At 40.1% G+C, this 72089-nt stretch overlaps 1 protein-coding gene and 1 non-coding gene across 2 annotated transcripts in view; one reads left to right on the top strand and one right to left on the bottom strand.

Annotated features, from left to right (window-relative positions):
* Positions 1 to 46794: 46794 nt before the first annotated feature.
* On the bottom strand, positions 46795 to 46972 carry Trnai-uau (transfer RNA isoleucine (anticodon UAU)). The gene is made up of 2 exons: positions 46935 to 46972; positions 46795 to 46830 (listed from the first exon to the last, which is right to left on the bottom strand). It is a non-coding gene; the product is annotated as a tRNA-Ile (tRNA).
* A 24350-nt stretch (positions 46973 to 71322) lies between these two features.
* The window catches only part of LOC115263292 (uncharacterized), a 1208-nt gene continuing 441 nt past the window's right edge, over positions 71323 to 72089 (top strand). Inside the window, exon 1 of the mRNA XM_029866486.2 lies at positions 71323 to 72089. This exon is cut by the window's right edge and continues 120 nt beyond it. The gene's annotated coding sequence lies outside the window, so the exon portion shown is untranslated.

Below are 72089 nucleotides of genomic sequence, written 5' to 3'. Positions count from 1 at the left end.
GGTCGAAACATTTGGCACTCGCGCACCACAAAACGGAGGTGGTGGTGGTAAACAACCGCAAGTCTGAACAGCAGGCAGTGGTCACCACAGGTGGATGCACGATCAACTCTAAGCGCTCGCTGAAGCAATTGGGGGTCATGATCGACGATAAGCTGAAATTCGGAAGCCACGTAGAATATGCCTGCAAAAGGGCAAGCATGGCGATAATGGCATTGTCAAAGATAATGTCAAACAGCTCGGCAATAGTCTCGAGTAAGCGTAAGCTGCTCGCGGCAGTAGCGGTCGCCATACTACGGTATGGCGCCGCTGCATGGTCGAAGGCGCTAGTGGTTAACCGAAACGTGAAGCGACTTGAGAGTACCCACAGAATGATGTGCCTTAGGGTGGTGAGCGCATACCGCACGGTCTCAAAGGACGCGGTATGTGTGCTAGCGGGCATGATGCCCATAGCTTTAGTGGTGGCAGAGGATGAGGAATGCTTCGAGCGACAGGCTCATACCGAGCGTGTCCAAGTGGACGAGCAGGCCCCATGGCGAGGTGAATTTTCACTTGACTCAATTTCTGTCAGGCCATGGGTGCTTTAGGTGGTATCTGCACAGATTCGGACACGCAGGCTCCCCCGCATGTCCGGAGTGTGCAGACTGCGACGAGACCGCGGAGCATGTGCTCTTTGAATGTCCACGTTTCGTGGAGCAAAGGTCGAGTATGCAGGAGGTATGCGGTAGAGATATCACGCCTGACAACATTGTTGAAAGGATGTGTATGGGGGCGGACAAGTGGGACTCCGTTACTTCCACGGTTTCTCGAATCGTACTTGAACTACAGAGTAAATGGCGAGCCGAACAACAGCTAGTTGAGTTGGCCCCCCTTCCCCATCCAGGAGCTTGAGTTCAACGGGTAGTCTAAGTACTAGCCAGGACCCGAGCCTCCAGGGGAGAGTGAACAACTTAAGGCGGTAGCTGGTGGAACGCTTACTATTAGAGTGTTCTCATGTACGGTCCCCCCCTTCTCGAAGTCATCCCTAACGGGCGTACCGCGAAGGTAAGGAAGAGAGAGAATGAGTTTTTAGTGGGTCGATCCCCACATCACCCGAGGAACCACCTCTTGGGTATCTGTTGCAGATTTTCTCATTCTAAAAAAAAAAAAAAAAAAAAAAAAAAAAAAAAAAAAAAAAAAAAAAAAAAAACCGCAGTACCTAACTTCTACACAAGCTAAACTTGTTCTTCCTTTTGTGACATGTTGCTGCTTTGTTCTTTAAGAACCTAGTCTAGTAACTTTAGTTTTATGTGTCTAATTTCTAGCTTTTAATGGTTTCAGGGGTTCTCAGTGACGCTTAAGCGGATCTAAGAGGATCAGAGATTTGCTGGGGCGTTTCAGGGGGCCACATAGGGAATCAGGGAATCCCAGGGTGTCTTTAGGTGTTACAAGGAATATCAAGCTAGCTCAAGGTGTCTCAGCAGATCTCTTAGGGATTCCCGGGGATCTGTAGGGTGCTTCCGGGGGTCTTAGGAGCGTTTCAGAGTGTTTTAGGGCGTTCCAGGGGCTCTCTGGGGGGCTTCAGAGGGTTTTGGAGGTGTTTCATGGAATGCCAGGTGGTTCTTCTTCTTCTTCTTTATGGCTCGACGTCCTCACTGGGACTTGGCCTGCCTCGCTTCAACTTAGTGTTCTTTGAGCACTTCCACAGTTATTAATTGAAGGGCTTTCTTTGCCTGCCATTGCATGAATTTGTATATTGTGAGGCAAGTACAATGATACACTATGCCCAGGGAGTCGAGAAAACTTTCCCGACCGGAACGGGAATCGAACCCGCCGTCTCCGGATTGGCGATCCATAGCCTTAACCACTAGACTAACTGGAGACCCGGGTGGTTACTAGGGGGAAAATCTCAGGGGCGTTTAAGGGGGTCTCAGACGTGGTCTATGCAGGATTCCGGGGTTCTCAACTCTCACTTTTATGTTATGCATTTTTGTTTTCAAGTTTAATTTAGATAATCTAATTTTCCACTTTGTGAGTGGAAGACATTTTGACTACTGTACTGTATTTGTACAGCGTCTGTGGGTCTCTTTATATTTTACTAACTGTTGCTCCGATGCTGCTTCTTGTCTGATTCGTTGATGTTGCTGGCATTGTTCCTCATCAGTCCATCCGAAGTCCGTTTGTATTGCCAATTGGTCAATTAATCTGGTCATCAAATCACATGGCTTCGTTAGAGCATGTGCTTAGAGAAGGGCCAGTGTCAATCGACGGTTGTGTCGGCGTGACGATACGTTTTTGGTGGTGCGGCTGGAAGTTGAACCTTTGACTATCCGCATATAAAGCGAACGTGTAATCCTTTCGACAACAAGGCCACGCCATTTTATATCTTTAATATTGGGTATTTTCTCCTATCTTCTACTTTATGCTTTTAACTTTCTTTCTTTAGTCGTTTGCTTTCTATCATCTAGCTTATTTGCTGCTGTTATTTCTTGCATTATTTTTTATCTTATCTATCTGTTGTCTACTACTTTCTCTTTTCATTTTTTCTAAACTTTTGCTACTTTCTCCTTTATTTTATCTGACACATTAAATTTTCTATTCTGTTTGCTTGCTCTTACTTTCTATATCCTGTCTTCTATCTTCTAATTAAATTCATTTCTCTCTGCCCCTAATCCTTTCTTTTATATCTTCTAGCTGTTACCTTCTTTCTTCCAACTATTATCTTCTATTTTCAATATGCTATCTGTTCTTTGCCAACTTCCAACTTTTATTTGTTTCATCGAGACAAAGTTTCATTTAAAAAAATTGACCACCGTCACACCTTAGTGCTACCGCTTGCTTCTGTTTTGCTCCCCAGAAATCACGTATCATTCGCACCTTAACCAAACTATACCGTGGCGGTAACCGTGACCAACACCCGGAGGCTGGCCGCCGTCGTCGTCGTCGTCGTCGTCGTCGTCGTCGTCGTCGTCTCCGCCGCCGTCGAAATGCTGCTGCACAACTTTTGAGAGAGACAGAGATAATTTCAGTCGACCACCAGGCTTCTGCTGATTAAGAGAAGCTGATTAACAAATTATCGAATTACTGTTGTGTGTTTTGTGTGCGAGCATCGACGACACGGAACTGTTTGTTTCGATGCCGTTTATTGTTACTGTTTCTTTCGACTAGGAGTGTTTGGTATCAAAAGTAGTACATAGTAGATGCCTGAGAAATTTACCAAAGTTTCGAGAGCGAGCCAGGCGTCAAATTGAGTCAATTTTAGCGTGGTCCTGGTTCTGCTTCTTCTTGTATCCAAAATCTCCTGGATTTTGAGCGGCAGTTCACTTCGACCCTGCAAATGATTTTGCGGGTTTTGACATAACCAGATTAAAACGTACTATTTATGAGACTGTCGCTGAGTCAGAGGCTTCTCGTTGGGTTCCTCAGTTACGGTGAAGATGGAAGTATTGGCCGAGAATAATGACATCCAAGCTTTTGGTTTTCTTATTTAAGATTGCAATACGCTCAACTCCCCAATATTGACCCTAAGAGAAGTCTACATAAGATAAAAGTATACCGTAACCGTTAATAGCAATGGAACATGTTGGATTTAGACATGTAAAAGTTCCCATTAAACAGTCAACTGAGAAGCAAAATGTGACCAAATGGAGCGTAATGTCAACCAAAATTAGTAGAAGACATGAATATTGTTGTCAATCTTCAGTCGGAACATTAAAAAGATGTGCTTTGATCTTTATTTCCTCGGATTACTTACTCAAAGCTTCCGATCCCATCAACGAGAACATCTGTCTTCTCACAGCTTTCGACACTTGAGACTTTTTTTTCTGTAAACAACAGAAGCATCATCTTCCCCAGTACACTTACCGCGATAAGTGTGCGTAGGTGCATCATCTCCCCGCGAAGACCAGCAGTTCATTATACCAAAGCTTGAGTAGTTCGCCACCACGCCGCCGCCGCCGCCGCACCGTCAAAGTTCAACCAACCAACCAAAACAGATGGCACAGACTGGTTGGCTGCTTTCGTCATGACAAGCTGATGAGAGGCGGATGATCACGCACAACCTCTTCCTTCCTTTCCACGTGCCTACCCCAGCCTTGGCCCCGGCCACCACGGGTGAAAGGTTTTGAACCCTCAACCAGCAACGACCCGCGCGCGCGCGTGCACTCTGCGCACACACAACAGATATAGGAAGGAAAGGCGGAAATCTTCCGCTATCAGGGAGTTCCCACAATTAACCACAAGCTGACTGACTGGTGGTGGCGCTGCAGCAGCTCCGCGCCATCACCACGCCGGCAACAATCACAACAACCGATGCAGGAACCCCAAGCCAAAGCCGAAGCCAAAAAGTGCTGGTGGTTCCTTCTGGCCTGGAAAGATCAATTTGGTCGTCGCAAACAGATGTGTACGGTGGCTGCAGCGCAAATTTGAGGATCTTCGTGGCCGCGGCCGCCGCTGCCGCCGGCAAAGCCAACCACCTTAAGTGGAAAACAACAGCGAACCGATTGAAGTGCGCGGGTTTTCTGATCAATTAGCAAATTTTGCATTTTTTCGTTTTTCAACTTGGGCCGCCACCATTGTTCTGCAATGAACATCAGTCAGTACATAGCTCTATCGAATTATTCTGTTCAGCCATATTGCTGGCAGATTAGATTAAATGGATACGTCGGAGGAGAGAAATTGGCAATAGGCCGTAGTGGAGTTTCCATATACAATTATATTGGAAAAAGTTTGCCATAAAGTAGTCATACAAGGCATACGGCTATGTCCAATACGACAGATTAATTTACAAAAGAAGCCAAAAAAACATCTATTCGGTTATTCGTGATCGTTCTGAAAGCAATTCATATGCGAGCGGAACAGTCATGGTAAAATCAGAGCTGTTTATTCAAGGTTTCCAAATTTCGGCGCCCCTATACTGGTAAGCCCCCAAGGAAATAACTTAGCACTTAACTTAGAATTATCCGATGAAGGTCCCTTTATGCATTACTATTTCACGATTTTTTTCAGTAATCATCACGGAAAAAAATATTCCAGGAATTCTTCTTAAAATTTCTAGAAAATTCTTCATGATTACCTCTAGGACCGCATTTTTTCGGCTCAACTTTTCGGTGATGCTTTCAAGGTTTTTCGAAACGATCGTAACCTGATTAAAAGCACAAAATCGCGTGGAGGAGGTGTCCTTATTGCCGTGCCTACTCGATTGTTCTGCAGTATTGATACGTCTCCCGTTAGTGGAAAACTCGAACAAATCTGAGTTAAAATCCGGTCACCAGATAAGACTATCGTCATCGGCGTTTTGTATCTCCCACCAAATCGTAGATCGAACCGTGCGGATATTGAAAAACATGTAATCTCGTTAGGATCGGTTGTCGCCAATTTGAAGTTTTCCGATGTTGTTCATCGATTTGGAGACCACAACCAATTAGGTCTTGTTTGGTCTACTTATTTACTTTCAGTCCTGGGCACCCACGATGGTGCAGAGGGCCGAATTGAAAGATTTCCATTCTGGGTGATTGCCAGTCATCACCTTGACTTGTGGCCAGGTCAAATTTTTGTCGACTTGCTTGATTTCGTTATTCAGGCTGTGCCGCCATGAGCCTGTGGGTCTGCCTCTGCTGCGATGTCCTGCTGGGTTCCAATTTAACGCTGGCTCTACCCCATTTGGCATAATGCCATTTGGCATAACGCCGTTTGGCATAATGCCATTCGGCATAAAGACCGTTTGGCATAATGGGCATTTGGCATAATGCCGTTTGGCATAATACGAAGAACAGCCTTCTTGGTAAGAATGTGCATAATCCTTGTCATGCCAAATAGCCATTATGCCAAATGGCCATTATGCCAAATGGCCATTATGCCAAATGGATTTTATGCCAAATGGCATTATGCCAAACGACGTTATGTCAAATGACATTATGCCAAATGGGGTAGAGCTCTAACGCTTGCTTGCAGATTTCGCTTCCGCCCTTGCGTAGATTGTGGCCGACCCACCTCCACTTTCGCTCCCGAATTTCTGTCGCTATCGGCTTTGATGACATCGACGATGGAGCTCCACGTTGGAGATCCAATTGTGAGGTCACCATGAACGAATTATATACCGCAGGCATCTATTGATGAAAATCTGCAGCCGTTGAGTGTTCTACGCTGATACACACCAGGTTTCACTGGCGTATAGCAGCATAGATTTCACGTTGAAGTTGAAAATTCGGATTTTGGTGCGTCGACTGATCTGGTTGTTTTTCCAAACATTTCTTAAACTCGCAAAAGCAGCCCTCGCCTTCATGATCCGTGCACCTATTGCGATATTGGCGCCGCCATTGGCCGCCATTTGGCCGATATTGGAAGCCGGCAAGATATTGGAAGCATTCTCATGACTTCCCGTGAAATTCTTCAGGAGATTCCCAGCAGTTTCTCGAAAATTTCATGCTGGAATTCCTCCGAACGTTCCTCAGCAATTCCTCTGAAAATTCCCCGAGGATTCCACAGAAATCCCCTAGAATTCTTCCAAGAGTCCCTCCAAGAATTTCAAAAACTCCTACTGGACCTTCCCTAAGAATTTCACCAGAGAACCCTCTAAGATTTTTGCCAATAATCCCTTCAATAGTTTCGCCAGAAATTCCGTTCCGGAATTTTGCCAGGGATTCCTTTATAAATTTCTCCAGAAATTCCTCCAGGGATTTTCAATAAATACCTTCAGAAATTCCTCCTGAAATGCCTCCAGAATTCCTCCAAGAATTCTTCAGGAAATCCTCCTAGAATTCGTCCAGGAATTTCTCCAAGACATCCACTTAGAACTCCTCCAACAATCCCTTCTAGAATTCCTTTCCATGAATTCCTTCAGCAATACCTCCAAGAAATCTTTCAAGAATTCCTTCAAAAATCTCTCTGGGAATTTCTCCAGGAATTCTTGGAAGATTTTTTTTCATGAATTCCTCCAAGAATTCCTACAAGAATACTTTAAGGATTTTTTTCAAAAATTTCTTGAAGAAATGTCTGGACAATACCCTGGAGGAATTCCTGGAGAACTTTCTGCAAGAATTCATGTAGTAATTTGTGAAGGAATTTTTAAAGAATTTTCCATGGAAATTCTTAGAGGAATTCCTGAAGAATTTCCTTGAACTGCGAGGAAATTTGAAAGTTATGTTTTTCAATTTTTATTTACTGGAGGAATTACTGGAGGATTTCATGAAGTATTTCCTGTAAAAATTCATGGAGTAATTAATGCGAGTTATTCCGAATTCACGTTAAGTATTTCCCACAAGAACTCGAATTGAAGGAATTTCTGGAGGAATTCCTGTAGTAATTCCTACAGCAATTCCTGTAGGAATTCCTGCAGTTATTCCTGGAGGAATTCCTAGAATATTTCATAAAGGAATTCTTGAGGTGTTTCCCGGAACAATTCGTGTATGATTTCCTGTAGTATTTCCAGGAGGAATTCGTAGAGTAACTCCTAGAGAAATTGAAGGAACTCTTGGAGTATTTGCTGGAGGTATTTCTGCAATATATCCTGGAGTATATCCAGGAAGAATTCCTGGAGGAATCCCTGGAGGAATCCCTGGAGGAATAAGTGATAGAATTTCAGACTCTAGTTTAATTTAAAAACACTCCACTAATACTTTACTTTTGCAAAAGAAAATAAAAAATGAATAACTCTTTTAAAGAAAAACTAGAAAGGACGAGCAAGTTCCTTTTAATTCTACTACTGTGCTTATCTTCGGACAGATAGGCCTATTTCGTCTGTGACTTACAGACTTCTTCAGTGTCAAGTGCTCGACACTTGACACTGAAGAAGTCTGTAAGTCACAGACGAAATAGGCCTATCTGTCCGAAGATAAGCACAGTAGTAGAATTAAAAGGAACTTGCTCGTCCTTTCTAGTTTTTCTTTAAAAGAGTTATTCATTTTTTATTTTCTTTTGCAAAAGTAAAGTATTAGTGGAGTGTTTTTAAATTAAACTAGAGTCTGAAGTAACAAGTTCTACTAAAAGCTCTAAATTAATAGTAAAGTGATAGAATTCCTGAAAGCCTTTAAGGAGGAATCCTTGTGAGGAATTCCGGGAAGAACTCCTGTTGGAATTGCTGGAGGTATACTGGGATAATTTTGTGGAGGAATTCCTGGAGGTATTCCTGGAGGAACTCTTGGAAGTATTTCTGTAGGACACCGTGGAGAAATTTCTAAAGGAATCCCTTGATGAATTCGTAGATAAATTAGCAGTTATTCCAGAAGAAATTCCTGGAGGTATTCCTGGACGAATTTCTTGAGAAACTAACCAGGAAGATTACCCGGAAAAAATCCCTAGAGAAATTCCTGGAGTATTCCCTGGATGAATTTCTGGAAGCATCCCTTGAATACTGAAGAAATCCCTGGATTAATTGTTGGTGGAAATTTTGGATGAATTACTGAAGGAGTAGATATGAATTCCTGGAGGAATAACTGAATGAATTCCTTGATAAGTCCATGGAGGAATTCGCGGAGGAATCTCTGGAGGTATTCCTGAAGGAATCCTTTAAGGAATCCTTGGAAGAATTTCTAGAGAAATCGCTGGAGCAATCCCTGGAGAAGTTCCTAGGAAAAATCCTGGAGGAATTCCAGGAGAAATTTCTGGAGGAACTTTTGAGAAAATTGGCAACATCTTTGGGGGACTCCCGTGGAATCCTCGGGGAATTTCTGGAAGAATTACCGAGGAACTCCTGCAGGATTTTTCGAAAAGTTCTTGAAGTAATTCCTGAGAAACTCCTGAAGGAATTCTAGCATAGCTCATGATGAAATTTTTGAGAAACTGCTGGGAATCTCCTGAAGAATTTCACGGGAAGTCCTGAGACATTCTCTAGAAACTCGTAGAGGTATTCTTGGAGAACATCACGATGAACTTCTGAGGGACTCCTGGAGGAATGCCTAGAGGAGTTCTTGGGTAATTTCCGACACTTCCAAATACCATAAAGATCATTTGTATGTCAGTGGAGGCACAAGGAACACAAAGAGATACTCAACATATTATGAGTTACAACAGAGGTAATCGTGGAAGAATTACATCGATAAAGTAAAGAGATACAAGAGTAGAGCTTGTAGAGCTCTAAAGTCTTAATTCCAGAACAGTTTGGATGACCTAGATCACCAAGTGAATGTTGCTAAGTTACCAGAATTACACTCTGAGGTTCTAAGAGTAGCGTAGATTATATTCCGCGAGCATTCGCTACAATAAAAATATCCTGAAATTTACAGATATTGCGACCCATACTTCAGAATACATTGGGTCCATTTGTATACCAGTAGACACCCAAATAGCAACAAATAAAGATACTCGTAATATAATAAGTTGCAACAGACACAATCGTGAAAGAATTATGCCGTTAGAGTGAAGAAAAACAAGAGTAGAGCCTGTAGGCCTTGAAGTTCCTAACTCCATAATAGTTTGGAAAGCCTGGTATATCCCATGAGTGTACCAAAAGCATTATAGATGTGCACTCAGGTTCCATCATCAGTATAGACTACATTCCACGAATATTTTTCACAACTAAAGCATGATACTGTATGTAGATATCGTAACCCAAACTTCAAAGTGTATTGGAAGCCATTTGTATTTCACGGAATGTCCAACTACCACAATATCAAGTTGCTCATAGCATAGTAAGGTCATATGGGCATCAACGTGACTAAATTTCTTGAACAGAGTGAACACAAACGATGGTAGGTGCTTTAGATCTTAAGAAAATAAATTCCAGAGTAGTTTGGATGACCTAGATCACCCAAGTCATGTACCGCCAATTTTTTAGGGGTGCTTTGGGGCTTTTCGAGTACCGTAGACTATGTTCTGTGACCATTCATCGTGCATAAAATTTGGTTGAGAATGTTAGATTTGTGTCACAAACTTCGGAGTATTTTGGAGGCCCTGGGATCAAAACCTCAACAGACTATGATGGGTAGTAACCCGATCAGAAAGGCATAACAAAATTATAACCGATTAAGTTATTTATTTCAAAGATTTTTCATAACAGAATGAGTTATAAAATTCGCCGGTTAGGTGTTAAAATAACAAAAATTATATCTAAAATTGCTCTAGTCATAACATAATTATAACAGGTCTTGATACAATTATAACAAGCTTATAACAAAATGAGATATAAAAAATCAATCAAATTATATCACATGTTGTTATAAAGCAGTTATAAATATATTGGGTAAAAATTAAGTAGGGTAAAAATTAACTCATTTTTGGGGTATCAATTTTTAGAGTGAAATTTTATTTTTTGTAAAAAGTTACTGGCATCAAAAAACTTCTCCACATAGTATACATAAAACCCAGGGATTCGAACCTACGACGGCTGAAACCTAGAACAGGAGCTCGTCGTTTTTACCAGTGAGGCCATCACAGCACATGAAGTGAAGGGCGATATATGCTGAAATGGTTCTTCATATTGGTAGCTCCACTATAAATAGACTCGCTGATCCAACATACCGGAGAGGGAAAGTATGACGTCACCATACCCAGTTATGACGTCACCATACACCATGCACTACAGCCCATTCAGTCCCTCAGCTTCAATGTCGTGTGCGCTCGTTGTGCACTAGAGCCAGCGTTCACTACTTCGTAGCTGGAGCCCACATCGCTGTACCTACGAGAATGGACGTCACACGAAACTGTTTTTAATACAGTTGATAGCAATTATATCTTTGTGTTATTAACTAAGTTGAACAGATAGCTAATGACTTTCAAATAGTGAAAAGTGTGTAGCTAAGCACTAGTTGCGCCAGCGTTTATTTAAATGTTTAAGCGTTTTTTGGCATGTTTTATTTCATTATTATTAATTAATGATATTTCTTCTGCAAAGTTGTCCAGTAGTATTATGGCGCTTAAGTGGTGCATGTTTCGGTAGGAATATCCCCCGTAAATTCTTGCAGGAATATTGTCTTGGAGGAATTCATGAATGCATGTTTAAAAGGATAGAAAAAATCATTTCCATAATGAGTCATTGGTGTAATTGTCGACATTTGTAAAGAAACCTTTTGATAAATACTTGAAGTAATTTGTTTTCGAACACAGAGCGTTCAGGAAATCCAAATGCATATCAAAACACTTCGTTTCGCTGTTGAACTGAATATTTTATTAACTTTAACAAAACAATTACAGTTCATTTGCTAGTACATAACTATTTCGATCGGCAGATATACATACACATATTCTTCTTCTTCTTCTTGGCGTAACGTCCTCACTGGGACAAAGCCTGCTTCTCAGCTTAGTGTTCTATGAGCACTTCCACAGTTATTAACTGAGAGCTTCCTCTGCCAATGACCATTTTGCATGTGTATATCGTGTGGCAGGCACGAACATACTCTATGCCCAAGGAAGTCAAGGAAATTTCCTTTACGAAAAGATCCTGGACCGACCGGGAATCGAACCCATCACCCTCAGCATGGTCATGCTGAATACCCGTGCGTTTACCGCCTCGGCTATATTGGCCCTCAATATAGCATACACATATTATCTATGCGGAAAGTTAATTGTAGTGATATTTACAACAGTGACCACATACTAAGAAATTTCCAAGAAATTGGAATTGGATTGAAAAGTTTAACTTTAACTCTAGAACTTATTTAATTATTAAGATCCTTCAGAATTTCTGATGGATTTTCCCTGAATCCTTTAAGGAATTTTTGATGCATAGGCTGAAGTAATTTGCTAAGAATGTCTTAAAGAATCTTCCTTTTGGATTCTCTGAAGAAATTCTCAAGGGACGAAATGTATGTTGGATTTTAAACTTAAGTTAAACCTTGCTGGTGGTTCATAGGAGTGGTTTACTTGGGATCTCAACATGTATATGAACTAATCTTCCAACAAATCCTTGGGGCAAAGTTGTTTGAAGAATTCAAAGAGGAGGTCATGGAAAAAGTCATGGAGGAATTGTTGAAGAATTCCTTAGAGGATTACCCGGAAGAATACGTGGAGGAATTTCATATGGAAACTCTCGGAGAGATCTCTGGAAGAACTTCTAGTGAGCTTCCTAGAAGACCTACAAGAGAAATACTTTTGATATCCCTAGAAATATTACCTGAAAGTACTCCTTGGCCATCCATAATAAACATTCAACCTGTAAGACATGTACAAAATCCTGTAAACAAACGTAAACGCTGCAGTTCAATAACATATAACATTTTCCAATTGAGAGCCTAGGACTTCTCGACAACTTCGCTGATGAGTGATGATCCGAACTTCCTAGGACAGCAGAATAATGAGATTTATCATATCAAACAGCTCATAGTAGTGAGATTTTGCAAACAATTTTACACCATTCGTGAATTTCAAGAATCATGAACAACTTTGCTGAACATACGAACTATGCCGGCGATCTGGATCATGATAAGAAACATTTAAAATTACCCAATATCATCACGTAATGGTGGAGTTGCTTACCTCATTTTCCTCCTTCCAAAGTCATAAGCTTTCTGTACAAATTCGATGAAGACATGAGCTTTTTTGGTAGTTCATATAATAAAGGATATCATCAATTGTGTATTTTCTAAACACAATGGCGCCATACAGCGGTTAATTTACGCACTAAACACTACCAAAAAATATTGATTAGTAACGCATTCCATTTTAAAAATTATTACTGAGTTTGTTATAATGTTGATGTAATGATGATCAAATCACATATTCATTTATTGTAACTGACTTTGTTAGAACCTTGAAATAATACAAACTAGTTTTCGTACCGATTCCAATAAATATATCTAAATATAACAAACCTTGATATAGATATCAACCGTTGATATAATTATGTTATGTTTTTGTTATGCCTTTCTGATCGGGAATACATTGCATGTCTAGGATCAGTGAAAACTATTGATGATTAGCAAAACGATGAAATTTGAGCAAAAACATGCAGAATTTATAAAAAAAATACAAAAAAAAGCCACGTATTTTCGGCTCCCCGCAAAAGGGGGGAGTGTGCAAAGGGGGGAGGTACCATGCATTTCTTAGCACAACTATTCCCCTTGACTATAAAAAAATCCGGGGTAAAATGTTTTAAAACAAAGAAGATATTGCATTTCTATCAAAAGTAGATCGTCCCGGGTGTTTACGGGTTAATCTTAGACCAAATCGGCTTCCGCGAAATCGCGAATTTCCACTGTCCCTATTCATTAAAACCTGTGTTGTGTCAGTTGAATGTGAACCATAAATAAATAAATAAATAAATGACGAATACTGCCAGAAATTCATTTGAATATTTTTATTTTGATTTATCAACCAATTTTTGGAATGTATTCATACGATTCTTGCAAGATTTCATGGAATGATTCATTCAGCAATTTCCCAGGAATTTTCCTAGGACTTTTTCAGGAATTTCTCAAAAGAATCGCGAATCTGGTCCACAGGTTCCGTCAGCAATTTATTCTGAAATCCCACCAGAAATTACTTAACAGATTCTATAGATTTTTTTTTTTCAAGAATTGCCACATAAGTTCATGCTTTCTTCAAAATTTTCTGAAGAAATTTTTCCACAAATAATGCCCGAATTTTTCCCATGAGTTTTTCTTTGGGGCTTCTCTGGAAATTCTTTTAGGAATTTCTTCAGCAATTCCTCCAAACGTTCCTTTAACCCTTCGGAGTCGGAGCGGTCATTCAGGGGATATTCAAAATAATTGGGACAGGTAAAATTTTCACTTTTCAAAAAATGTTCAACTATCTGTAACTTTTCGAAAAGAGTATCAAATATTCTCAAATTTTCATAGTAAATTCATCGACTAGTTATGTGTCAGTGGTCCAAATTTGGAAAAGGACTATTCTACACGAATTTAGAAAGATTCTAGAAAAAGGTATAATTATTCGATAGCCAACTTTGAGCTGTTATACCTCCGGATTCAATGAACCGAATGCAATGAAATTTTGATCATTTATGACTAATTTATTGAACTTTGAAAAACTTTTGATTTAGTTTAAAATTGTTAATGAGAAAAAAAGTTATAGCGTTTTTATTTATTTTTTGTAAATTTTTCTACTTTTCATATGCATCCCATTACTTTTTCAATTTAATGCCAGCCATTTGGTTGCCTCCCTTCAACACATAAATACATTCAGGCATTTAAATGAACTATATTTATCATCTAGAAATTTGAAACGATGATGAAGATTTGGATAAATTGGTGTTATTTTAGAAAAATAATTTATTCGTTATAATTTTCTATTATAGAGAATTTAAAGTTTAGTCAAAAGTTTTAATTAGCTCATTATATTGATTATAAATGATCAAAATTTCATTGCATTCGGTTTGTTGAATCCAGAGATGTAACAGCTCAAAATCAACTATAGGATCATTATACCTTTTTCTAGAATATTTATAGCTTCTTATAGAAAAGCCGGATCTTTCCCAAATTTGGACCACTGATACACAACTTTTTTTTTGTCTAGTGAACTAAACAACTAGATGAAATTACAGTAAAAATTTGAGAAAATTTGAAGCCCATTTCGAAAAATTACAGCTACCTAGTTGAAATTTGTTTGAAAAGTGAAAATTTTACCTGTCCCAACTATTTTGACTTTCCCCTGTAAGTGATCCTAACAGAGAAACGGCTGTATAAATTTACACATTCAATAAAACAGAATGGCAGCCAATTAATCGTCTCATAATAAATTAAAAAGTTTCCATAAATAATTCAAAAATTGCTGATAAACAAATAGAGGTGGAAGCTAAAATAAACTATAAAAGCTATATAAGCTCCATAAACAAATCAAAAAGCGAAAAATAAATCAATTTTTGTATGTAACGTTACTCAATGGATTTGGGGCGATGGTATCCCAGCGAAAAAATCATTAAAATCATAACAAATGCCGTGAAATAACAGAAATTCTAGGGGAACAGAAATTTTAGGGGGAACTGGGGTAAAACGGGCTCTATAACTCGCTTCAGAGTAGTTGCTTGTACATGAATCATCCACCAACCAATTCTTCAGAAAATTTGCTTTCGAGCAAGCCATCGATCGTCACATAGAGTCTTGTATTAAGAAAGTTATTATTATTTTCCACCTTTGGGCTTGATTTTGCCCAATGTGCAATGTTCGGACGAGTTTTAGATGAAACCCATAGAAGTCTACCAAAACGAATTCGTTGAGAAATGTCTGAAGAAATACATCTGAACATCTGAAGAAATCCCTGGATAATATTCTTAAAGAATCCATGAAAGAATTTCAGGAAAAAAAATTAGACGATGGAGCTTTTGAAACAAACCTTTTATCCAAAAGTGATATAAAAGGTCAAAAGTTACATTTGCATCTCACATTTCGCCACACCGTTTGACTAAATAGTCGTTGATGACTTCAAACATGGAAATTACGTTACATCGATGAAGCATAATAGGCTCACCAATTCCTCGCGAAGAATTTGTCATGCCGTCGAGTTCCCACGCCTCAGCATCCACTTAAGTGTTAATGTAGCACCCCGCCGCCGGAACCACAGGAGGACTATGGAACTGAGCGGGGTGGAACGTCGAGCCGAGCAGGTTACTCATCTGCTTTAAAACAGCTTAAAAGGGACTGTCACTCGGTGGCTGAATTGGAAGGCTGACGGTGTCCATTAAGCCATCTACGTTCGATCACGAACCTGCAAACCGTCTAAGTATCTATCCACATTTTGCTGCCTTGCGAATCGAGAGACAAGCCCCGTCCAACCACCGAGGAGAGGCCGGCCTGCCAAGTGAAAATATGGGCGGCAATAATGAATACATTAAACGTCGCTGAAGGAAGGATGTTTGGTTTCCCAGAAAGAGAAGCCGGTCTGGGACGGAACGGGCGGTCGGGAAACGCGAAATCAAAACCTTCAAAACCGCGAGCTCATTACTTATTCATAAATCAATACTTAAAACGTCCTCACTTCCTCGCTGGGGTCTGGCTGGCCCGCACTGGGAGAATCGTGCTCAAGGTTTTGCTCATCTCATCTCATCGCATCGCATCGAGTGGCTGCACCATTAACCGGTGGACCAGTTTTCACACGAATCTCCCGCAGCTGTCTTTCCCGGGTTTACAGTGACATGAACTCATGTTTGTACGCAATGCGACGTTAATAAACCTGGCGATACTTGGTTGTTACATGGTGGACCAAAATACATTGGTGTTGTCGAGATTACTCCGAGTAACTCACTCAGTAACCAGCTCCTCATAAAAGATCAAAACACATTTTTCAGCACCCAGTATGAGTGCCCTCGTAAATAGGGTATTGGTTCCCTTATTAAGCATGTGGTTCACATTTTCATGTTACAAAAAACAAGGGATTGAAGCGCTGTTTGTTTTGTTTCTTATTTTTGTATTTTTTATTTTATAGAAGTGAGCACGCATGGAAACCAAAAGAACAGAATCGCTTGGTTTCGAATAGGATGAATAATGGAAGCATGAGATTAGTAATGGCACGTATACCCTATAAGCAAAACAAGCTATGCTTTCTTTTCAATTTCTTGCACTTTCATACATGTGAGAAAAAAGCTTCTCAGTGAAATAAGGAATTGTTCCGACCTACTGGATATAAGAAAATAAGTTTTTGCTATGATATTGGATGTTTTTGTACCATTCTCTCTAATTTGACGAAATTTTCTTTGTGGTTTATAATACGTTTCACATTCCAGAGATGGAATTTTACTATAGTGATTTCTCATGTGATTCTTTACGAGATTATCATTTTCTGCCTTTTTTCTTCTGGTCGTGGTGCTCGCGAGCTGCACTGATAGTAGAGCCAGTCGCCGTGATTAAACGCCTATTGCTCCAAGATTTCTTCAGAAATTTATACAAGGACTGCCTCACAAAATCCCACTGATATTATTAAAAATAGGGTGACAAAGGGTATTATCAGCAGGTTTGCTCTCTTCGTCATGAGGGGTTTTTGTGGGCCAAATTGCCTGAAATTTGACCATATAACTCAGTTTGGTAGGGAAGGATTTGAGGCCAACTCTCAATTCAACACGTTTCAAAACCACCCATGACGAAAAGAATAAAACTGCCGAAAATACGTAAGTTACCCTACATCAAAAAAAAAAAAATATCTAGGAATTTCTTAACTTTCTTACAAGGAATGCTTCAGATATTTCACTAACTATTCATTACAAATTCTTTCAAAAGAATATATAAGAAAATGTTGTGGAGATTTCTTCAAATATCCTACAGTGATTCCTCCAAAACAATGTAAAAAATTCCTCCAGAAAGTAATCGAAGGAAAATTCATTTAAAAACCATGCAAGAATATCTTCAGAAATTCATTCCATACACTAGGGTAAGAAATCAAACTTTGAACTAGTCAAATTGTAATCTTAATTTGAACCATTTCAAAATTCATTAAAACGACGTACTTTTCAGGCAAATATTGTTCCGAAAAAGATGTTAAACAGCTTTTCGTAATATAACTTGATAACATGGACTTTAAAAGCATTGAAAATAGCGTTTTTGTCATGGAAAACAGGCAATTGAAAAATCACTGTGATTTCACCCATTTCCCCCAAGAGAAAGCAAATTTTCGGTGCACTCGTACAGCTCATGCATTGTATCACACGCAATATGTGAACACGTCAAATGAAAGCTTATTTATCGTAGAATCGACCAACCGAATAATATTCCGCATTATTTGTCATAAAATTATCCAATTTAAGTGATTCTTACTTGGAGAATGTTATCTTAAGTTGAACCATTTGTAATCTTAATTTGAACTAGTAAACGGGGGTGAGCTTCTAGTGTTGGCCTGTAGATTGCGCTAGTGGTTGCTTTGTTTACTCTTGGGGGATGAAAAATTCCAAATTTAGTTTCCAAATTCCTAAAGAATTTCGAACATTCTGAGTTGAGATTCCACTGCCTAATGAAAAAGAGGTATGAGAATTAGCAGATTCATGTGATTTTTAATTGTTTAGCATGAAATTGGCTGTTTTGTGAGTTGCTCGAGCTGCTGCCGCCAGTAGTTCAAATTAAGATTAAAATTGGTTCAAATTATGATTACGATGGTTCAAATTAAGATTAAAATCATAGTTGATGAAAAATCAAATATTTCAATGAAATTCGGTGCAAATACAAACTTTTTACCATTTAACAGAAAGCTTATACCCGTGGCTTTCATGTACATATGATTTTAGCGTAGTAAATTATTTAAATGTGGGAGAAAAAAACACTTAAAATTTGCACTGCTTCAGAAATACGCAATTTGGTTCAAATTTTGATTACCTACCCTACCAGGTTTTTCTTCAGAAATTCCTCCAGCGATTTCTTCAAAAAAAAGTTCATGTATTCCAAACGAAATTCTGCCAGAAATGCCTTGGGAGGTTGCTTTTGTTGTTCAATGGTTTTAGGAAACTTTTAGTAAGCTTTGGTTTTTTTCCAGGGTTTCTTAAAGGTTATTTTAAAAGTCAATTCATGATTTTTTTTTTATATAAAACCTTCTCTGAATTCCTTTAGGTAATTTTTCAGAAATTTCTATAGGAAAGTTATCAGCGGATTTGTTTAAAAAGTTCTTTTGGAACTTTTGGAACTTGAATAGCTTCGGAATTTACTCTAGAAGTTTTTTTTTACTTTCCGTTTAAATTTCTCCCAGAATTCCTCTAATAAAGCATCAATCCAGCTTTTTATGCTGTGGTGACGGGTGATTCATTATTGACGGTTCTTGCCGACAGCCCTTGCAGCATCACAGTTTCCGAAAATTTCAGGTTACTGCTTCAGATTTGTCAAAAAATTTCAAGCGGTGTTACCATTGTTACCAGCACAAAAAATATTTATGGGTTGCAGATTTTCGAAAGGAACTCATGGAGGATCTAGTGGAGGATTGTCTGGAAGATACTGCTGAAGGAGGAATAGCTAGAGGATTCCCCAGAATCAATTTCTGGTGGATAGTCCGTTGAGCAAGACTCTCCAAAAATGAATTGTTAGAGAATTTCTTTTTTCATTGATAGTAAGATAAATTGTCAGAGAATTCTGCAGAGAGCCGAATTGACGGAAAGAGCCGATGGGGGTCCTCGCATCAGACCCGCGTATAGTCTTGTATACCGAGTTGAGCTAATAAAATAAGTTGTCGTCCCCTGCAAATCGAAGCACAATATCCAAAGCCAAAATTCTACAAAATAAATTTTGAATCATAACGAATGTTACCACTAGCTAAACACGTTCATGGTGAACATTTTTGACAACTCGGGAGCAATGAACTGAAACTTCCGGCTACTGTAATGCTGCATGGGCTGTCGGCAAAAGCTGTCAAATATGAATCACCCATCATCAAGCGTAAAAAGCTGGATGGGTTTCTTTGAAAATTTGAGAAATCCGCACGAGAATTCTTGCAGGAAATCATTCACAGATTCCTTAAGGAATGCTTCCTGCGATTCTTTAAGAAAATCACCCTCTAGAAATTTATTCACGGATTTTTTTTGAAATATTTGACAGGATCATTCGGAAATTCTTCCAAAGTTCCCTTCGATTTTTTTCCAAAGATTCGGTCTAAAAATCTACCAAAGTTTCTTTCAAAAACTCCTCTGGTATCGTTTTTCTTTTTCAAGATTTTTCCAAGATTTTTTTGAGAAATTTCTTTAGAGCTTCTTAGGGATATTCCCTCTTCAGAAGTTTCGGAAGTTTATAAGGAAGGTTTCTATACACTCCTTCCGAAAGCCCACCAGAAATTACTTCAGAAATTCCTCTAGGGTTTTGCTTAAGTTTTTAAAAAAATTACACCGTCTTCAACCAGATGCTGTACAGACGAAACACTACAAACACGAGACAACGGACAACACACATAACAACCAGTGGCCCAATGGAGAGTTTTTCGTTCGACGAAAGGTTTCCCCCGACTGGAGCGGGACATGCAGGAATTTCTCCAGAGATTTTTGCATTATAACCATTGGCGAATCAGGCAGGAATTCCTCCTTTTGTTCCTGCAGGAGTCCATACCGATATTACTTCAATATTTGTGCCAGCTATTCGTACATGTCCGGCATTTCCTCTAAGGAGAGCTCCAAGAATTTATGAACGGATTTTTTGGGAAATATCTCCATAAATATTTTCTAGAAACTTCTACAGTAATTCTTTTGCAATATTTCAAAAGTTTTTTTTTCTAGGGATCTTCACAGACGCTTTCTAGGCATTTCTTCGGGTATTCCTACAGATTTTTTTATAAGAAATTCATCCACAGATTTCTCCATCAATATTTTTTCCAGGAGTTTTTCTCAAAATCCCTCAATAAACTTTTAAAGAAGTTCTACTAAGGGTTTTCAGAGAGGTTTCTCCAGGATGTTTTTAAGGATTCTTCTTTTTCAAGAATTTTTACTGGGATATCTACAGATATCACTCAGGGTTGTGCAGTTTCAGGATGGTCAATGTCGAATGACACACGCTCTAACCATCACTTCATACGACAAACGCAGTCCATCAAAACATAATCGATTCACGCAAAAGCCACTCAAGCCAACCCTCGTTCAATGCAGAGTCAACCACATCCAACAGCAGCGATCGTCTCTTGTTTTCGAACCACACGATGAAACACCGAAGCGAGTTTTTGTTCTACGCTTTGCATTCTATTTATAGGGCGTGCTATGTTTGTGTTTGCTGCGCCATGCAATACTACTTAACAATTGACCCTCATCCTGGCATTTTCAGACGAGAGTCACCCAGCAGTGAGTGACATAGCTCTGCGTCGGAACGACGGTTAAGAAGCGTTCGGCTACTCAAGAGATTTGCAGAGAAAGAGCGAGGCGGCGGCAGCCACCGTATCAATGCGTTCGTCTCGAATGTGTTCGATAGCAACATAGAGACGGTCGGCTGTAGCGTTGATGGAGGAAGAAGGGCAATGTTGATGTTGCGGCTTTTTTGTGTTACGATGGTGATAATGCACAAGACTGATATCACTGCTCGACAAAATTTTACAAAATTTGGTGTTATGAGATGAGAAAAATTATAACAGGGGTCTGGCACCCTAGAAGTGTCATAGTGAAAGAATTTTTGAAAAATATTGGACCGGGCCTTCACAGTTCAAAACCGAAGTTTGTATGGAGAACTTGGGGTGTTCAATTGATATGTGCATTGAAACGTGCTGTGCATATATTTAGGCGTTTTCGGTGTATGGGTTAGTATCGTTATTGTCTAACGCCTAAATATATGCAGAACGCGTTTTGTGAAGGCCCGGTCCAATATTTTTCAAAAATTCTTTCACTATGACACTTCTAGGGTCCCAAACCCCTGTTATTTTTTTTCTCATTCCATAACAAAATTTAGTGTTGAACGGTGTAATCATCGAGAGATACTTCCAATATTTGTTGCAGGGATTATATTGAAGTTTTCTTCAGAAACAACTTCAGGAATTCTTTCAGAAAGTCATGCCAGGATTCGTTCTGAAATTCTTCATGGAGATATTTTTATCAACAGAGACTTCTTCAGAATTTTCGGGATTTCATAAGGAATTTCTGCAAGGGTTTTTTAAGTACTTTCATGAAATTTTTCAACTATTCTTCTATAAAAATATTTAAAAATCTTTCTCGGGATTCAAAAAACATCAAAAGATTCAAAAATTCCTACAAAGGTATCTACAATACGGTGTAATAGTCTTAAAAAAAAAACAAAAAAATTGGCCTCGTGGCCGAGCGGTTAGCGGCGTCAGTCGCTTAGATGTCTGGCAAGCCTCGGAGTGTGGTTTCGATTCCCGCTCCAGCCGGGGAAAACTTTTCGTCAAACAAAAAAATCTCCACTGGGCCACTGGGTGTTATATGTGTTGTCCGTTGTCTAATGTTAGTAATGTTCAGTCTGTGCGGCTTCTAGCTGAAGACGGTGTAATTGTCTTTTTTAAAAAAAATCAGTGCAGAAATCGCAGACAGAGGTATTTGTGGAATTTTTGAAGGAATCTCTCAATAAATGTCTAAGCAATCCTTGCAGGATTTTCTGAAGGAATTTTTGGAAGAACTTTTGGAAAACTCTGTAACGGAATTATCAGCAAAAAATTAAACAATTTCTGAAACCATTTGTACACGAAAATTCCTGCAAGCTGGAGGACATTTTGAAGAAAATCCTGCAGAAACAAAAAAAAAACCTAGAGGAATTCTTAATAGATCAACTAAAGAAATTTAAATAATTTTCGAAAGAATCTTTGAAAAAAAAACCTGCCAGAATTGGTGAACCTTCTATTTTTCTATGAATAAAAATGTCTCAAAAGTTCTTTGACAAATGTTAGGGAACAAATTTTGCAATTCTGCAGGAATTGTTGGAAAAACGTTTGGAAAAAATCTGAATCAATCTCTGAAGAGAGGTCATAATGAATCCAAACCCGACTAGATGGACATTACAAAATTATAACAAGCTGTGTTATTTTGTTACGATAATTTTTTATAACAAGGGTTGTTATAAAACATGTACCGTTAGTAGTTAAAATAACAAAAATTCTAACAAAGTTCCCACTGAAAAGAACAAAAATGTGATAGCTTGTGTTATGATCATAACAAAAGTATTACAAAACTGGTTCCATGAAATATGATAGAATTTAACATAATTATATCAAATTGTGTTATAATTCCTTTGACCTATTAGGGTAAAAACTATTTTTATACTCATTTTTTGGGTAAATATTTTTAAGTGTGTTATTCTATTTTTAGAAAAAGTAGGTAACACAAAAAAAAGTTTCCAGTTCGTTATACAACTTTCGGATCGGAACGGGATTCGAACCAAGACACCTACCATCGGTAGCAATCTGACGCCTCTGCCAATGAGGCCATCTCAGCACTTGAAGAAGGCGGTGATAGAAGCTTTACTGGTTCTACGTATTGCCAGTTTCCTCATTCAAATCCTTGTTTGTCAGACGCACACGAGCGGGGTAGTATGACGTCACATTGAGCTCGTTGACGTATAATAGACTTGATTTGTAGTTAGTGATTTTGTTTTATATTTTTGTATTTTCTTCAGAAATTGTACCAGGATTTCTCCAGGAGTTACTTTTCAGACTCTACAAATAGCTTCTTCTCAGATTCTTCCAGGATTATTCAATATTTCTCCAAAAGTTTCATCTGAAATTGCTCCGGGAACTCCTCACGGGGATTCCTGTTAGGAATTGTTTGAGGAAACCCAGAAGGAACATCATGAAAAAATCCTCACAAAATTTCTGGAGAAACTCCTTTAGAAGATGTTGGAAGAATTCTTCAGGAAAGCCCTGTAGAAATTATATAAAAAACTTCTGGAATAATGACGAAAAAATCCTGGAGAAATAAAACTCTTGCAAGAATTCCATTGAAAACATCTGAACATCTCTCAGAGGGAGTTTTGCAAAAATCCTGAAAGGAGTTAGTGAAGGATTCCCATGAGGAGTTTCTGAAAACATAACACAGCGAAACAAAAAATAACTTTTTGTCTGTCTCAAGAGCAAACTTATGTGTCTCTGAAGGATTTTGGGCCGCTGAATCCGAATCCGGGCTCAGATTCGCTCTAACACGTCACAATTTTGAGCTATACCTCAATTTATAGAGCAAAATATGCGAATTTGGGCTTTTTTGACTACAAGCCATTAAGCAAGGAAATATTTTTTTTAAGCAATCAACAGGTTAATTGGTCAATTAACATCTGAATTAACGACTTAAGCCAAATATTTCGTTTTATCAAATCGAATTTGATAGTTTTAAGCGATTTATGTTAGGTACGACATTTCCCATACAAGTCACCCTCCAAAAGTTGCATGCAAGTTTTCAAACTAACATAAAATGCTTATATCTATCAAAATTGATTAGGTAAAACGAAATATTTTGCATGAGTCGTTAATTTAGATGTTAATTGATCAATTTACCTTTTGATTGCTTAAAAAATATATTTCCTTGCTTAATGGCTTACATTCAAAAAAGCTCAAAATCGCATATTTTTCCCTATAAATTGAGGTATAGCTCAAAATTATGACGTGTTGGAGCAAATCTGAGCCCGGATTCGGATTCAGCGGCCCAAAATCCTTCGGAGACACATAAGTTTGCTCTTGAGACAAAAAAATGTTGCGCTGTGTAATTTAACCCCAATTTTATCAGATCCCAGTCCCAACCACATAGGACTCCCACCATCAACCCTTTCAGAGTATCCTTATGCGTTGTCTAACGAAAGGAAGCTGGCATTTATTTCAAAAAAAAAAAAAGATTTCCTATTGCCATATATTTTTTTACGATTTACTGAATAATGAAAGTAAAAATTTAATTAATTACGAATTACTTTTTTCAATAGACTTAGAAGAAGTCTACTTGGCATATCACAAACCCCTACCCTCCTATCGTCACAAAATCACACACACACCCTCCTCCCTCTGAAAACTACGTCATTTACGGACACTCCCAAAGAATCTCCGAATTTTTAGAAATTAGGAAAGTATAATTAATGACAAAATCTAGTTTTTATGAAATAATACGATCAAGCATGGTATTGTGATCGCAACAGTACTTTACCCCAACTCAAAAAACGAAAATATAATGAAAAACTCAAAATAAGTAAAACAGTAAACAATTTAAGTGTGACATTCAAGGACGCCCTTGACGTAATGGAATTCGAAAGTTTTCGCACTGGGGATTCAAAAAATGTTACACGGTAACAAAAAATTACTCAAACTATGAGTTTGGTGAAGATATGACGAAGCCACTTCTCACATTAACAAGAACACAACTCTGAAGAACCGAATGTCGGTATGCGCTGAAAAGTTAATCGATTAGTAACCCGCTGGTGGTGACCAACTATCGATCAACTATTCAGCGCAAACCGACATTTGGTTCTTCAGATTTGTGCTCTTGAAAAATCGAGGTGTGGCACGTTATATGAGGGGTTTAGAAACAAAGGGATGTAAGTGACAAAACCCCACTTTCGAGTAAATGAGGTTTAAAGTTTTTGACCAATTTTTCATCCCATACAAAATGTATGGAGCTTCAAAATCAACCCTATTTTCTCTGATTCATTGTAATTTTTCCAATCATCGTAGAAACAACCTTAAACAAGTTTCTGAAAGCTTGAAATCTGAAGAGTTTTATGATATGCTCAGCTCAACATCGACAAAATGTTCACTTACAACCCTTTCATTCAAGGCCCCTCATATATTCAGCTAGGGATGAGAGAAAAGATCGAAAAACTAAAAAAAATAAATAGTTTCAAAAAATGATATGTATTCTTAGACCATCTTCTGAAATTTAAACCAAGAATCTAGGTAGGGCTTTAGAAGCCTATTGCATCGTTTGAAGGAAAATAAACCTTTGGAGGCCCAAGTAACAATGAATGCTGAACAGTGAGAGATTTAACTGAACAATTTCTGGTTAATGGTGTCAATGGCTGAACACAATGATGACTGAATATTGGTCTGAAGTATGGCTTGTTCAACCTCTTTAATCAGCAATACATAGATGACATAGATGGCTGAATATCAAATTGAATAAAATATTATTCATTTGGATAACCAGCTTCAAAACATACACCAACATGCAGAATAATTCATCTGTTGTTCAACCATTAAACAAATAATTTTTGACAGCTGAGCCAAGCATGTTTTCTTGAAGTCCACATCGTATTCAGCCTCAATACAGACTTAGTTCAACTTATGTGCTTGACCATTCAGACACAACAAGTAATGCTCTTGTTTTCGAGCAGGCCCGGATTAAGGGTTGTGTAGGCCTGGCCCGAAGCGGATGTGGAGGCCCCTCAGAGTTACAAATGCGATGAGCAAAAAAGTTTATCTTAGTTTTTGAACAGTACTTGATCAAAATAAAAAATGAAGTTAATGTTTAACACGCAACAACGATTTTTGTGGGGCCCCTAAAATGTGGGAGCCTGGGGCTCACTAGGCTCACCCGGTGCCAATACCCAATTGAGTCACTGTGTATTGGACGATGCGATGCGGGGTGCCGATGGAGGTGTGCGCTTTATTTTGATACACGCGCGTTTTGATGTTCAGGCAGGCAAGCAGGGGCCTTCACTCGAATGATAAAGCAATGTTTGCCTAATGCCTGTTTGGTTTGTGTTTTAATTACCTCACTGGAAATCATTCAAACACATTGTTGTTGGTGGTAACGCGAACGACTACCGATATTGCGAATGAATAATGAACGAGACCTTTTTCTAGTTGCGCCTCAATGTAGGCAAAGCACACGAAACGAAAGAAATCATAATTTATTGTGCACCAATATCGGGAGAGTTGATAAATTTTTGATTCACTCTCACCCGAACCGGCTGACACGGTTCGGTGATTTATCTGCTTCTTCATCTTGGGAGAGGTCACTCATCCCCCGGGTCGAACGAAACAAATCAGCAATCGCACCAAAAAGCCAATTCCACTTGGCACCAAGACGGAGACGACGACGACCGGGGATCGATTCGTGACTGAAATTTATCGCCCGGCGACCGAATTTGACAAATGACCCTTGCCACGGACGGACATAACTCACTCCCGGGGGATAAAATTGTGTTTTCGTTCTTGTCGACCCCCTCCACTGCACTGGTTCATATCTGCTGGTTGATGGTCAGTAGAGTTCGAAGGAAATCGATTTCGGTATGTTTGGCTCGATGTCAGGATGGGGTGTACAATGCGAGATGCTCAATAATGTATAGCAAATGGAATTTGACAATATGTAAAAACTTCTGATTGAGGGCCATATAGAAGATGCGACCATGACCATGCTGACGACGGTGACGGGTTCGATTCCCGGTCGGTCCAGGAACTTTTCGTACTGAAAATGTATGATACTAAGCGCGAGAACTAGATTTTGTGATACTTTTATTGATGACATCCTGCTGTTGTTGGTGGCAGGATGTCATAATGTTTTCATTTACTCCATGACCGCTCACTCTAACAGCTTCTTTCCTTTCAAGCTACTCCACAAACTTTATCGTCATCAGTATGGTAGTGAAATTGTTTCCCAAAGTACAACTATTATACACGAAACATCATCTACATATATTTTTAATAATGTTCCACCATCTGTTGTTGACTGCCATCACTTGGAATGAAAGCGAAATACCGTACCGTGGTTCGTCCTCCCAAGCACTCAGAGCATTACTTATCCCATACGGCACACCGAAACGGCAGAAGAAAAAAAAACTTTTCACCTCCATAAACTCAAAAGTCCATCAAAAGCTACGACGATAATAAACATGGTCCAATATGGCACATCGACCAACCACCATCCACCCGTCCGTTCGCTTGTAGACCACGCAATTTTTGATTACATCCAACCTAACTCAGCCACCACACCGTGCGTCGTAACCGTCGTCGTCATCGTCAAAAACTGACCAATTACCGTGTCGATCAATCGCCCGATCGATCGACCCAGCGATCGATCACATTTGGACGGAACTGGTGGATTATCCCTCTTCAATCAACGACCCGCGCCCAGGACCGGATGCGCATCAAGGAATCGGTAAGGATCCTCGCCGTCGTGTCATGGAGACCGATCAAAGCGGCGACGCTAATTGACAAAAATCGGATCAATTTCCTGGAAGACAATTTTTCCTCAATCGTCGGCAAGAGCCATATTTTTGCGGTGCGAGAGGGGGGATGCCTTATTTTGTGCCCCGGGGACGGGTTGTGGAAGCTGTTTATATTAATCTCTCTTCTTCCCGTATGGAGTGCGATATGTATTGACGAGATCAATATCGTACGAGTAGGTGATTCATATTCCCAAATGTGGCAATAAATCTAATAACTTTTCGAAGCACAATAACGGTTGCACATGCGAAAGAATATTATGCTTTTGTATTGGCTGTTCTAAAAAGACACGGACACGTTTAGTACTTCCAGTGAGCTATTCGCTCTTTGAAGGAAGCACGACACTAGACAACAGACAAGCATGCAACGCCCAGTGGCACAGCCGAAAACTTTTCCTGACAGCTGCGACCGAAATCGAACTCGCGCTCCTAGCATGATGCGACTAAATTCTTGGTGACACTAGCCACACGACCACGAAGCCACACTGTTGGTTTGCTGTAGGTTGGCTGTTGGTATCAATGGAGATGGTCCTCTAAGGAGGATAAGTCCTAGGCGTGATGATTGAGAAAACAGACTAACAATTGCATCTCTATTGAGGCCTTAGAGTACACATGGTCAAATGTTTGATAACAAATGCACTAAAAATCATGCATCTGTTTGACACTAATGAAAATTCGTTTGAGTCAAATAAGTTGATTGATCCTGTGTACTGTAATCTTAACGTACATTACGCGTTCAAATTAATATGTTCATTTGGCTCCATTTTCCTGTATCTTCAACAGATTATGATTAAAATTTGCCACAAATACATTGAATGGCCTTCTTCTTCTTCTTCTTCTGTATGGCTCTACGGTCCCACTGGAACTTGGTATGTCTCTCTCCAACTTAGTGTTCTTGGAGCACTTCCACACTGCCGTAATTCTGCAAAGTGACGTAAGCGACATTGAGAGTTTTGGCCCAATTTTTGGTTATTATGCATAAAACTCTTGCTCATCCTCTAAGTTTCCTTCCATAGATGATAGATTATGACTAGATCTTGCATTCTTATACATCAGGCATACCACAGTGTTATGTTCCCACCCAGGCCCGTGCACAGAAGTGGCGCCAAGGGAGGGGTTTTCCCAATTTCGGCAAAAGGCGGAGGGGCGCCTAGTGTATGAAGCGTCGTTAATAAGAGGGGTTTAACCCCCGAAACCCTCCCCTTGTGCACGGGCATGTTCCCACCAGATATAATATATAATATACCAAAATATGTCGAAATTTTGAATGGCGCTTACGTCACTTTGTAGAATTACGGCAGCACAGTTATTAATTGGAGTGTTTTCTATGCCAGGCATTGCATGAATTAGTATATTGTGAGGCAAGTACAATGATACACTTTGGCCAGGGAGTCGAAAATTTTCCCTACCGGAACGGGAATCGAACGCACCGTCTCTGGATTGGCGATCCATAGCCTTAACCACTTGGCTAACTGGAGACCCCTCATGGCCCCATGGCCATACTCAACAATTTGTTCTGAATATGTATATACAGAAAGTCAGTAACATATGATTCTTAAGCGGGCTTGGTGATCTTATGATTGGTATGCAGAAGCTCTTGGGTTTAATCCTTGGCTCGTTCTTTTCCTCCAGATTTGTAACTTTCTACCTATTTTCTCTCTATTCTCTACATATACCTACATCTCATGTGTTCTCGTATATTCATAGCCGCTGCTAGAATCAGAAACGGAATGAGAAAACAGTGTCGATCTGTCACATAACGCCTAAAAGTTATGCAACCAAGCGAACTGTGCCGCATCATCTCCACACAATCTATTACTTTAAGACTTAAAGTCTAACATATACGTGAACTCACTGCCAAAAACAATCATTTCCCAACAACACTCCAATATCCGCTTAACGTTGTGAAGTCGTAGAGGACTCAACGGGCTGAAGTGGACCAGCCATTGCAATCATCACTTCCCTCTTCTTCTCCATATTAACCTGCAGCCTGTCGAAGCAGGCGGAGTTTTCGACTAAAAGTAGAAGATCACCAAACGTTATTCACAAGCAGCTATCCCGTTTGTTCCTTGTGAGAGTGCAGCTGATCTGGGGATACTGCAGTAGAATCTACCGGTGTTCAATAGTGATAAAAACGACATCATTGACTTGAAGAAACATTTCTACCTCGATAGCTGTATATGAAGAACATTGGGGTGATTCGCCAAGTGTTGAATATATTCTGAAAATCGTTTCTAATTCGAACTTGAGTGATTCTCGATAAATTTAAACGGCTGATATAGAAGCGTACAAATGGGTGCCACTTTATTTATTTATTTTCAAAACTGTAATAATTTTACACTAAAAAATTGTTCGAAAATTTTGTGTTGCTGATGAAACTGCACAGATCTTGAAAGTAAGTTCAGGAACCAGCTGTTATAAAATAAGATTGCTGGCAAATCAGCAATAAATACATATATTCTATATCGAAATTGCATCTGAAATAGTTACACATATATAGGGTAGAAGCTTCAGTTTTGGCCAGCCCGGAGTTTTGGCCATAGTGCGTTATTCAGCCTGTTACGATCTAAATCGGCATAAATTTATTTTTTACTAGTAGATTCTAATGTAATATGATGATTACAGCTGTGAAAACCATACATTTTGATTAAAAACTACATAGAAGAAAAAAATAATTTTCCTTAAGAAATCAGCTCCCATATGTCTATTTTGGCCAGGGTGCTTCTAATTTGGCCACTCCCATAAGAAATACACGTGATTGGCCAAAATAGAAACCAAAGTTAAGAATATGGCCAAAACTGCGGCAATGCTTCTATTTTGGCCAGCGCCACTTTTAATACAAAAATCAAGTATTGGCTTGATTTCTGCATTTTTCTTATAAAGTATAGATCGAAACCTTTCATTTGACGCATTGGTTGTTTCCATAAGAATATTGGTTATTTTTATAAAAATGATTTCCCTTAGACTGGCCAAAACCGGTGCCCGCACCCTATAGCACCAAAGAAATCGTATTAAATTCACGAAACTACATACTAAAGTGGAGGCTATCTCGAAACATATATACGATTACTGCGATTCCATCCAACATAATTTACGATTTCTCGAAAAAATTCTACGATTTCGCCAATTTTCTCCGTCTAAGTATATGATTTGCATGATCTTATTACGATTGAGTGTACCGATATACGACTCAAAATTTTCAAAAAAAAAAAAAAATTGGTGTTCGATGGGAATCGAACTTAGGTCCTTTGATTGAGAACTGCGCGTTATATTTATTGGCTATATTGACAAGTTAGAAGTAGACAGTTCAAAGTGAATGGGATGAAACGAATAAAAATTAGCATGATACGGTGCGGGGCTTGTGGTGGGAGTGTTGCTGTTGTGCATTGAGTGGCAACAAAAGTGGTGCCGTGCAAGAGACTCGGAATTCACATCGCAGTTGGAATGTATACGCCACTTATAATAAGTGAGCTGCTGTATATAAATAGTAAGAAAATCTACATATTTGGTTGAAATTATTGCTACCATAGTTGGCATGCGTCAACATAAAAAAAAAATTGTGATGAATAAAAGTTTTCCTCTCTTCCATCACACAAATATGTAAACAAAACCATTTACGATTTCTGAGATTGAAATTCGACTATTAAAACTGCAGTTACAATCGTATGCGACTATAAAAATGAACATACGATTTCTACGATTTCGTTCACTTCGTATACGACGCAAGTATGACACAAACGATCAATATACGATATTCTTATCGTTGCATACGATTGCACCGATTTTGATCATACCTCTTGGAAGACAGCTCGATTCAGCAGATTTATATATGATGTAAAGCGACAATTTTCACGATTCAAAGAAATCACATACCTATACGATGCTACCGAACTTGAAGCTCAACACTCAGAACGTATGATTATTTACGATTCTATCCGATTCTATGCGATCCTACCGATAGTATCTAGCAGATCTAGCACCTTTTATGATCGAAGACGACCATGTGAAACGAAATCGAAATTGTAATTTCATTTCGCATTAAATGCGATTTTACGCAATCATTGTCAACGAATATACATATTATTATGCAAAAGAGAAATCGAGCTGGGATTCCTTCCAAAGTTCCTCAATGAATTCTCCGAAGAATTACTTAATGTATTCTTTCAAAAAAAAGGGCCCATATAGCCGAGGCGGTAAACGCACGGGTATTCAGCTTGACCATGCTGAGGGTGACGGGTTCGATTCCCGGTCGGTCCAGGATCTTTTCGCAAAGGAAATTTCCTTGACTTCCTTGGGCATAGAGTATCTTCGTGCCTGCCACACGATATACGCATGCAAAATGGTCATTGGCAGAGGAAGCTCTCAGTTAATAACTGTGGAAGTGCTCATAGAACACTAAGCTGAGAAGCAGGCTTTGTCCCAATGAGGACGTTACGCCAAGAAGAGAGAGATTCTTTCAAAAAGAAAATCTTTCAATGAATCGTTGGATAATTTTCTTCGGAAACTGCTTCGGAAACAAAAATTTCTTAAAGATTCATTTTAGAAAATCTTGCAGAATCGCTACAAAAATTCCTTATTGACACATTCCAACGTGACTATACAATGTTTTGACACCTTTTTAACCAGAATTTTTACTATAACTCGTAAATTGGACCGTGAGCCTTAAATATTTTTGCATATTCGGATTCCTTGTAAAATTTTCAATGAATATGAACTATTGAAGAGTTGATTTTCATTGAAAAACTATGTTAAAAATGGGAATTAGTACCCGAGCAGGGGAGAATATCAAATTAATAACTACGAAATTACAAAACCTGTTTTTATATCTCGTTTTGTTATTATTGTATTATCAAGGCATTACGTTTCCATAACATGTTTTGTTGGACAATCTTATTTTGTTATGACCAAGCTATTGGTATACAGCCATTAAATAACATTTCAATATTACATTTTATTGTGGAACAAGTTTGATTATTATTGTATTATTGAGAGTGTACAAATACTTTATGCTATTGCTATCAAAACTAAAACAAGTTTTGAAATAAATCCTACGTTATTCAACAACGTTATTTACAGTATTTCGCGAGTTATGCTTACGGTATCACATTTGATAGCAGGTGTGGTATATTACGTGACATGGAGGTGCTGTAATGTGTACAAAACAAAGTCCCTGCTGGGCGCTGCGAGGTTTGAAATTGACTGAGTTGTAGCTGAAAAGTTCCCAAAATATCAGCCACTGCCCAAGTGGCGCAGCACCCTACATACATCCAAACGAGAACATAGCAGACGATATTGAAGGTGGGGTTTGAAAAGGACGTTACAGACTCCGCCTTTGACATGAGAATTTCAATGATAAAAATGTCAAACTTATTGAGTAAACTTGTTTGAACGAAGCTAATACAGACAGCTGAATCCAAACTTGTAGATGGTTTTGAATGGGATTTTTCAGAAATATTTTATATTTTCACATGTTTTCCCTGTCGTTCCAGAGGATGGAGTCGGATCTACCTATTTGTGGTAAAATATTACATGAATAGGGTACGTGTACCAATTATGGCACTACCTAAGGAAAGCTATTTATACAAAAACAACGAGAAGACCAACGAATGACATCAATAAGTTAAAAGACAGCTTAGTTTCCATACTTCACAGGAAAAATAAAGAAACGGAGCCAAAACTACTTTTAGTATTGATTACAGCGTGTGCCAATGATAGGAACCCTGTACCAGTTATGATTATATTTTTTAACTTCGGTTCCTTTTCGCACTATTTGCATGCATTCCTTATGGGGTTAGCCATAACTGGTACACTATGGCGAAAAAGGGTGCAAAGAAGCCAAAATTTTAAGGAAAATGATTTATTTCTATTATGATTTGAGGAAAATGTGGAGTTTAAATTAGTGCGGCTATCTTTTGTGAACGTGATCTGTTGTTCACGAAATTTTTCTTGTTGATTCACATCGTTAAAGGGTGAAAATTGACTATGACGAATAATTGGTACTATAGCCATAATTGGTACACTTACCCTAGTTGAAAATACGCCTATGAGGGAAGAGAGAAACTGAAGTTCGCAATGATTGTTCCGCCTTTCTCACATGCTGGTCTAAATATGTATAGCATTCTCAGCCAACACGAAGTCATATATGATGTAGAAAAGGATGCTAATGTGGAGGCCATATGCGTACATGCTTTCATTTAACCACGGGTAAAGTGTACGCATATCACCTCCACTTTAGCATCCTATTCAACAGCATGTGCGATTGTTTGATATCATAACTAATTTTGCTTTCGGGATGTTATCAATAACTCTTTAATATCAAAATTTGTTATGAAATATTTCTAAAATTCACTGTTATTAAGTTGTTATTGACACTAACAAAACATGTTATTAAATTGATTTTTCAGGAACAATTTTTTGTTATGTGACTTGTTATTTTGCCGCTTATGACAGACAAGTTTATAATTCAATATGTTATGTTAATAACATAAAAATAACTAAATCCATTATGCAGTTATTTTGCCAAAATAACGCATTTTGTTATGCTGTTGTTATTTTCTTCTGCTCGGGTAGCATAACGTTTCAACATTGCAACGTCACGCTAGTTATTCTCATTTTGAGCAAGCTTTTCAATTAAAACTAAATCGTTTACAGATCTAATTTGCCTCAAACTTGAGGTTAACGGTCGTATTTATGACTAATAGTGGAAAATCTTACCGAAAAGGCGTCAAAACTTTGTAACGTCACGGTAGAATGTGTCCCTTGAAATTTATCAGAAATCCTGTGAAAATTCCTTCAGAAATTCTTCGGAAGGTTCCTCCAGAAATTTCTCGAAGGATTCTTTTAAAAAGCCGGTCACGGATTTCTTCATAAATTACTTAATTGATTTCTTCAGAAAATTTTCCAGGGATTTCTTCAAAATCCCTCCAGTAAGTCTTTTTGAAAATCTCCCATGAAATCTTTAAAAAAATCTGCCTTGAAATCATTCTAAAATATCTATGAGCATTCCTTTGAGAATGATTCCAGAGATTTCCGTAGAAAATCCATAGATGAATCCACTCATGAATTTCTCTGAAATTCCTTAAAGATTTCTCCAGAAACTAAAAACCAAAAAAAACTAAGAACTCTTTTATAAATTCATCCATGGTTATCTGCCGAAATTCCAGGAATTTCTTTCGGAAAAATTTCCATTCATTCCTTTAGAAAGTTCTCCAGGATTTTTTTTTATGAAATCGTTCATGCGTTGCTACAGAAATCCCTCCAGAGTTCCATGAGCTTTCTCAGACATTGCTCCACTGATTTTTTTTTTTCAAAAATCTCTGCTAAGAATCTTTTAGAAAATTCCTCTAGTGAAGTGTAAGGAATTGCATTAGTTAAAATTACTGAAAAAAAATCTTTTGGCTTCTCTTAGAGAAACAAAAATTTTAAACTCCTTTATTAATTCAGCAGAGGCTTTCTTTAGAATTTCTTCCAAAGTTTCCTTCAATATTTTTTTCAGGGATTCTTTAGGATTATCCCTAATCTTCCATGTATTCATTAAAAAAATCACCAAAGTTTCCTTTGAAAATTGTCTCCGTTATTCATTTAGAAATTTCCCCCAGGAAGTGCTTCAGACATGCCGTTATGAATTTCTCCATCAATTTCACCAAGAAATCGTTTAGAAAGGATTCCACCTGAAGCTTGTCCTGGGACAACTTCTGAAATTCTTCTAGGGTGTCCTTTAGAAAATCCTTCCGAAGGAATCAGAAGTTTCTCCAGGGATATTGTTTCTTTTTTTATTCAGATTTTTAGCCCTATGCTGGCTTATTTTCGCATTAAGAAGTTTTGTCGGGTATTGTTTCAGAAATTCTATCAGTCAGTGTATTTGATTTCCGAGAACACATTCCGGTAGTTTCTTCAGGAACTCGTACAGTTATTTGTTCATGAACTCCTCCAGAGATTCTCTTGGGAATTTCTCCAGTGATTCTAGCAGGAGTTCCTCCAGAGATTCCTGCAAACATTCATACAGAGATTTTTTCAGGAGTTCCAGTAGTATTCCTCCGTATATTAGTAAGGATTTCTTTAGAATCTAAGCAAGGAATTTCAGCCGAAGTTCTTCCATGGATTTTTTTTTCATTAAATTCTCTTTAAAAATGCCACAGACATTCACACAGAGTTCCTTCAGAAATTCCTTCGGTGATTCTTGCAGAAAAGTTCTTTGTGAAATTGATCCTTTGATTCCGTCAGAAATATTTCCTGGGATTGTTTCAAATATTACACTAAAGATTTCTTAAGAAGTCCATCCAGAAATTGCATAAAAAATGCTGAAGGAAATATTGAGTCTCTTAAGGAATCGCTTCAGAATTTTCTGAAGGAAACCCTGAAAAAAATCCTAAGGCTTGTACTCGGAAAAAATGCATAACAGATGAAAGTGTATAACTTTTGATTGAACGCATCCAAACAGCTGATTTTTTAAACAGTCACCTTATAGTATGACTAGATAACGCCATGAAAATGTCATAAAAATCCAAAAAGTATTAGCAAAGATATCTCAGGCGCAAAAAATTAGATTTTTGAAATTTTGTGCACCACTGCAAATAATGGTTTTGGCTATAACATTACTGTTAGTTTGTGGAAACGTATGAAAATTTGACTGTAGGTTCCCAACCTAATACATATTAGGTGGTAAAAATTTCATCAAAATTGGTTCGGCACTTTTTTTCTCGAAATCAAAACTCAAACCGCGTCAGCAGAAGGGGGGTTGGGTGGTTGTTCTAAGCTTTTCATAATTTGACAAGTTGCACTTATTTGTCGGCAAAATGCAGTATTTTTCTCGTAAAAATACCTGATTGGGATGAACTACGTACGTTGATTTTATTCGATTTTTGTTGATTTTGGGAGGGTCCCAACTACGTCACAAGTTGGCTGCCATATTTGTTTTTACAATTTCCGTGGAGTTTAAAAGCGTTTTTATTCCAAGTGTTTTTTTTTTATCTGTACATATAAGCGAGATTTTAAGCCCTAGGCTAGTTCATCTCGCGACCTACGCTTTACTTTCCTTCCGAAGCAAGAACCCACATTTTGCAAGTTTGTCAGGAGTGGGATTCGATCCCAGGTCCTCGGCGTGATAATCAAGTGTTCTAACCATCACTCCAGGTCCGCTCCTCTATTCCAGGGGTGTTCCAGATGATTTCAAGGGGTATCAATGACAGTTAGGGTTTAGCAAAGCATTGCAGGAGGTTTCAACGGGTTTCAGGGGCATTGCAGGGGCAACAGAAGATTTCACGGGGGTTCCAGATGTTTTCATGGGATTTCAGTGGCGTTTCTGTAGTGAAGTGTGTTCCAGGAGGCTCCAGGGATGTTCCAGTAAATTTCAGGAGAGTTCAAGATCTCTTCAAGATGTTTCAGGGGCATTTGAAAGGGTTTCAGAGTAATCCGGGGATACTTTTACAGCATTTCCACCGATAATGACGATGTTTCGATAATTGTTTTGTTTTTGTTTTTTTATTTTGTTCAAATTTTGCATCAGCATTTTTCAAGACCAAAACAAACAATAGGCATAAGTGTGGGTCATCGGAACCGTTTTCTCAGATCAAAGCTTTTTTGGCTCCGTTTCGGGTCCTGAGTATCTGTGCAAAATTTGAACACGATCGATTGCGTCTACACTTTGCGCATTGCAATTGAAATTTGTATGGGATTTTGTATGGGAAAACATACTTTTTTGTCATAAGCTGAAAAAGTTTGTCTGCAACTTTTTAACCGATACTGTAAAATGATAGCCTAGGATGTTCTGAAAAACTTTGTTGAAGACCGCAAAGCGATCCGATACTTGTGAAAATAGTTATAACCAACAAACTGCATGCATGTGTTTATGTTTTAACATGTAAAGGAATAACAATAGCAACAAAATCATGCTGTTCCGCCAAGCAATGCCAACGCTATAACTTTTTTCATAAGCATCAGATCACTTTGCGGTCTTCGACAAAGGTTTTCAGGACACCCTAGGCTATGTTTTCACTGTATCGGTTACACGGTTTTAGAAAAATTCGAGCTTGTTATAAAAGAAATGCAAAAAAGTGTGTTTTCCCACGTAAAACCCCATAAAATCTTCAAACGCAATGCGCAAAACTTAGACATAACCGATCGTGCCCAAATTTTGCACACTTATTTGGGTCCTGAAATGGGATCAAAAAAGCTTTGATCTGATGGGATACCATTGAATTTTTCATTTTGCCATATACCGTAAAATGGGGTGATAAGAACTCATGGGGTGTTAAGGGATTCATCTTCACGCACTACTTTGAAAAATCGCCATACCGTATAACAATTGATTTACTAATTCTAAATTCGCTTCAAATGTGTGTTGGAAATAAAGGCATACTACAAGGATAACCACTCATGAAAATACGTTTTTAACTGGACACTAGACATTAAAAATAGAACGGCATTGTTTTTTTTTTCTCAATTTCGCTACCATTGAATCATTCATTTGTAAGGTCAGAAATATTATTAGGAAAAATATGTGAGTAATCGTAAGGTGTTCTACAACTGATTTTAAACGAAACTAGGGCAAAATGTTTGATGTTACTAAGTTGGTTTTCGAACACCGACATTTTTTGTGTAAAAAGTTTAGTTTCATAAACTTGTGGGGTGTTAGGGGATTAAATTTCTCATATAACTTTTTTATTTGTCTCATGAAGTTTTGAGGCGATTGATTCATAGTATAACAGTAGCTATTCTGAATGACGTATTACGGATTTCATTTCGGGACACAAGCATCTCAACAGTTTGTATGGATGATAAATTCAACTAATACAATATAGATCTTTAGAAACAAGTGTTACATTGAAACATGTAATTAAAAAATTGGTCAAATATTTATTACTCAATGCTGTAGTTGTCCCCTCTTCACAGAAGTTTGTGTTCTTTAGGTATTTTGTTATGTTTTAACGAAGGCGTATTCTTCAAAATAGATTTTCTATCTGTTTTCTAGTTCAAATAATATATAAAACGTGACAGCTTTTTGAAAATGCGGAATATGCTCACTTGTTCCATATATTATGTAAACCAGACTACCACTAACACTTGTAAAAGAAAGTATTTATGGAAAAGATCATGGCTGCTAAAATATGTCAGAATCTAAAATACGACCTATCAGCGATGCTCCAGAGTAGAATATCAGCATTGAATACACAGTTTACACTCTGGGCCATCTAATGATACTTGCATATAACACATTTCAATATAAATGAGTTTTAAAGTGAACAAAATACTGTAAATACATATTCTGTCTGAGCTATTCAATTTTGTTACTCTAAATAGTAACTGTGAATAATGTATTTGTAAAAAGTTGAAGCCACTCAGGTACAATTGACGCTATTTTTCAGATTTCAAGGCTTTAACAAAAAAAAAACTCATATACAAAGGTAGATGACAATGAAATGTACCTTCAGGACTTTGATCTTTTTTGGTGATGTTCAATAAGTATAACAATCACTGTTTACAATAAATAAATTTTTATCTTACATTGAAATATAAGAACTTTGCATTCATTCCCTTAAATTCCTTAACACCCCAATTTCATATTTTCCAAAAATTCGCACATTTTTTAAAATATCTTCAATTTCTCCAAAAAATCGTTTATGTTTGTAATCTATATGCGTAGCAGGTAGCAAGACAATGATCGGACTGCTTTTCCTGAAAGTTTCCAGAAGTAAAACCCATGAATTAATGAGGACGAAAATTTGTCCGTCCCTTAACACCTTATTTTACGGTACATTTCAATGTAACATTTCATAGAGTGCATAAAAAATTCTTAACATTTAATATGTGTATCATTGGTACAATTTTGAGCTCGAAAAGTTTGTCTGAGATTGCCAGAATTGAATCTACCTTGAACAGCGTCAGTGCAAACGTTCTCCACATAGTTTATTGTCTGAAATATTGCCGAAGACAGCTTATCAACCGGATAAAGCCATTCTAAGATACATAGTTTTTAAATCGTTCAATGATGTTTTGCTAAGGCTTTTCTTAATTAGACTAGAGTCAAAACAACCAACTAATTATGCAAAATAAAAAATACAAGAAAAAATGGATCATCGAGTTCAAGGCGAAACTAGAAGCATTTTCCCATTTTTTTGATTTTTGATTTTTTATTAAATAACGAAGCAATATTTTTAAAATCGGGTTTCGTACATATGTAGAGAACGGATCAAGGTATCTCCTGATTTTTCCCCTGGTGGAAAATGTTTTTCGTTTTTGTAGAAACCTTTTTTTTTATTTCTTTGTATTTGTGAATTTTAACTTAAGCTTTGTAGAAACCATTTTTTTTGTGAAATTTTGTTTAAAAGTGGTTTCTGCAAAAACGTTAAACATTTTCAACCAGGAAAAAAATCAGGAGATACCTTGATCCATACTCTACATGTGTACGAAAACCGATTTTAAAAATATTGCTTCGTTATTTTATTAAAAATCAAAAACCAAAAAGTGAGGAAATGGATCCAGTTTCGCCTTAAATAGAGATGCTCAAGCGTCAAGCATGTTCCAAAGGGTTTCTAGCACTTTCCAGAGAGAATCAGGAACGTTTCGATTTCAGGAGATTTTAAGGGTATTTCAGAGTATTTCAGGTGGTTTCGAAGAGTTCCGGAATGTTTCAGGGCCGTTTCCTCAATTTAACGGTAATCCCTTAAGTTAAATTAAGCATTGAAGCTATCTTAGCTTATCATGACCAGCAATGATCATGAAACCTGTGGCGCGTGGCCGTAAAAGGTTGGGCATGCCTGATTCAAAGTCCTCTATCAATTTTGTATATTTGTTACATTTTGGTAAATTCATTTTCATTTTTAATTTATTTTTTCTTTCTTTTGTGCGAGTTAAAAAAGCTACCTGTTCTGGAAATGTTGAATGCATTTGTGGGCCAAGTAAAGTATTTTTCTAAGAAACCATTTGAACCCTATGAAAATTTAGCTGGTCGGTTCTACTGTTTCAAAGTTGACTGTTTAGACCGCGTTTCAGTAAACGTTGAACGCATCATGCCAAAGCTTCAAAAACAACTTGCAGATAACTGTCATGATCGTTGAATGCCGATAATCAACCGTATTTCCATAAGCTAGCTTTCTCCGACCAGTGTCTTTTGACAACGGTTGTGACCTATCCGGACCAAAAAAAAATCACCGCTTGCCAAAGTTCCAGCCATCATAGATCTCGAACGTCGACAACGACGACGATGACGACCGCGGACACCGGCGCGGCACACGGTTCCATATCGGTAAAAAAATTTCTTCAAAAAGACTCGTTCGCAACGCAACCACACTTAACCCAGTACCGTTAGGCTTTAAAACAAATTAGTTCACGAGTCGTCGTCATCTTTTGCGTTGACGTCGTCGTTCCATCTGACCATTTTTTTTTTTGTTTCGGGGTTTTACTCCGCCGCCGCGCCGTTTTGTTTCCTCCTAAATGATGGCCCCAACAACAAGCCAAGCCTAGGTAAGCAAGATGATGGAAAGCGACGACGACACCACCGAGTCAGCCAGGAGCATCGAGAAAGAGACACGAAGCACGGTAAGTAACATTAGGCTAAGTGCGCAAAACGCGTCTCATCTCATTAGGCACATTTGTTTTCATGCTTCAATTTCTCCGGCCGGACCATGCCCAGGCCATAGCCGGCCTGGCCAGAGGCGCGATGTCGAAGCGTGAAACGTGCCTGGTTTGTGTACGACCGCAATCAATAGAAGAATAGCTACTCCTGGAAAAGGCCGTGGAGGATATTGACAAAGACGGAGAGAGAGGGAAAGGGTAAAACCTCCGAACCAGTACGGTCGCCATTTGGCACACTACCGTATTTGCCGGTGTCGAATGGTGGTGGCTGTTGTTTGAGGAATTTCGTTTCTACTTAGTCCGATGTCTCAAAGCAATTCAATCATTGTCCAACTTAGTAATCGGCCAATGACATGGGCTTGAGCACTATGCATGCGATAATGAACTTTTTTCCATTAAACTATATTGTGAAAGCTTCCTTTCTATGTAGTAAAAACTCAACATTTAGGAAGTCAATGAGGAGGTCACGTACTTACGCCAGCGCATCAATAAGAACTTCTTAGCGGGTTAAGAACAACAGAATATCCTGAAGATTCCGGTTTCTGATGTCAGTTTCACTTAATATGTGTTGACCGAATACTCGGAAACGCAGTTGCGCAAAAACTGGACAATTACATATCAAGCGAAGTTCCATAATCGGATTCACAGCTATCACATGCAAATGAATCAGCTTGCTGAATATTCGCCATGTGATAGCTGAGTCGGCAGTGGCCAGTCAATACTTTGACCAGAATGCTGCAATTTTGCTTTGACAGATTTGTAAGATATTTCGCCACCTTTGGAGATGGCTCAGTACAATACAATTTGGTTCGACGACATGACTCCAAACTAATCCAGTTTTGCCTGTGTTGAGTGGCAGCCCAGGTATTAATCTGAAGCTTTACCCAACACTTCGATATCGGAATAGCTGGCTCAGGGCCAATGTCATGTGATGCTCCAGTGCAAGCTAACTCATCAGCCAATTCATTTCCAGCGATGGAAGAATTGCCAGGTACCCATACAAGGTGAACTATCTTCAACCTAGAGTTGGCCGAAGCAAGTGCTTTAATATCAGCCTGGCTATCTGAACAGAAGTATATTACATTATCCATGATTCTTAACTCAATGTGAGGTGTCCAGAAAAGCTTGGAATCAAGAATGACTCCAACGTACTTTACCTGTTCAGTCACATCGATTTCAGAATCAAAGAGGCGCAAAGGTCGAACGCCATTACGGATTCGCCTTTCCGTTAAAATAACAATAATTGTTTCACTCGGATTAACCAAAAGGCCATTTTGGCGACACCAACCCTCAACTACCTGAAGGGCGCTTTGTATCAGGTCGAAAAGGGTGGTGATACACTTACCAACTAACAATGCTAGGTAGTCGTCGGCAAAACCATACGTAGGAAAACCGCTATTATTGCTATTGAGCCTCAATAGCGTATCTGCTACGAGATTCCACAAAAGCGGTGACAAGACTCCCCCTTGGGGGCATCCACAAACACTCAATTTCCTAATCCCTGCTAGACGCAATGTCGAGAAGAGATATCGGCTTTTGAGCATTTGGTAAATTCAACTGGAAATCATTGGAGATATACCATGACTCCGTGCGGCTTCTAAAATGGCATCGAAAGGCACATTGTCAAAGGCACCCTCGATATCTAAGAAAACGCCCAAACAAGATTGCTTTTGATCGAATGCTTCCACGATATCGTAAACAACAACAAAAAAGTCATAAAAAGAGTAAAATTTATGCATAAATTAAGTTTTGGCTTTAATGAGGGAATCTGTTTCCCAGAGAGCTCAAAAAAGGGGGTCCCAAGAAGCTTCTGGGTCGATTTAAGGGGTTATTTCAGTGGATTGGAGGTGCCCTTTAAGGGCGTTCTGTCAAGATTTGTTGACGTTTTAAAAGTCCCAAAAAAATGACCACGTGGTTTATGGACAGCCCCTAACTCGTTTTGGGAAGATCGCCTTAAACTGGCTGGTAAAACCAATTCTGCTATAAAACAAATAATTGTTTGGTCTTACACGCTGAATTATTATGTGTTTTCGTAATTCCAATGGATAAACAATTGTTTATTGTGGTACATGTTCAGATATAAACAAAATCCGCGAGATTTCGCCAAACCAGTTACCTAGTTCTAGCAATAAGGGGACGATATATCCTGTTCCCAGTTCATTGGTGGTACCACAGCTTTGGTAGAAGGTAGCCGCTCGACGCCCGCTTTTCCACACTTTCTGTCCAGTCCAACAAAGTTCCTGCAACGCCACGATGTCGAAGTTGCGGGGATGTAGTTCGTCATAGATTATCCTGTCACATCCTGCGAAACCTAGTGACTTGCAATTCCATGTTCCAAGTTTCCAATCGTAGTTCTTATTTCGTCGCGTGGGTCTTTGTCGATTGTATCGAGTCGTATTTTCTCCTATGTTATTCGCAATGGGGATTTTTACGGGTGGCTTATTGGGCCTACGCCAACACTCATGTCTCGCCGGAGGGCCATCGTGCCAGTTCTGTTTAACGTCCCAGCCAACACTAGGACGACCACGCTGATGGGGCTACCTCCTTGGATCTAGCTGGGCGTGGTGCAGCGTTTCTTACTCAGCCGCTGGATGCCAGAACAGACGCTGTTTGAGCCGCACCTCCTTGGTGAACAGACGCTCGGGTCGTACCTCCTCAATCTAGCTGAAATCAGAAGGACAACAGTGCCCAGGCTGCACTACCAGCTAAGCACACAACTCTTAGCTGGCGGTCTTTGTCATCGCTTGACACGTGGAAGAATGAGGTAGGAACTAGTTGGACGCTCTCCTTATCGACTCACCGTTTTGCAACCCAACCCTGCCCCTGAGATTATCTTAAACGCTCGTGAGACCTTCTACTACACACTTCGAAAAACCCATGTAGTTTTGTGTCATTAAACTCCGACATATAGCAGCGAGCAAAATGACACAAAATTTAGTCTGTTCTTATTTTTACTCGATGTTGATTCAAGCGAGCTTGTTATTTTACGACAAGCGTCTTCTGTCGTTAACCTAACCTCAATGCTCAATCTCTTCTTTTTTTCGGAGCTCATTACCCAGGTTTTTCTTGTATTCAAATAAAGACTACAAATACTATCTAAACACACTTTATTAGGTTAATATAGCTTCAGATGCAACAGAATTATAAACTATCTATTTTCCAATTATTAAAAATCGCGCGATCTGGAAGACATCCTCCTTGACGTAAACACATTCCGGAAGGCCTCCTCCTCCACATAGGCACATTGCACTGCCGTAATTCTGCAAAGTAACGTAAGCGACATTGATAGTTTTGATCCATTTTTTTGGTTGTTATGCATAAAACTCTCGCTCATCCTACAAGTATCTTTCCATAGATGATAGATTATGACTAGACCTTGCATTCTAATACAGCAGGCATACCACTGTGTTATTTTTACACCAGATAATATATATAATATACCAAAAAATATTGACATTTTGAATGGCGCTTACGTCACTTTGCAGAATTACGGCAGTGCAGCTTCTCTCTATGCCAATTGTCAACTGCATCCAAGCGAATCGTAGTACATATTCCGTATGCTGTCGCTCGTCGCTCGTATGTCCTGAATCAACCACTGCACAAATAGATTAATAAAATTTATTTAAAACATTTAATGTGATCACAACTCGAAAAAGATTCAACCGACTGCGTTTGACGTTTCGTCGTCAACAAACATTGCGCGGTTGCATTGCGTTAGGGGCTGTCCATAAACCACGTGGTCATTTTTTTGGGACTTTTCAATCCCCCCCCGCGTGGTCATTTGTCCATACAAAATGGTCATTGGCCGAACCCCCCCTATGACCACGTGGTTTATGGACAGCCCCTTATGGGTCATGTAAATTTTTGGCACATGAAACTGAAAAGTAAGTTTTTCGTTTGAATGTTTTTGGCAAACACTTAAAAGTATGTCCAACATGTCTGAAACAGATCCGACAACGAGTTTCTCGGCGTTCACGTCTCCGATGACTTAAAAATTTGTCATATTTTTGTTTATGTCACGAACTATTACGTCAATTTCTTTAATTACGTCACCATCAAAATTGAGATTTTTTAGTGTGTACCTCCAAAAACCATATATACCTACTGATTTTTTATTTTTTTTTCTGTAGAAAGCTGACTTTCAATCTATTTTTTTTTAAATCGATGTAAATAAAAATTCGAAACAAAACATGTAGCAGTATTGACCATTGCTAGTTGGAAAATTTTGAGGCTGTATGTCAGCTTTTTACAGAAAAAATAATAAAAAAAATCTAAGGGTGAGGTTTTTGGAAAATTGAAGCTAAATGACATCAAACAAAGATTCATGATAAATATCACTCACTGAGAGCATTCTTTCCTATAAGTCCTTTAAATATCCTCAAACATTTTGGAAGACATCATTTCAATCTAACAAACCGTTATCGAGTTATACTTTTTTGAAGAAGAAAATTAGGATTTCATATGCCCTTTTCAAAAGGTGAGGAAAAATGGTTAAGTGTTGATGCAATAGTAAATGATTCACGATATCCAGCAATATCACAATTAGCTTCTTTAGCGGTGTTGAGATAATTCCATATTCTGAATCTGCATGCAAAACTGAGCCGAAATCCAAATTTTCATGAGTTTTGGTGCCCGGGATAAATAGGTATCAATTTGAAGTTTGTATGGGAGCGATTTGTCGAATCACCCCTCGTCGCATTTTGTACTGAGTGGAGCTGTCAAACAGTTACCCAGCTGTCAAAAGGTGATTTCAAAAAATCTCTTTGAAATTGATTTTAGGTATCAAAATAAAGTTCTAAAAATCTGAAAAAATCATAGTGGCTCAGAAAAAGGTGCTCTTTCGTATAAAAACAAAAAATCGATACATTTTTCTTAATTTAAAAACCCAATTATTTAAAATGGCATTTTTTCGTGTTTTGGACTGGAAATAGTCCATGGCATTCTTACGAATATCTGTTGTTCTAAATAGTAGACTGCTCCAGAATGACCTCGCTCCCTAGCAAGCAGAGCTAATTACAACGCCCGATTATCATCTAGACACGCAATCAACCACTCGACAATCACTTCCAGGCCTGTCAACGAGAAGCCGAACAATTATTATTCGACCCAACCCAACATATAGCAGCAGCGACAAGCACGGATAGGACCGAGAGGAACGCTTGTCTCCCTGTCGCCATTCTATTCTAATCAAAGCAAAATTCCTGTCCGTATTTCCCACCGCGTCGGCCGGCTCTGCTCCCAATCTGGGAAAATCCCCACGCGCATTTGTCTCCCCATGCCGTCGTCGTATCGTCTCCACCACTTTGTTGTTATTTCGTTTGTCGTCATCTTCATCGTCGTCGCCGCCGTCGTTGAATCACTGCGACTGGTAGATTGCGTCACACGAATACACACATTAGTGAGCTATTTGCCTCCCATGCCCCTCCGCCGCACTTCGCGCTTCACCACGTGTTCATTTTATCTGATAATGATAATATGTAGCTCTCCCCATGGACTAATTCGTTTGAATTCGCTTTTGCTGCGAAGCAGTCAGTCAGCGAAGCCTCACCCGTTTGTCGTTGATGGGTAAACTCACACGGCGACCTTTCATAATTGCTGGCAGCTAATTGTCGGAGCTTCGGGTTAAAATGCGTGCGACTGTCATGCGATCGTTCATTTCCCTGAGCCCCACTCTGCATACAATGGAGCAGACAGGGAGACACTCCCACACACACAGAAGTCCCCAAGATCCACCGCGCGGCGGCATTCGGGTTCCACTCGAGCGCGAAGAAAATCGAAAGGTGAATGACACATTCCACCGCCGCAGAGCAACCTTCGACCGGTGTGGTAAAAAATCTGCTCCAGGTGAGGCTCGAACTCACAACCCCGGCATCGCTCATAGAGTCGCAACGCGCACCACCACACGAAACAGTGTGGAGAAAGCGAGGAAGAACTGCCGCGGATTCGAACCACGACCGGGTGCGGTTTGTACTGTCTTATAAGTACCGTGCGCTAACCGATTGCGCCACTGGAGCTGTGGAAGCACTCGGTGGCTCACAGACGATGCGAAACTGCTCGTTGTCGAACCCTCGCTGCTTTCGGTGGCCAATTTCGTTCGCAAACGATTTCTTCAGGCGCCTCTGCTGCCGCGCGTTCCCTCTTATCCGCTATTATGAACGCCGAGCCGGGTGTATGTATGGCAAGCAAAGGGGCAAATAAATCGTTGCCTCTCTGTTATAGCCAGCTGAATAATGTGTGATGTGGATGGTATTGTGAAGCTTGGCGCGATTTTTTGTCGTTTTGCTTTCTTCTCACATAGAGCGCCGGCAAAACACAAACGGTGGACGACGACGGCATAGGTAAAGGGTTTTTGTGACTATTTGTAAGCTAAGTTTGTTTTATTTAAATTCATAGTCTTTATTAGTGAATCCTGTGATTCAAAGCCCCTTCCTTACAAACAAACTATCGTTCCTATGACCTTTGTGGATATGCAGAGGACATATGGTCTTTGAACAACAATGTTTGCCTACTAATATTCCCTTGACAATCTCAACTGTTTGCAAGGACATGACCGGTGTCGTTATTAAACCTTTCATAAGTTCAAAAAGTGCGAGATTCTACCTAGTGAGAAACGTTATTAGTACTCCAAGTCATGCTTTTCAGTTCATTCATTGTGGGTTTTTACTGATTCCGTTCAATCACTAAGTACATTTTAGTGTAGTGTATAGTAACTAAAGATTTGTGTATCAGACGAACCAAACAAGCAATTTCGTTCTATTTAAGGACAAACGTCTTGAATTCGCGCTTCAAATCTCAAGAAGCAAGCTTCAAACAACAGTGCATTTTATTATTCTGTTCTTGCTCACTTGTAATAAGCCTCAAATAATATGATCAGGTGCGCTTGTTTTGTTATGAAGAGATTTGTGTGCACGAAATCGCGAGTAGGTGCCAAAGTCGGCCATTTTGGGATTCTAACAAGTCCGTCCTTAAATTCTTAGAATTGCGAAATGTGTATTCTATGGGCGCCCTGAGTAAGCTGACGACAACGACCATGCCCATCCACAATGCGGCACCAACCAACCACACTATATCAAACAAGATCTTTTGAGTTTCGACGACTTGCCTGTTGTTATCTGCTCCCTACAGTTGCTGTTGTTGTTGTTGCTTTTATTGGTAGGTAGGTAGGTAGGTATCAGTTCAGCAGCGTGGTTCGGGTTGATTTTGTTTTGACGCATGTGATGATGAAATATTCTGTGCGTGCGCCGTGCCCGGCAAGAGGGTAACCAATTAGAGAGGTACAGTCAGTGATAGTGCGTGTGGATCAGAGAGAAATAATTCTGCTCACTAAACAGCGAACAGGGTTAAGCGTGGTATACAGGGGAACGCAGAATTTGAGGAATGTGATAATTAATGAATTAGGCGATTCAGGGCGTTTTGTTTCGATGGGACGGAGTTAGAGTAGAACGCTAGGAATTGCATTATTGTCCTATAGAAAGATACGAAATTATCAGATAAGCTTTATCTTACCGTTCAGTTCAATGAAGTTTATATTAATTTGAAATACTTAATTTTTTGTTCCATCCAGCGCCATAACGTCGAACTGTTTTTTATATGTAGGGTAATTGATCTGATCATGGAGGAATTAAGCACTGGATTCATGATTAAACCACAATTGTATCGCCCCAAGTAAACTTTTTACATGGATTGAATTGAATATAATAAAATGTATCTTTTATCTACGGGAAAATAACGAAATGTTGAGGTTGTTATGAGTATTTTATTCGTTTTTATCTGAAAGAACATTGTGTTCCTTATATTGCGGTATTTGTTCTCCTTGTTGGGGTATCCCGTTGAAATTATATGGGATACCACACCATTGGGAACAATACCACAACAATAGGAACACAGCAGCAAACATATTAAGGAAAATATTTTTTTTAAAATAGTTTTTTTGACAAATCTTAAGCACACAAGTGGTGTAATCTCATAACTTAAGCATAGTACATCTATTAAAAATGCCTTTTGGCAACATTTCAGTCGAAAAAAATGTTCAATTGCCATTACCGCAACATTAGGTACTACCACAACAATTATCCTAGGATATTTTTCCCGTCTATGTAAGCACCGAACAATAATGATATCAATTTCTTATTTAATATTAGTAATTGAACTAGCTGTCCCGGCAGACGTCGTACTTTTTGAAATAGAAATAAACGTGGACTAGACGGAAGCAAAATTCGAGAGACAATTATCAATTCTTAGTATTTTAAGGAAATTGTAGTTCTTTTACAATATTCTTTTACATGACTTGGGAGCTTATTTATAAATAAACAATAATATAAACTTCAACGAACTGAAGGGTAAGATAACCCGAGCAGAGGAGAATACCAAGTAAATAACCACGAAACCACATAACCTGTTTATAGATCTTGTTTTGTTATTATTAAATTATCAAGGCATAGCTTTTCCATAACACATTTTGTTGGACAATCTCATTTTGTTATAATCAAGCTATTGATATACATTAACTAAATTACATTTAAATAACATGTTTTGTTGTACTATTGATCAACTTATCAGCAATAATACAACAGTACCAAATTTTGAAATCACAGCAACAATTCGACGATTATGACCTGTCCCTTTGTGTTGTTCCATTTTTGTATTCAGGTTAGAAGAAAATTTCTGAACGACTCCTTTTAAGAATTCCTTAAATAATTTTCGGATAAGCACTTGGAAGTTCTGGAGGAACCTTTCGATAAATCCTTGGAGAAGTCTTCAAGAGAACTCCTGGCGCATTTTTTTTAGAAATTCCGAAGGTAATTCTTCTGAGTAATGTTTAGAATTCTTGGCAAAATCTTTTAGAAAACACCTGGAGAAACATTTGGAAAAACTCCTGATGAAATCCCCAAAGAAATTTTCAGAGAAATTTTAAGATGAACTTCAGGACTAGTGATCACAGGAAATTCTGAAGAAATCCTTGAAGGGATTCTATGCAGGATTCTGGAGTAATTTCTAGAGGAGTCTTTGAAAATCCATGAAAGATTCCGTCGAAGAATTTCTGGAATATTTTTGAAGTAATTCACGGAAAAGTTAAGATCAAATCTGTCGACGAATTTCTGGAAGAATTTTATGACAAAGTCACTTGACAAACACAAAAGGAGTTTTTGATGGAATCCTTAGAGAAATAAATAGAGGAATTTTAGAAAAAAATATTGCGAACATTTTTAGTGAAAGTCCTGTAGGAATCATCAGAGGAAGTTCAGGAGAAATAATAGCAAAATTGTTGGCGGAGTCCTTGTAGCATCCAGGAGGAATATTCGGCATTATTCAAGAATCCAGGGAAAATCGGAGGAACTAAAACAAAATTTCCAGAAAAGTTGTACATAATAATCTGTACAATATTTCCAATATCCCAAAAATTTTCTTCAGTTCTACGCTAAAAAAAAACAAAACAAAAGTCACAAATTGCTATCAACGATCAAACTTTTTCAAATACACGTGTTGATTCCAAAACCCTGCTCCGAAAACAATTAAAGTAGAACGGTATATGAATTACAGGTGGAAATCGAAGCTCGTCGTATTTGATAATATAGAAATTACTAAAGTTCGATTATCTTGCGACTTCAAATCTCTTAGAATGAATTAAAAGCTGAATATAGTATTCTTCGATCATTTGAAAATATGTCTTACGTCAGAGTCAGCAAGCCTCGTTGGATAAATGTACGACTCGTGCTGAAGAAATCAACTTTTCGCAACTCGTTACATAAATAACGATTTCGATAGTGTTCATAATTTTTAAATTTTAACAGTTTTTTTTGTTTGTTCCTTATTTATTTTTGTCCCCCCCCCTCGTACCTAATGAGAGGTCTCGGACATAAAAGAATAATATTTGCATCGGCCTAAGTATTATAACTTATTTAGTAACGAGTTTGATATCATATCAAATTCTGCTCTCCGATTACAATCAATAACATATTAATATCAAAATTGGTTATGGAAATATTTTCCGAATTCACTGTTATTAAGTTGTTATTGAAACTATCAAAACAAGTTATTGAAATGGTTTTCCAGGAACATTTTTTTGTTATGGAATTTGTTATTTTTCCGCTTATGACAGACAAGTTCATAACAAAATATGTTATGGTAATAACTTGAAAATAATCGATTTTATTATTCAGTTATTTTGCCCAAATAACACAGTTCTTTATGCTGTTGTTATTCCCTTCTGCTCGGGGAGATACTTCCAGAGATTTTTACCGGGATTTCTTAAGGAATACCTTCTTAAGGAATTCTAAGATTCCTGCTTCCTCAAAAAAAATCCTTGATTCTCCTTGTGACGTTTTGACGTTTTTCTCTTCTTTAAGTTAAAGTTATTTGATTTAGATTCACGCACGTGACAAATTAAAATTAAAAACTTAAGCTGAAGTGCATTTGCTTATATTAAATAGAGTAGATAGAAAAGCGGTTTTGCCGTTTTTCTCTTTTTAAGCAAAGTGCTTTTTTGAATTCGTTGAGGTTAAGTTTATTAATATACTTTTAGAAGTTGATTAAATGTTTTGAATTAACATAAACCCTCAACATAACCTGAGTTTGCTCGTGACTGATTTGTGTTAGCAATAAATTATCTATGTCGACTCTTGGTTTGTGTCTCGGCTAACTCATATGCCATAAACGACGTAGGTCATTTCGTTCGCTACAAGTACATAAAAAGGTTATCGTTTAGTGTATTTTAGTGGTTTTCGTGTTTTAATTTAAAAACCTTATTCGCGTTGGACTTTCTCCAGCGCTTAGGCGCTTTTTATTGTACGGGCTGGTATGAGTGTGAGAACTCGACAAGCGGAGTCGAATTTGAGGTTCCGTGGCGTCTTCAGGCGTCAACCTCGTCCAGGAAGGACGGAATAGAGCTCGGGTGAGGTTCGTCGTCAAAGTCGAACGATACAACTCCGACGGTCGCCAAAAACCGACGTCGACTCTACCACGCGTCAAAAACCACGGTGGAGAGAGTCCAAGAGCTCGGTCCCCCGTACGTCGCTAATCAGCGTACGCCGGACCAGGTCCGAATTGGGGAAGTAGAAGGCGTGGCATTCCCCGCTCGGCCTAGCAGGAACCTGAGTACACGAAGTCGGGTCGCTGGGCTCTGTCGCGTCCCTATTGACCTTTGGAGGATCAACCGCCCAGCAACTCCTATCCCTACCTCCACGCGGTACCGGCCGGAAACTATGAGCAACCTTAGGGAAGATCGGGTAACCAACCCCGGTGGGAACTTTGGTCGTAGGCTGACAGGAAAGGGGGGGTTTGCTTCGGTAAACCTGAGCGTCTGTTCTCCAGGAGGATCGGCTCACAACAGCGTCTGATCCCCATGTTAGGGGCGGCTGATCTACGTCCGAGTGCCAGGGAAGGACTCTAAGCTCAACTGTGCACTATGGTCCTCCAGAAAGTAGGGGGTTGGTTTCAGGCCCTACGAGCCAGCCGTAAAAAACCATTGTAACGGAAAATCAGCCACAGAATAATACGAACCGAGACCAACGGCAACGACCACAGCGAACAAAAAGGACTTGCGATTGGAAACTCGGTCCACGGAACTACCGATCTCTCAACTTCATTGGGAGCACCCGCATACTCGCCGATCTACTGAAGGACCGCGGGTTCGGCATCGTAGCGCTGCAGGAGGTGTGTTGGACAGGATCCATGGTGCGAACGTTTAGAGGTAATCATACCATCTACCAGAGCTGCGGCAACACACGCGAGTTGGGAACAGCTTTCATCGTGATGGGTGATATGCAGAGGCGCGTGATCGGTTGGTGGTCGATCGACGAAAGAATGTGCAGGTTGAGGATCAAGGGCCGATTCTTCAACTTCAGCATAATAAACGTGCACAGCCCACACTCCGGAAGTACTGATGATGACAAGGACGCATTTTACGCGCAGCTCGAACGCGATTACGACCGCTGCCCAAGCCACGACGTCAAGATCATCATAGGAGATTTGAACGCTCAGGTAGGCCAGGAGGAGGAATTCAGACCGACGATTGGTAAGTTTAGCGCCCACCAGCAAACGAACGAAAACGGCCTACGACTCATTGATTTCGCCTCCTCCAAAAATATGGCCATACGTAGCACCTTTTTCCAACACAGCCTCCCTTATCGTTACACCTGGAGATCACCACAGCAGACGGAATCTCAAATCGACCACGTTCTGATTGACGGACGGCACTTCTCCGACATTATCGACGTCAGGACCTATCGTGGCGCCAACATCGACTCCGACCACTATCTGGTGATGGTCAAACTGCGCCCAAAACTCTCCGTCATCAACAATGTACGGTACCGGCGACCGCCACGGTACAACCTAGAGCGACTGAAGCAACCGGATGTCGCCTCAGCATACGCGCAGAATCTCGAAGCCGCGTTGCCAGACGAGGGCGAGCTCGATGAGGCCCCTCTTGAGGACTGCTGGAGTACAGTGAAAGCAGCCATCAACGACGCAGCCGAGAGCACCATCGGGTACGTGGAACGGAATCGACGAAACGAATGGTTCGACGAAGAGTGCAGAACGGTTTTGGAGGAGAAGAACGCAGCGAGGGCGGTAATGCTGCAGCAAGGGACTCGACAGAACGTGGAACGTTACAAACAGAAGCGGAAACAGCAGACCCGCCTCTTTCGGGAGAAAAAGCGCCGCCTGGAAGAAGCGGAGTGTGAAGAAATGGAACTGCTGTGCCGTTCCCAAGAAACACGGAAGTTCTATCAGAAGCTCAACGCATCCCGCAACGGCTTCGTGCCGCGAGTCGAAATATGCAGGGATAAAGACGGAGGCCTCTTGACGGACGGACGTGAGGTGATCGAAAGGTGGAAGCAGCATTTCGATCAGCACCTGAACGGCGTGGAGAACGTAGGCACGGGAGCCCACGGCAACGGAAGGAACGACGACGCCAGTGCAGCGGAGGACGGAAATGAACCAACTCCCACGCTGAGGGAAGTTAAGGATGCCATTCACCAGCTCAAAACCAACAAAGCAGCTGGTAAGGATGGTATCGCAGCTGAACTCATCAAGATGGGCCCAGAAAAGTTGGCCACCTGTCTGCATCGGCTGATAGTCAGCAGCTGGGAAACCGAACAGCTACCGGAGGAGTGGAAGGAAGGGGTAATCTGCCCCATTCACAAGAAAGGCGACCATTTGGAATGTGAGAACTTCAGGGCGATCACTATTTTGAATGCTGCCTACAAAGTGCTATCCCAGATCATCTTCCGTCGTCTGTCACCTAAAACAAATGAGTTCGTGGGAAGTTATCAAGCCGGCTTCATCGACGGCCGGTCGACAACGGACCAGATCTTTACCGTACGGCAAATCCTCCAGAAATGCCGTGAATACCAGGTCCCAACGCACCACCTGTTCATCGACTTCAAAGCGGCATACGATAGTATCGACCGCGCAGAGCTATGGAGAATCATGGACGAAAACGGCTTTCCTGGGAAGCTGACTAGACTGATCAAAGCAACGATGGACGGTGTGCAAAACTGCGTAAGGGTTTCGGGTGAACTATCCAGTTCATTCGTATCTCGCCGGGGACTGCGACAAGGTGACGGACTCTCATGTCTACTCTTCAACATCGCGCTGGAAGGTGTGATGCGACGAGCCGGGCTCAACAGCCGGGGAACAATTTTCACAAAATCCGGTCAATTTGTGTGCTTTGCGGACGACATGGACATTATCGCTAGAACATTTGGAACGGTGGCAGAACTGTACACCCGCCTAAAACGCGAAGCAGCAAAGGTCAGACTGGTGGTGAATGCCTCAAAAACAAAGTACATGCTGGTAGGCGGAACCGAACACGACCGGATCCGTCTGGGTAGTAATGTTACGATAGACGGGGATACTTTCGAGGTGGTGGAGGAATTCGTCTACCTCGGATCCTTACTGACGGCTGACAACAACGTGAGCCGGGAAATTCGGAGGCGCATCATCAGCGGAAGTCGGGCCTACTACGGGCTCCAGAGGAAACTGCGGTCGAAAAAGATTCACCCACGCACCAAATGCACCATGTACAAAACGCTAATAAGACCGGTGATCCTCTACGGGCACGAGACAAGGACCATGCTCGAGGAGGACCTACAAGCACTCGGAGTTTTCGAGCGACGTGTGCTAAGGACGATCTTCGGCGGTGTGCAGGAGAACGGTGTGTGGCGGAGAAGAATGAACCACGAGCTTGCTGCACTTTACGGCGAACCCAGCATCCAGAAGGTGGCCAAAGCCGGAAGGATACGGTGGGCAGGGCATGTTGCAAGAATGCCGGACAACAACCCTGCAAAGCTGGTGTTTGCAACGGATCCGGTTGGCACAAGAAGGCGTGGAGCGCAGAGAGCACGATGGGCGGACCAGGTGGAGCGTGACTTGGCGAGCATTGGGCGCGACCGAGGATGGAGAGCGGCAGCCACAAACCGAGTATTGTGGCGTACTATTGTTGATTATGTCTTGTCTTAATGATGTTGAACAAATAAATGTATGTATGTAGGATCATCCCGGGAAGCACGACTTTGTTCGTGCCAAGCTTTCTTGGATAATAAATCGGAGGCCTTCCGTCCAGCCACAACTCCCTCCGCACCGTAATTCGGCCATCTTCCCGAGCTCAATCTGCATCGCTGCGCGCCATAGCAGCAGCCTACAGCGGAAAGCCATCTGCCGCCATCGCTACCGAGGACGTCGAATCGAACGTCATCAGAACGAGCCGTCTTCGCCAGCAACGGTCGGGAACTCCGCGGACAGGATAGCATCGGAGATCGAGACACAGCACCGCTACAAAAACCTGCGCAGGTACATGGAAACTCTGTTCATGGCCATGATTTGTTTCCCATAGTGTTTTGCTCCCCGTTATAGACATTTCCGTTGAAGTTCAACCCGAATAAGCCTCTAGTACTTCCTTGAATAAATGTAATTTTTGAGCTCGAAGTTCTTAGAGTCAGTTGATTCGGTTTTGGGCATTCAGCTAGAGAATTCACCCAGAAAAGGTTCTGGAGTTTGGCGTACCTACCGGTTTGTCACGTTGGTATTTCCCTATATAATATAGCCGTTCACGAGTCCCCTGAGGGAATAGTCGCAGAAACAGTCAGGCAAATTCAGAAAAGACAGGGTGTCTCTTGCCTAGCGAGAGTGGCGCCAAAGCCATCTTGCTTATCAAAACCTCGTGCGAGTCATTGAACGGTTACATCCTAAAAGTTTCTTTTAAAATGTCTTTAAAAGTTTTTCTCTTTTACTTCCAGAAGGCATTCGTGGGTATTCCAGCAATTTTACCAGGGATTTCTCCAAAAGTTTTCTTGGGGATTGCTTAAGAAAATCGTTCCGAGATTCTTTCAGAAACTTCATCCAAAATTATATCAGGGATTCTTTCCAGGAATTATATGCGAGATTCGTCTCGGAGTTCCTTCTGGAATTTCTTCAGAAATTATTTATAGGATCCTTCCATGAATCACACAAAAATTTCTTTCAGTATTCCTTCAAAAACTTCTTCTGGATTTTTACTCGAGCTCCTTCCGGGTTTCTTTAAAGAACTACTTTTGGGACTGCTTCCTTCAAGAATTCTTTCTGTGAAGTTTGACAGGTTGGATTGTACCTCTTTACGTGGAGAATAAATTCAGTCGTGAAATTTGAATGTTTACCTTTTTACATGGGATATTGGTGCAAAACGCTTGCATCACATTAGATTTTATTTTTCCGTTTTTCCCTATTTTTCCCAGCTGCTGTATTGAGTGAATGTTGGTATTAGTGAGCTCTGGTTGCGTATGATAAGCGGCAACAAAATCAGATCATCATAGCACCCCCGTGATGATCACCCTAGGAACTCTTTCTTGGATGTTCGAACATATTTTTCATGATTTTTAAAATACACGGACACGTTCAATGCCTCCTTCCAATGCAGTTCGCTCTTTGAAGGAAGCACGACACTAGACAAATGACTAGCATGCAACCAACGCCCAGTGGTACAGCCGAAAACTTTTCCTGGCAGCTTCGGTGGGAGTCGAACCTGCGCTCCCCAGCACAATGTGACTACATACTTGGTGGCACAAGATGCACGACCACGAAGTCACACATTTTCCCAGAAAGTTTCAACGAAAAATCTTTCAAAATCGATAAGTTTAAAAAAAAAATCATATAGAAAATCAGAATTCTTTCAAAAAATTAACCAAAACTTCCTTCAGAAAATCTTCTATTCTTCTTCTTCTTTATGGCTCTACGTTCCCACTGGAACTTGACCTGCCTTATCTTCAACTTGGTGTTCTTTGAGCACTTCCACAGTAGTTATTGATTGAAGGGCATTTCTCGCCTGCCATTGAATGAATTTGTATATAGGTATAGCTATCCGAGTTCGTCAACATTTCATTTAGTTTTTGTCAAATTTATTCCATCGATCACGAGCTATTTATACCCTAATAAACCAACACCATGCACGGAACATAACATAGACGGTGCAACAATACCGCATACTGTTCGAATTGTATCCCGAATGGGTGGTTGAGCAAGTCTTATGGTTATCGTTTATGCGGGTAGTTTAACATTAATCTTGAGGCAATGCATCCATGAATGAACCAACCATCAATGGTGACATAGAAGACGTATACGCCAAAGTAGTTTTCAACACATTTCAAATTCAGCTGTAAATAATGTTAAGTTAAGTCGATTATCCGACAATAGGAAAAACGCACTCTGGACAATCGAACATTTTGTTATTCCATTAGCCTATTGTAATTAGGACACCTTAATTGGTGTCCCTTCCGGGGATTGCTCCAGGATGTCCATCTGGGTATTCCTCCAAGAACTTACTTCTGAAGATCCTTCTTTTCCTTTCCTTTTCTTCTTCTTTTTCTTCTTCTTATTTTTCTTCTTCTTCTTTGCGGTTCTACGTACCCACTGGAACTTGGCCTACCACTTCAAGTGTTTTTCAAGAACTTAAACAGTTTAGAGCTTTTTTGCCAGCCATTGCCTTAATTTTTACACTAGGGTTAAATCAATAGACTTCGCCACTGCTCTATTCTTCGCCCCCTTCATATTAATACAATTTTTGTATGTATGTAGTGGTGAAGATTAGAGCATAATTTTAGAGGGGAGGGGCGAAGTCTAGTGTTTTTACCCTACAATCTGTTTTACAAGGCTTTTTTTAAGTGAAATAAATTTCACGCGATTGTTTTCATACATTTCTTGAAATTACGCGATGTGCTGAATTCTTCTCTCCTGGTCGCAATTTCTTTTCGATGGGGCTCAAATCTTCACCAGAGATCTCTCTTGTCCAAACTTTCCCAACCGAAACTGCTATACTGGGCTAACTGGAGATTCCTATAGAATCTCATCCGTGATTTCATCTTTCGATTTTTTCACAAATGCAATCTTGGTTTTCTTCAGTAATTCACTCTAGCGATTCTACCTTGTATTCCTCCTGATTCCTTAATGGATTTCTTCTGAGAAATCGTCAATAATATTTCAAAAGTTCCTTTAAGTCAATTAGGAGATAAGTCTTTCAGAAACTAGTTTCTCTAGGAAAAAAGAGTCTACGATCTTGGAAAACGATCTGGGGATTTCTCCAGCAACTCCTGAAGGGTTTCCAGAAGAAACTAAGGATTTCCAAAAAAACCTAAAGAAATCCCATCAATTCTAAAAGTATCTCTCGAGAAACAATTTGATGATTTCTTGAAAGAACTTATTCAGGATTCCTAGAAGAAATTTCTCAAGGATTCCCACAAGGAACTTCTAGAGAATTCTCAGGAATAGCTCTCCGGAGATTTCTATACAAAACATCAGGAGGACTCCCTGAAGAAACTTCTGAAGGATTTGAGGAATAAATTCCTGGAATAATACTAGACTAAACTTCTGGGAGATTCCCAGGAAACGCAGTAAGAAAACGGGGATTATTATATTATCTTCATTAACCTTCGTTTTGCATCACATTGGCAGCAGCTCGCTGACGCAGTGTACAGTTTGGGTAAAAAATGACCCTAATGCCAAAGGAGGGTTAACGAGATTTTCAGCCAAGACTGGTTCATCTAGTAAGTAATCATGGGGAAATATCAAAGATGAAAGATAGAATCCTCTTGGAAAATCTCTTGGAAGGTAGGTGTTGGTGTTTCTGCTGCGCATAAATACCAAAACAAAGTCCTGTACGAATCCTTCAAAGAATTTTTTGGACTGAGGACATTCCAGGGAAAAATATCATAAGAAAATCTTTAAAGAATCCAAAGAACTTCTGATGACATTCTAGAAAAAAAAGCTGTTGAGGGAATCCCAGAAAGAAATTCTGGAGAGATTTCAGAAAGTAATCTTGGAAGAATTCCCGTTGGAAATTCTGAAGAAACGGAGAAACTCCTATATATCAAAAGTAAAATCGTGGTAAATCTCCAAAGCAACTCTTGGAGGACTTTCAACAGGATGTCTGGGTTAATCCCAAAATGGTTTCTTAGCCCACCTTTTGCATTAGGGCCATTCTAGACCCAAACCGTACACTACGTTAGCGAGCTGCTCCAAACATAATGCATTAGGAAGGTTAATAAATTCCAGTTCCTTGTGGAATATTTGAAGGGATCCCCAAAGAAACTCGAGGAGAAATTTAAAAAGAGACATCTAGGGTGATCCGAGAAGAAAGCATAAGGGACAAAACCTCTTTCCTTAAAATGTTTTTCATCGAATTCCAAAAGAAAAAACGAGCAGCATTGTACAAGGCCCAGACCTAGTGGACAGAAGAGCTATAAATTAGGTAAAGTGGTTGAGAATAAATAATAATATTAGCATAAAACGAGCTCACCAATTTATATATATATCACCGGCAAAATATGTGGGAATCTAATTTGCATCCAATTTTTGTAAAATTAGATTTTTTTTAATAACTTCTAAGTGTTTAAATATAATGTAAGGGAACTTACGTATTTTCGGTAGTTTTGTTGTCATCGTCAAGGAGGGTTTTTTGAAACCTGTTGGTCTCAGAGTTGACCTCAACCTTCCCAACCAAGCTGAGTTGTATGCCCAAATTTCAGGCAATTCAGCCCACAAAAAACGTCATGACGAAAAGAACAATCCTGCCGATAATACTCTTCGTCACCCTGTATAAAAAAAACCAATGTGTACTTTATTCTTGCCAATTTACTGTAGGTAGGGACACCAAACTATGAAATCCTTTAGTAACCTGCTGACATTAAATTTTTATCATGACAACACTGGACCATACTACATACTCCTAACAACTAAGCGCACTACTCTGAGCCACAGACAAACAGACGTAACACTTGCGAAATTTCCATCGACCACGCTTTTAACGATCATTTTAAATTTTCACAGTTGTGGCTTTCACAACCAGAGGTGCGCGCATCGTTTTTCTATGCGTTTGACGTTTCACACTAGCGCCTTCTGTTGACGATATTGCACAACACAGTGTTTCGTGCAACTTTTCCACCAGGTGATGGTAGTGTGAACTGGGCGACGGATTTCCATGAAAATCGTTCAAGGTGTTACGTCTGTTTGTCTGTGTCTGAGCTGTCAATTTTTGTCATCGATTGACTCTTGGAAGCATGAAGTGTCACAGAGCTCCATTTAACGTTCCTCTCAGGTAGTGGACACACCATTTTGGAGCCCTTGCCTAGAATGTTCCCATACCAAAGAATATAAGGTCATCGTGAATGCCGTATTAAACAAGTGGGTTTTCCTCCCAAACTAGAGTGTCACATCCGAAATAACCTACCCACCAAAATCAAATTCGGAAGTCGACAATCTGATCGTACATCCCCTCCCACGACTGCTTGAGTCCGAAACAGTACGCTCTCCGATGGGAATTTGTCCAATTTTGACACCGCACCCGACAACCACTCCCGCTGGCTAATTGACCCCTTGGCCAGGGCAGGCAGGTTCCGGAACCATGATGGGTCACGTCACCCACAATCATTACGGTGTACAGTGTACAGTGTACAGTGTACATACAGTGGCAGCCGACTAATTTCCCTGTTGTTGCCTCGTTAGCGCCGGTGACCAAGATCAATTCAATTGATCCGTAAGTAGCCACTTCCCTCCTACATTGAGAGTTGCTCTTTGGGAGATCTTTGGATGGCATGGCACACACCTTAATGATGTGTCGTCCGAAATGTGCGCTGTCCAGCCATGACTGGCGGGAACGATTCCGAATGACCAAACGGGCTGACGAGGGGGCGGGTTCTCAGGGGGACGATAATGCCTGCTATTATCCGGCCACTTGGGACCACGGAATGTGGGTGTTTTTGAGTGTGTTTTTGTTTGCTACTTGTGAACAGGTCTTGTTAACGCGACGTCGATGGCATAGGTGTGCGTTGTGAGGGATGAAGTTCTAGCGGTTTACTGATAGATTCGAACAAGGTCTACTAGTTTACAGTATACATTTAGTGTTTTAAACATTTTAAGGAAAATTGGTATAACAACAGAGATTCCACATGAATGATACTCATCATTTACCTCCTAATCTTATAGCTACCCTCGTAACGCAACTGTTCAGAGCACCAGAAGTGGATGGCGTCTAATTTGAGGGAATGCTATGATAATTTAATCACTCAAACAGATGAAGTATTTGCTTTTTGCTTGTTCCATTATTCTGAATGACGCCGGTCGTCTGTCCAATAATGTCATCGAAGCTAATAACTTGATAATCGTGAATCGCAAATACCTAAAACAGGTATCTCATTTCAATCGATTGTTTTTTACGCGGCTCCATCACGGATGTTCTGCTGGCTGACTTAATGACTCAGGTCTCTTCGAAGCAGATTGTTTTGCAAGCAAGTGCACAAAAGCGTGAAAAGCTGCACGACTTGGCTTTTCACTCTTTTGAATCGCTAAATGTGACTTGGGCCACTGTCCGTCGGTCGGTAAGTACATAGACATACCAAAGTGTGGAGAAGAAACCATCCGGTTGGACATCCAGCTTATGGTTGGTCATACATCGCGGCGACGACCAGCGACTTCTTGGTCGGTGGTTGGTTGACACGGTTCGGTGATTTTTATGGTCTCCGTTCGAGATATGACATCGCGAGACAAAATGTCCATCTAAATTCATAAATTTCTATCTTCCGCACGGCGGGACCTCTGGCGGTAGCTTTGGCATAGCAGTACACTGCCGTTGTTGTCATAGAGAGGGCGGAGGATTTTCTTGTGTCGTGTTTTTTTGCATTTTGCTTTCTTATGGTAGGTGTTTGCGTCGAATTGTAGGGAGAAATGGACCAAATGAACCAATTATTTTTTTTATTTAGTATATTTTGGCGATGCTTTGTTTTGTTAACCAGAACCAGAAGAAGTTGCTGACAGTGGGGCCTCCACCAGCCCCCCCAAACAACCAGCAATCGCATAGGAAACCACGCTGTACATCATATAAAGTACTATTTTAAGTAACTATCGCATATATGTACGGCTGACTGACAAATTTAATTGCATATGATGTTATTTTTTGAGCTTATTACGATGTATCAGGTAAAGTCATATAAGAATACAAATCAACTTTAATAAGGCATGAGTACATCGTAGTAGATGATATTCTGATGTTTCTTTGTGATGAACTTTACTTATTCGATAAAGCGTGCGAGCGAGCTCGCAAATCGTCAAATGGATTTCGTACTGCGATGCTTATACGACTTCGCTTGGTATTTTTCTTATTGTGTCAGTTTACCTCGCATTGGAGTATGGATGAAATTGCATAAAAATACAAATACACTCGTTAAAATGTGCATACAAACTCGCATAATGGGGCTGTCCATAAACCACGTGGTCATTTTTTTGGGACTTCTCAAACCCCCCCCGCGTGGTCATTAGTTCATACAAAATTTTTTTTTCGTCCATACAAAATGTTCATTGGCCGAAACCCCCCCCCCCCCCTCATGACCACGTGGTTTATGGACAGCCCCTAAGCTAGAAGCGTTTATGTTGACATAATGCGATTTGATGTGTGATAACAATTAAAGAGTTTCTGTTCGACTGTGGATGCAGTGCCAAAAAGCTACAAGAAAGTGAACATCCATAATTATGGTTACAAAGGCATCATTGTTTGTTTTGTTGGCCTGATAATCAACATTGGAAGGCGCTAGTCAGAGAGGGGCAGTGAAAACTGTGCGGGAAATGGTGTTTCGTCGTTTTTAGCCTGCCAAACACGCACAGCGCAAGTGAACCAAGCGCATTCCAACAAACACTGAGGTGAGTTAGAATATTATGATTAATAATCAGCTTGTTTCATAAGCAGTGTTTGGTGTTGTGTGTGAAGTGTGACCCGACAATCCAGAGGTCATTAGTTCGATTTCGAGCTGATAAGAATTGTTTTTTTTTTGTTTTTTATATTATTAAGTCGCATAAGATGCTGAATTACGTCGTAATAGTGCACACGATGCATCACATAAGATATCCCTTGCTAACCGCCAGCTTGGATCCAACCCACTTCCAGGAGATCCATCAGAGATTCCTCCAGAAGTTCCTAGGTATAGGAAATATAGGAGGCATACCAGCGATTTGACTAGGAGTTTCTTTAGGAATTCTTTTTGAAGATCAAGAACAGTAGCTTCTTCAGGAATTAGTCTAGGAGCTTAATCAAAGATTCCTCCAGGAGTTCTTTCAGGGATTCGTTCCAAATGTCCTCCAAAGAATTCCAATCAGTGCTTCCTCTAGAATTCCAATCAGAAATTTCTCCTGGTGTTTGTTTGGGAATCTATATAGGACTTCCTTCGGGGATCTCTGGAGAAGCTCCTTCTGAGGACTATCTTGGAATTTCTGCAAGGATCCCTACTGGAATTCTTGCAGGGATTTTTGCCTGAATTCCTTCAGGGATTGTCCCAGTAGTTCCATTAATAATGTCAGCAGGAGTTCCTTTAAGGATTCGTCCAGGATTTTTTTTTTCGAAAATTGCTTTTGGAATTTCTTATGCGATTCTTCTTGGAATACCTTCAGAATGCCTCAAGTAGATTTTCCAAAAACTCTTCCAGGAGTTCCTTAAGGTATTCCCATAGAAGTCCCTGTAGGGACTAATTCAGGAGTTCTTTCCAGAAGGAATATCTCCCCAGTAGTTCAAAAGTTCTTCCAGGAAAATTCAGGGATGCCTTCAGAAGTTTCATCGAAGATTCATTCAGAAGTTCCCTCAGGTATTCCGACAGTATTCAGGTATTCAGGGATTCATATAAAATTTTAACTTCGGATTTCTGCAGGGGTTTCTTCAAAGATCTCTCGAGGAGTTCCTTCAGGAATCTCGCCAGAATGACATCCACAGATTTTTTTCAGGAGGATTCAAGGATGCCTCCAGAAGTTTCAGGGGTTCCTCAGGAGCTCCTTCAGAGAGTCCAGTTCTGGTCTAGGAATTCCATCTAAAATTACTAGAGGAGTTTTTCAGTAATACCTCCAGGAGTTCCTTTGGAGATTCTTCTAGGAATTGCACCTGCAAGTGTTTCGGAGGTTTTTCAAAGAAAGATTCAGGATTGCCTCCAGGAATTACATCAAGGATTCTCCAAAAGTTCCTTCAGGAATTCCTACAGGGGTTCCTTCAGGGATTCTTCTAGCAGTTCTTTCAACGATTTTTTTTAGGAACATAATCAGGCGTACCTCCACGATTTTCTTGATGGCTATCTCAAATACTTCCTACAAGAATACCTCCAAAATTTCTTTCAAGGAATCCTCCAGGATGTCTTTCTGGACTTAACCCTGAAACTCTTTTGAGGCTTGCTCCTGGGAATCCTTCGGGAATTCATCCTGCAAATCCACCTTCGAGGATTCCTCCTGATAACCCTTCTGGAATTATGCCTAGAAATCCTTCGAAAAATCCTACAGGAAATTCCTTCAATGATTCCTTCTGCAAATCCTTCTGATATTCGTCTTGAAAATCCTTCGGAGATTGCTCCTGAAAGTCCTTCGGAGATCCTTCTTGAAAATCTTTTGGAGATTCCTCCTGGAATTCCTTCGGGGATACTACTTGGAAATCCTTCAGAGATTCCTCCCGGAAATCTTTGGGTGATTCATTCAGGAAATTCTTCGGGGATTTCTTCAGGAATCTTTGGGACAACATGGAATTTCTTCGGAAATCCCTTCAGGAATTTCTTCGGAAATTTCTCCCTTAAAACCTTCGGGAATTCCTTCTGGTAATCCTTAAGGGATTCCTCTTATAAATCCTACGGCGATTACTTCTGGAAAATCTTTACAGATTCCCATTGGAAATCCTTCGGGGATTTCTCCTGGAGTTCCATCTACGATTCCTCTTGGAAATTCTTCGGGCATTCCTTCTAGAAACTTTTTGGATATTCCTTCTGGAAATCCTTCGGAAATTTCGCCTGGAATTTCTTCTAAGATTTCTTTTAGTATTCCTTCTAGGATTCGTCCTGGGCCAGTGGCAGCGGCAAACATCACCCGCCATTCGTTTCGCTCTAAAGTATAGTAAGTGCATTTTATATCGCCCTCTCCACCCAGCAAGGTGTCGTCGTCTCTTTGTGACTTAAGTTTCTGGATCAAAGAGACGATGGCGCGCGCTGCTGTCTTTTGTTTTTCACCACCGGTCTCATTTTCCTGTGTGGTCACTTCTTGCCGGTTGTCACGTTTCGGTTGCTTGCGTCTTTTCGTGGCTGAACTGCATAATTGATATACCGACCTACCAACCGACAAGCGAACAGTGAAGAAGTGCTTCAAATGTGATGCAACGACGATGTCGTTCAAGTGGCTCACATATGGGAATGAAGGGTATGAATAAAACATGATCCGTCGCGGTGGCTCGGCGGTGGGGTTGACCTTTTTTGGGACCCCATGGGTGACCGGAAGAACTGGGGCGCAACTTTGGGTGTGATTTTTTCGGGAATGACGAAATGTGAAAAGTGGTGTCTGGAATGGGCGGAAAGTCGTTAGGGTGTATGGCTTTCAACAGCTGACAAAGGTGGTTTATTTTTTGGAGTAGCAGTTACATGCGTTAACGGTACATTTTTGGAAAGCAGCTAATTTTTTGCAAAAATTGGCACAGATCAGAGGCATGAAAAAAAGTTCTATTAATTCAATTCAACTATGGAAGTCTGATTGACGAAAATGATCTCGGCCTCCTAAGGCATTTAGTGTTGTTGTGCCTACTTACCACACGATACGAAAATGGTCAATGATAAGGAACCTCTTTGTAGATTAGCGGGCATGATAGTCGACCGGCTATTGCTTCAGTTTCAATTGCTGCCATCACGGATTCGACTCCTCTACTTCAGCATTTTTTATAACGAATTAATGTGGCCTATTATGGAAGGTTATCTTATATGAGCGCGTTCAACTGTATGCTCCAGAGCGTGTATTAAGGACAAGACAACCTATACAGGTAGCATCGAGGAATACTGATTATGCAGCGAATGATCCGATAAATTCGATTTGTAGTGATTTCCGTCTAGCCTATAATGTTTTTGATTTTAATTTTTCAATTGACTCCTTCCGACAACGCTTGAGCAGAATCCATATTTTTAATTAGCACCTAAGACCTAGTATTAATCTATTTCATTTAGACCCTGTTGTCCGATGAAAACAAACACAATAAATGATAAATGATATAATTTCTTTCTGAAACCTCTTGGGAACTCCTGCCTCGTCCCTCAGATCCAATGACACCCCTGAAGTGCCTTTGATACCCCTTGGAACTATACTGAGTCCCCCTGAAACGCCCTTTAGACCCGCTGAAGTGCTCTAGAGTTGCTCTGGAGTACCCAAGAAGCCCCTGAGATCCCCCGAAATGTCCTGATAACCCCTTGAAACGACCCTATGACCTAAAAGTACGCATATGAAACCACCTGTGATTCCTTGAAACATTTCTGAGACTCCCTAAACCATTCTGAGATTCCCTGCAACGCCTTCTAAAGCAGTGTTGCGAAGTTTCAACATCTACCGTCAAAACCGTCATCGTAAAACCTCTGAAACCTGCCAAAAATCATCTGAAACTTCCTGAAATGTCTATAAAATCCACCTAAAACTACCTCGGGCTCCATGAAACGCCACTGAGAACTACTGTAGCGCCCCTGGAACTCCTTGAGCCACCCTTAGACGCCACCGAGCTCTCTGGTACCCCGTAAAATGCCTCTGAAATACTTCTGAGACCCTTTGGAGCGCCCCAAGAACTCTTGAACCGCCCTTAAGATCCCTTGGGATCGTGTATCATTTCCATTACTCCGAATAACATTTACCTAAATTATAAATTTAGGAGACGATGGCGGAAACGTACATCCGACTAAAGAGTGAAGCCAGGCGAATCGGATTAGTCATTAATGTGTCGAAGACAAAGTACATGATGGCAAAGGGCTCCAGGGAGGAATCACCGCGCCCGCCACCCCGAATTCACATCGACGGTGATGAAATCGAGGCGGTTGAAGAATTCGTGTACTTGGGCTCACTGGTGACCGACGACAACGACACCAGCAGAGAAATTCAGAGGCGCATTGTGGCAGGAAATCGTGCCTACTTTGGACTCCGCAGAACTCTACGATCGAATAAAGTTCGCCGTAACACGAAGTTAACCATCTACAAAACGTTGATTAGACCGGTCGTCCTCTATGGGCACGAAACATGGACCCTACGTGCAGAGGACCAACGCGCCCTTGGAGTTTTCGAACGGAAGGTGTTGCGTACCATCTACGGCGGAGTGCAGATGGAAGACGGGACTTGGAGAAGGCGAATGAACCACGAGCTGCATCAGCTGCTGGGAGAACCAACCATCGTCCATATCGCGAAAATCGGGAGGCTACGGTGGGCGGGTCACGTCATCAGGATGTCGGATAGCAACCCGACTAAAATGGTTCTCGAGAGTCATCCGACCGGAACAAGAAGACGTGGAGCGCAGCGAGCTAGGTGGGTCGACCAAGTGGAGGACGATCCGCGGACCCTACGCAGAGTGCGGAACTGGAGGCAAACAGCCATGGACCGAGTGGAATGGAGGCGACTACTATGTACAGCAGAGGCCACCCCGGCCTTAGCCTGACCGGTAAGGTAAGGTAAATTATAAATTTTATATTTTCTTTAAAGAAGGAAAGTCATATCGTTTATATTTGTATGATAGCTTGATTGATGGAATTTAATTTCGCCTTCTATAGAGCCAAAAAATGCTAATCTGTGCTGCAAAAAATATCTGAGTATATCAAGCTCCTGGGCCCCGGGCCCCCACATATTTAGGGCCCCCACAAATACCTTTTTTACTTGCTAACATTAGCTTTATTTTTCATATTGCTCAAGTACTGTTCAAAAATAAGGAAAAACATTTTTGGTCATCTCTCAGAAGGGCCTCCACATCCGCTCGGGCCCCGGGCCCCCACAATCCTTAATCCGGGCCTGTTCGTAAATATATCTCTCACAAGTCTGGTTAAGAGAACAGCCAAACATCAAAATAAATTAATCATGGCTCTTTATTATGAGGATTTTCAGCCCGAAGCAGATTCATCCCCGCTTATCAAAAGAAGGAAACATCGCGATTGAACTATTGATTTCGGATCATCTGACCGAAGCAAGAATAATGAACTTAAGTATGGTCAAGTAACTGTTCTCAATAGCAGTATAACTTGAAAGTAAAACCTATGATGCAAAGAAGGAAATATCTCCGATAAAAATATAACCAGTTGCAACGTCAACAAATTCCTTCAAATCTTTATAAATAAAAATTGAATGGTGTTTGTATGTCACGAATAGGCTCGGGAACGGGCCAACGGATCTACACCATTCTTTCAGTTTTTCTTTCGTGCAGGGCTCCGACGTGTTCGTATTAGGAAATAATTGGAAAAATTGACCGGGTAAGTACCGAAAACGTGAATGTTTGAAATTCCATTTTTGGGGCATTTTTCTACAGAGCTGCATGTCAAAAGAAATAGTAGGCAGGCAGTACGACGTTTGCCGGGACAGCTAGTAATTAATAGAAAGAATAGCCTATGTTCAATGAATCTTCGTTTAAAATGTGGGCAACCACTCCTGGTGTACCGTTAACTATCCAGAGTGGGTCTCCAGATAACCTAGTGACTAAATCTTTCGGGGTAATGTCCGAAAGCCAACCCCTGGAAACCACTGAAACCCACATCGTACCCCCTTGAAACGCCTCTGAGATCTCCGGGTATCCCGCTGATACTCCTTTTGACCCCCTGAAACGCCTCTGCAACCTCCCTTTGCTCTCCCCTTTAAACGCCCATTGATTGCCGTTACCATTGTTACCGTCATTATAACATTTTCTTATGCACTATATTAGTTCTGGATAGCTCTTCCTCTTTTTACGCAGACCATGAAAAAGGTATATAAATTAAAAGTGCATGAAAATAACTTGCATAAAAAGTTCTAGGCATTTTTTTAGAACATTGGCCAGAGAAATTTCCAGGAAAATGCCGACATATTTTTTAAGAAATTGCCAGAAGGGACTATCGTCGCAATAATATCATCGGAAGAATTCTTCAAGAAATTACCTGAAATAAATTTGCTGAAAGAAATTCCAGAGCAGTTTTTTGTGGGTTTCCAAGAAAAATCCTCATAGAATTCCCGCGGGAATTTCCAAGGGAATATCTAAGTTCACAAATAATTAACTGAAAAAAAAACTTCAAGATTTTTAAGAAATCTAATATGACGAGGAAACCCTGAAATCTGAAGAAACTCCTAATTAAAATGCCCAGAAGTCCTGAAGAAATTGCTTTTTTAAAGAATCACTGGAAGAATTCTTACAATGATTGCCACAAAATTTTCTAACAAAAAGAAGAAATTTAGAACAAGTTACTTGAGAAATTTCTGAAGCAGTTGTGGAAAAAAAATCCAAAAAACATCATCAAAGGAACTTCTAAGGAGATTGCATGAGAAATACCAGGGGTCAATTGCGTTGGCAATCTCAAGGTAAATTTCAAGGGAATTCAACAATCAATGTCCGAAAAAATCATCAAAAAACTTAATTTTCAAAAAAATTTCTAAATGAAATATTAAAAGGAATTTGCAATAAGAATTCTTACAAGAATTCCCAAGTGAAATGCTACAGCAATTGTTGAATGAACATCTAATGGAATTATACCGAAGACGAAAAAATAAAATTAAGGAGTTTGTGCAGAAACTGCTCCTGAAGAAATTTCCGAAGAAAATCCTCGAGAAAAAAAAACAGAGAAATATAGAATTGCCAGTGGAATTTTCGAAGGGATTTCTGAACAAAGTGCCAGAGAACTTCTTGAAAGAATTGCCGAAAGACATATATTGCTGGAAAAATTCAAGAAAAATTCGCCGGACAAATTCGGGCAAGCAATTTATCACAGGAATTCAGCATGTTTGTTTCTAATATTTTCAATGATCTCTTCGGTAATTTTTTGGAGAATCACTCTGATAACTTGTTTTCCCAAATTTCATCATGGACTCTCTTCAGCCACAGTTTGCCTAAACAGTTCTCTGACAGTTCTTTTCGGAATGCTAAAACAGTTCCTTCAGTGACTATTTCTTTGGAAATCACTTGACCGTATTTTTTGGGGACTGCTTTAGATTTTTTTTCGGAAATTCCTTCAAGAATTCGTCTGATTTTTATAATTTCCTCCACGAACGGGATTACGAATTTCACCAGCAGCCTTTTTCAACTTTTATTTATGTAATGTTTCGCTATGCCCCAAAAATTTTTTGAGAATCCTTTTTTTTTTATAGATTCTTCCAGTTTGGCAATGAAGCTGTTCTGAAAGTTTCCTTGAATTTTCGTCATAAATTTTTTCAGCAACTATTCCGGAAATTCTCCATTTATTAGAACTTCTCTCCTAGACGAATTTTGTCGTGTTTCATTCCATCAAGTTTAGTTACTTCGCGTTTCAGAGCGGTGTACAGATTTACCACAGTTCCAAATGCTCTGGCGATAAAGAACAAAAATTGGCCGGATTTTGTGTGGTATGCCGCCTTGCAATTGATGAATGCGTGATCCGTCGGGATCTGATATTCATGACATCTTAGAGAATTTGTCGTACGGTGAAGTTCCAGTTTGTTGTCGACCGGTCGTCTATGAAACAAGCTTGATGACTTTCAATTCATTTGTTTTGAAGCGGCAAACGATGGAGATGATCTGGAATAGGCCACTGCATGGAACTCTTTCTTTCTCTTTCACTCTTACAGAGACTTTGTAAACAACAAGGCCAAGAAACGTCAAAATCCCATACAAAATCAAAACAATGCAGTGCCCTATAGCACTTTGTAGGCGGCATACAAAATAGTGATCGCTCTGAAGGTCTCACATTCCAGATGGTTGCCTGTCTTGCAAATGGGGCAGATTATGCCTTCATTTCATGCCGCAAGCAATTTTGTATGAATTAAACTTATCTATAAGCCACACTTCAAGTCCCAAAACTGCTCTGACCTAATACAATTGGGTACCTTATGTGTTATTCACAAGTTATTCAGCGAAAACAGTTATCGGGGAAGTTCGAAAGGATCACAAATCAGTGTAGGCTGAGACTTATCAGTGCTAGTTGGTGATATCATAACCCTTGGCAGATTGATTTAAATTCTAGTAAATCTCAAGAGCTTCAAAAAATGTCTCGCTTCCTATCGACCTATTCCTCTCACTACCTCACCCCACCATGTGATGAACAGGAAACTCCCGAAGTAAATTTTCCTGGAGACAACTGCAAAAAGTGTTCCCGACCATGTCAATGTCCACCGACTTGTACCGCGCCAACCCCCAGTCAACCCTCATCCAGAAGATCCTCCTGCTCCAGCACTTCATCCCGAGTCAAATCAATTCAACAAATCGATTTCACTGCCGTCCCCATGGTGAGAAACTGTCGCTGCCTTTGTCAGTGTTGCGTTTCCAAGAAACCCGAACCAGTCGTTTCCTGCCCTCCGCCAAAATGCTCTCCAACAGCAGTTTGTGTAGACCCATGCTGTCGCCTGCACAAAGTCCGCATTGCACAAACGATCGCCCAAGATCCGAATTGCTACGAACCAAAGTGCCACTGCAAGCCACGTATTTGTCCACCTCCGCCGCCCCTGGATTGCGACTGCTGCAAGGCCCGCAATGATGATCCGGTGATGCGTCATGCGAAGTCGTCGCAGGCGTCCATGGAGTCCTTTGGCTCCAAGTGCCCAAGAACCCGATGCAGCGGCGGTAATGATTTGGAATCTTGTTCACGAACTCCCAGTAGGCTGCGCTTCGATATGCGAGCCCATAGCAACAAGGACTCCGCGTAGAACGGTTGACACGGTTGG

This window comes from Aedes albopictus, chromosome 3 (assembly GCF_035046485.1).
Source record: "Aedes albopictus strain Foshan chromosome 3, AalbF5, whole genome shotgun sequence".
NCBI lineage: Eukaryota > Metazoa > Arthropoda > Insecta > Diptera > Culicidae > Aedes > Aedes albopictus.
Note: the sequence above shows the minus strand (reverse complement) of the source record. Positions and strands in the feature narration are given on the sequence as shown.